Source organism: Euphorbia lathyris, chromosome 1 (genome assembly GCF_963576675.1).
Source record: "Euphorbia lathyris chromosome 1, ddEupLath1.1, whole genome shotgun sequence".
Lineage (NCBI taxonomy): Eukaryota > Viridiplantae > Streptophyta > Magnoliopsida > Malpighiales > Euphorbiaceae > Euphorbia > Euphorbia lathyris.
Genome location: NC_088910.1, coordinates 26,553,204 through 26,625,292, shown reverse-complemented (window position 1 = coordinate 26,625,292; position 72,089 = coordinate 26,553,204). Strand labels below are relative to the sequence as shown.

At 35.3% G+C, this 72,089-nt stretch overlaps 2 protein-coding genes and 1 non-coding gene across 4 annotated transcripts; 2 read left to right on the top strand and 1 right to left on the bottom strand.

The window, feature by feature from the left end:
- The first annotated feature begins 15,867 nt into the window (after positions 1-15,867).
- LOC136216176 (small nucleolar RNA R71) lies at positions 15,868-15,974 on the top strand. Its single transcript, XR_010683166.1, has one exon. It is a non-coding gene; the product is annotated as a small nucleolar RNA R71 (small nucleolar RNA).
- Positions 15,975-36,650: 20,676 nt separating this feature from the next.
- On the bottom strand, positions 36,651-37,779 carry LOC136226011 (ethylene-responsive transcription factor ERF027-like). The gene has a single exon (XM_066014272.1). The coding sequence runs from the start codon at positions 37,693-37,695 to the stop codon at positions 37,033-37,035; it is 663 nt and encodes a 220-aa protein (XP_065870344.1). The 5' UTR covers positions 37,696-37,779; the 3' UTR covers positions 36,651-37,032.
- Positions 37,780-58,381: 20,602 nt separating this feature from the next.
- LOC136226000 (serine/arginine-rich splicing factor RS40-like) lies at positions 58,382-62,380 on the top strand. 2 transcript variants are annotated; one of them, XM_066014252.1, is made up of 6 exons: positions 58,382-58,535; positions 59,100-59,210; positions 60,620-60,732; positions 60,833-61,071; positions 61,253-61,891; positions 61,984-62,380. In XM_066014252.1, exons 2-6 carry the CDS (start codon positions 59,105-59,107, stop codon positions 62,006-62,008), a joined length of 1,122 nt encoding a protein of 373 aa, XP_065870324.1. In that variant the 5' UTR covers positions 58,382-58,535; positions 59,100-59,104; the 3' UTR covers positions 62,009-62,380. The 2 variants fall into 2 exon arrangements, with proteins under 2 accessions (XP_065870324.1, XP_065870333.1); XM_066014261.1 differs by lacking the exon at positions 58,382-58,535 and adding an exon at positions 60,057-60,397.
- Positions 62,381-72,089: the final 9,709 nt, after the last annotated feature.

The following is a 72,089-nucleotide window of genomic DNA, read 5'->3' as shown; positions in this document are numbered from 1 at the left end:
GTGTAAATCAAGTGGTTAGCTTACGGACCCTCAAGACAACACATGGTTAATTTAACTGAACAATGCAATCATACATAAAAAAATTTACAAAATTAAAAGTTGGAGATTACTCCCCTGCTGCAATTGGTGTTTGCAGCGAACACCTTGTTCCTGATTCTACTGGCTAGGGGAGTCCTAGAAGTGGACAGTGTCAATTTCTCCCTGGTTGTCATTTTCGAGATATGGTTTTAACCGCTGTCCGTTGACCTTGAAAGGTTCATGACCATCTTTGAAAATTTCTATTGCTCCGTGGTAAAACACTTTGTTTATGGTGTAAGGTCCCGACCATCTGGATTTCAGCTTCCCAGGGAATAGTCTGAGTCTCGAATTGTACAAGAGGACCCTCTATCCTTCTCGAAAGACTTTCGCCTGTATTTTCCTGTCGTGCCATTTCTTGGTCTTTTCCTTATAATTTACCGCATTTTCGTATGAAAACAGCCTGAATTCCTCCATATCACATAGTTGCAACCGTCTCTGTTCACCCACAGCCTGTTTCTCAAAATTCAGGAAAGTTAAGGCCCAGAAGGCTCTATGCTCCATCTCTACTGGAAGATGACAAGATTTACCATAGAATAGTCTAAATGGGGACATTCCAATGGGTGTCTTGTATGCAGTTCTATATGCCCACAAATCATCATCAAGCTTATTTGCCTAGTCCTTCCTAGAATTGCCCATCGTTTCTCCAAGATTCTTTTGATCTCTCTATTGGAGAAATCTACCTGCCCACTTTTTGTGGGTGATAATGTGTGGCAATTCTATGTGGGACACCAAATTGGGCAAACAGCCTTTTCAGGAATTTTACAACCACACGGGCATCATTAGTGGGACTAGCTATTGCTTCTACCCACTTGCTTACATAGTCTACTGCAACCAATATATATTTATGCCCAAAAGACGTAGGGAATGGTCCCATGAAGTTTATGCTCCATATATCAAATATTTCATATACAACAATGTTATTGAGGGGCATGACATTCCGAGCCGAGATATTACCTATTCTCTGGCACTCATTACAAGTACTTACGATCATATTGGCATCCCTGAAGATTGTTGGCCAGAAAAAACCTGATTGGAGCACCTTTGCGGCTGTTCTGCTTGCACTATGATGTCCTCCAGCTTCTCGATCGTGACAATGGCTCAGAACAGCCTGTCCTTCCTCTTGGGTGATGCATCTTCGTATGATTTGATCTGCGCACAACCTGAAAAGAAATGGTTCTTCCCAAAAATAATATTTTATTTCAGCATAGAACTTCTTCTTTTGGTTGGTGGACAAACTGTGAGGTTTAATTGAACTAGCAAGGTAATTGGCAATGTCAGCAAACCATGGAGTAACTTGTAGAGAATATAAACGCTCATCTGGGAAAATCTCCAAGATTTCTGATTGTTCCTGGCTATTGGTGTGAGGAATTCTGGACAGATGATCAGCAGCTACATTTTCTGTTCCTTTCTTGTCCTTGATCTCGAGGTCAAATTCTTAGAGCAAGAGCAACCACCGTATCAGCCTCGGCTTAGCATCTTTCTTTGAAACAGGTAGCGCAAGGCATCATGGTCTGTGTAGACAACTACTTTTTACAAAACCAAGTATGGACGGAATTTGTCAAAAGCATACACCACTGCAAGAAGCTCCTTCTCTGTCGTGGTATAGTTCTGTTGAGCCTCGTTCATCATTTTGCTTTCATAATAGATCGGTCTAAACTTCTTCTCAATTCTTTGCCCAAGAACATCTCTGACGCATGTGTCGCTAGCATCACACATCATTTCAAAGGGCAATTCCCAATCTGGTGCGGCTAGAATAGGTGAACTGATCAGTTTGCCTTTCAGAATCTCAAATGCCTTTATACAGTCTGTTTCGAAAGTGAAATCCGCATCTTTATGTAACAGAGCTGATAGTGGTAATGCTATCTTTGAGAAGTCTTTTATGAATCTTCGGTAGAAACCCGCGTGTCCAAGGAAACTTCTAACATCTTTCACATTAGCAGGAACATCCAGCTTCTCTATCACCTCCACCTTTGCTTTGTCTACCTCCATTCCCTGTTTCGAGATCTGATGTCCGAGCACAATTCCTCCGGTGACCATGAAATGGCACTTCTCCCAATTTAGGACTAAGTTTGTTTCTCTACATCGTACCAACATGGCCTCCAGGTTGTTGAGACAACTTTCAAATGAATTTCCATAAACGGAGAAGTCATCCATGAAGATTTCCACTATTCGCTCCACTATATCATGAAAGATAGACATCATTCACCTCTGAAATGTAGCAGGGGCATTACACAACCCAAAAGGCATGCGTCTGAAAGCATAAGTCCCGTTGGGGCAAGTAAAGGTTGTTTTCTCTTGATCTTCACAATGGATGGCAATCTGATTATACCCGGAGTACCCATCAAGGAAGCAGTAAAATGCATATCCCGCCAATCGTTCCAACATCTGATCAATGAAGGGCAAAGGAAAATGATCCTTCCTGGTTTCCTTGTTGAGCTTTCGGTAGTCCACGCATACTCGCCATCATGTTATGGTCCGTATGGGAACCAGTTCATTTTTTTCATTTAGAACAACCGTGGTACCTCCTTTCTTTGGAACTTTATGTACAGGGCTCGTCCAAAAGCTGTCAGAAATAGGGTAAATAATCCATGCATCCAATAGCTTGATTACTTCTTTCCTCACGACCTCCTTCATGTGTGGGTTCAATCTGCGCTGTGGCTGGACACACGACTTGTGGTCTTTTTCCATTAGGATCCGATGAACACACACCGCTGGACTAATCCCCTTGATGTCATCTATCTTCCACGCAAGTGCATCCTTGTTTCTTCTTAACACCTCCATGAGTTGAGCTTTCTGATCAGGGGTTAATTTGGAAGATAAAATCACCGGGTTTTCGCTTGGTGGTTCGAGGAATGCATATTCTAAGTGTGATGGCAGAGGTTTCAATTCAGGTTTAGACAAAGGCATAGTGGGCATTTCTGGTGGTTCTTGATGAGTAGGAATATTGGGGTCTGGAGGGAGCGTTGAAGCTTCTGTCTCGATAGAACAGCTTGTTCCCTCACAGAGATTCACCTCTTCTCCCAAGAGTGCCTCCAATGTGTCCTGTCCCATATTCCTGCAAATCAGACGGACTTTGGAAATCATCTAAGAAATAGCATATGTCATCACTAGTGTTAGCTCGTCTCATAGCTTCATTCATTTTGAAAATGATTTCCTCCCCATTAATTCTTAAAAATAATTGTCCTTCTCCCACATCAATCAAGGCTTTACCCATTGCTAAGAATGGTTACCTAGGATAATAGGAACATGTGAATCCTCATCTATGTCCATTATGATGAAATCAACATGTAGTATAAACTTCCCTACTTTGACTAACACATCCTCCACAACTCCCCTAGGGTATGAAGGAAAATAGGCATACGTTTGGCAGCGGAAATATAAATTTTTTAACCTATTTCCTTTAACCAAGATCCGTTAACCGTTATTTCATATAAAGAGGGATAGAAGAAAATACTTTTTGAAGTTCTATCTACTGTTGCAATCGTAGTGCTCACAACTCTTACTCCGAGTTCCCGAGCACAAAACAAAAACACAATTCAAAAGATGATTAGAACTCAACCGTATAAAAGCAACCAAAGCAGATTGCCTCTAATAAATCAACACAAGATCAAGGATTAAGAGAAAGAGATGAAAAATCAATTGAATGGAAGCAAGCGGTGAAGAATCGATGCACTACAGTAGGGGTCGAATTTTCTCTCTCCCGGTATTACTTGTGTTGACCGAAATTCACATTAAAGGGGGTATATATAGCCTCTTCCATCTAAACCCTAGTTTGATGGAATTAGGTTACTGAATAAGAATTTAATTCGGAATAAAATTCTTATTGTTATTATCTATAATCATATTTAATTATAAAGATAATAATAACTTATTGATAGGATAATAATAGAAGCAATTTAATCTCATTAAACCTCCTAACTTATTTTAATACACAATTCGCCCCCCTATGCTACTGGGCCTTAGTGGACTCAGTTGGGCTTCCGTCAATTAATTAGCATATGTTTCTCTCTTGGGTTCCAAGTCTTATGTGTGACCCATTAGGTTCTTATTGCTTCTAGCCGTATGCATCTATTAAATTAATTTTCTCAGAATTATATTTAATCTTTGCATAACGGAATGAGTATCCGAACTGTGATTGGCAGACCCGAAACATTCCCCCAGAGCTATAAGAAGACAGGTTGATTCTGTCGTTGACCTTTCCGTATTAGTTACAGCATAATTCGATCCTTTGTCAACTACATCCTTGAACAGAATCTTATGACTATGGGCAATATCAAGTCACATATAGCGAGACGTTCGTTTTACTTATACAGGCCGAGTTAACTCCAATTAGATAGGTTAAGTGAAATCTGCATTTCAAGTCTTAAAAGTCTTCCACAATCGATCCTTGGACGTATCTCCCATTTATCAGGAGTGACAAATGCTCAATCTAATGTATAACTATCCTGCAATTACCTCCTGTGATACCCAACGTCTGCCGTACACACCCCAGAGTCATCCCTGTTATGGATCGTGTTACAACAGGATCAAAGTATCACATTCCATAATCCAGAATGACTAATTAACATTCCTTTGAGTCTTAGGATTACTTATACCTATTAATACCAATGAGATGAACAGGTGACAAGGATAAATCTACCCATCCTGTTATCTCAAGTCGGGTGCCCAATCCTAATGAACTCCATTCATTGGATCCATGTAACTGTCCAGATATCTGCATATCTGAAGCTTATGAGATCAGCTCTCTGTCTCGACAGAAAACATTGTTACATGCAAGTCTCAACAGTGTTATGTCAATCCCTATTCAAAACATACCACTTGACTTGGGTGGCTTTAAGTTTATTAGTTTATTATAATGTTTCATCTCACTTCATGCTCGTATGAACACTTTATAATCACTTTAAATAAACTCAGGGATTTCCTTTTATTAGACTTATTTAGTTCTTTAAAGGAGGTTGCCTTTATACAGTAATGAAACCATATCTTATTAAAACAAATGATATAAAGAACAATTTATTTACATTAGGTTTATATCCTGGAACAATTGTCTATAGGACACTAAACCCCAACAGGGAAGCATACAGACCTATCAGCCAGCTGAATGGACATTCTAGTTGGTTGTGGTTCTACTAGCCCTAGTTTAGTATACACAGAATATGGCATTATGTTTATACTCGCTCCTAGGCATGGGCGGATTTAGGGGGGTCAAAGGGGGCATTTGCCCCCCCTTCATCCGGGAAAATTTTTTTTTTTTACCAAAACGACGTCGTTTTGGTTTATGGTTTATTTTAAAAAAGAACAGAAAGCACGCGTGAGTCACAGCCTCTTCTCTTCTCCAGACACGCACCTCTTCTCTTCTCTCTCGCGTTCCTTTCCTCGTCGATCTCGCAAAGCATAAGCATTGCCTCGCCTCCTCCTCTCCAGCAAACGCACGCGGCACCATCTCCTCCTCTTTCAGTTGGTATGAATCTCTCGAAAATCTATAATTTTCATGGCTTATTTAGTTATAGATCCTTGAGCAACGACAAAGTCTAGTCCTAAGCATAATATAATTCCTTTTGATTGTTCTATTTTTAACTCCTAGTGATTCCGGCCTCTGGTTTTATTCATTTATTTATTCTTTTTATATGGTTGGATAAACTTGTTGATATTTGAGGGATTCTCTTTTAGCCTTTTGGTGTTTGTCTAAGTTGCTGACAAATTGACTGCTTCTCCATATGTATTTTTTTCTTCTTCATGTCAATTCTGATCCATTTTTATTTGCTGCACTTGTTGGAAGTCAATTTTGGATTCAGATTGATATGTGATAGGGGTATTTTACCCCTATCTTTTAGCGTGATTTACGGGTTAATTTTAGAAGAAACAAATAAGTTTAATTACAAAAATAGAGTGTTTTAATAAAATAACGGAATAAAAATAAATTCCATGCGTTCAGTTAATTTCCCTTATTTTTGAGTAATTTAGGAAATAAAAACATCAAGCTAACTCGGTCCCGAGATTTGTATTTCAGCTACGAGCAAGGAGTGAAAATCCACTCAAATACGCGAGGCGCATCATCCCATACGCGGGGCGTGAAACATAGAGTCAGAAATAATTGCCCTATCCACAAACACCACGCGGAATCTAGTCAGCATACGCGAGGCGTACGCCAACTTACACGAGGCGTATAAACATCTGTCAGAAATAATTGCCTAATCCTGAAAGTCAGACTGCATTGTCTCCTGAGTCAACGATCCATACGCGAGGCGTATCACCTTAGACGCGGGGCGTGTAAGGGAGTTTGTCAATACAAAAAGTTCAGAGACTCATTTACGCAAGGCGTGCCTCAAGCTATGCGCGGCGTAAAAGGCTCAATTCAAGCAATAAAATCTCAGAGACTCAAACACGCGAGGCGTATCCCAATCAACGCGGGGCGTGTTTGAGACAACAAGATCCGAATTGGTCCACATGCAGGAGATTTCTGACGGAATGGGCACGCACGTAGGGCGTACACCACCATACGCGGGGCGTATCATGGGATTTCTGCACAAAATAATGTTCCTCCATGCTTGCACCTTGTGGAATTACAATCTTGCCCCTAGCTTGATCTATAAATAAGAGTGTCTAGCACTCATTTGAGATACCATTGAAAAAGAGCAAAAACTATACTTGTTTTGATTGTTGTAGTTTAGATTTGTTTTTAGGCTTTGTGTAAATAAACTCTTCCATCTCGAGAGCTTGTCCGTTGCTCCCGGCATTTCACCAAAGTCCCGCTCCATCTCCGCACACCAAGCTCGAGAGCTCCACCATTCAAGTCCTTAGAGATGGCTTTTGAGTCCGGTTAGCTAGTTCCGAGGGTGGATTCTTTCCTTTACACTTGCTTGTCCGTTGATCTCATCCTATGTACTAGGCTTGTTTGTAATCCATATTTACACTTTCCATATTTATAATTTATGATTCATAATCTTCTTTTCTATATATGTGTTGATGTTTGTTACTTGTTTTGATATTTGTAATTGATTATTGTGTAGGAGAACGCGACTTCCGACGCCATTCGGGCTATCTTTAGGGATTCATATAGGTGTTGCCTTACCGGAAGTGACAAACCGAAAACCGTAGGAATTGATAAGCCACGGAACTTACGGGCCCTAATTTCTGGTCCCAAGCATTAGACACGCCTTGACTAGGAACCACGTAGTCTAAGTACTTCACGGGTCGGTCGAACTACACGTAGTCGTCTTTGCAAGAGCAAAACATTAACCGTATATGTATTAGGAGTCGCTATTTGTCATAGTTATAACTTATCGTCAACCGTATCACTTCTTAAGAGTTTTGTTATATAAATTTGTCTCACTAATAGTTTAGGAGTAGTTTGTAGTTGGTCCGCATAGCAACCCCAAAGTATTCACCGCTTAAATAACGTATAAAACCGAGTCGTTTAATACTTGCAGTTATAAATCCCGTGGATTCGATACCCGGTCTTAACCGGATTATTACTTGATACGACGGGGTACACTTGCCCCTAAGTAGTGACATCTAGTAGATACAAAGCACTTAGAAAGACCACATCCATAGTCATAGCGCAATCATCGTGATATACATTTCGTCGTTAAAAAGAAATACAACTACTAGACGACACGCATCAAGTTTTTGGCGCCGTTGCCGAGGATTTATAATTTCTTGCAATATTAGACAAAAACGTTTTATTGTTAGTTTAAGCATTTGTAAATATTACTTTCTTTTTGTGTGAATAATTTATTTTGTTTTGTGTTGTTACTAATGATTTGTTTCATGGTATGATGCCTCATAGTCGTCATCTGTGGGACGACCGCATGGATGACGAATGCCCACACCAACACTCAACCTCGCAATTCGATGCGGTAATATCTATGCTTAAAGATATTCAAGTGAGATTATCTAACAATGAGGCATATTGCAGGGATTTGGAAAATCAAATCGCTAGATTGACATCTCGTATCGATTCAACCGCGGACGAATCAATTAGAGGCGCCAATCCGGGTGATCAAAATGTAGAGCTCGAGTTAATTGAGCTCTCTCAAGAGGAATCCCCAACTGATGTAGGTTGTCTCAATTGCGAGGAGCCGGAAGTCCTAATCGATGAGCCGGTTGTGTGCGGACCCATGGAAATAAATCCAAAGTTAGAAGAGTTTGTGGTTCCTTCTACCTCGGGTTATTTCACTCTTTTTGAGCTACCCAATGAGTCAAAGAGGGAGCAAACTAAACTCTTCAATAATTTCTGTAAATATAGTTTTTGGTTTTTGTTAAATTTTTTTGAAGCTAACAATCCGTTTTGTAGGTACGGATTGTTTATTCAAGAATTTGCATTTCTAACGCGAATGGAAGCATACACCTAGGAGGAAATGCTAAGTCGAGCTCACCGACTATAACGTAGCGCTTCTTGGGAGGCAACCCAAGCTCGAATAAGGGAGTTTTCTTCCCCAATTTTTATTTCCCGCATTTTCTTTTCCAATTTCGTTTCTTTTAAATAAAAATCACCGGAAAAACAAATCCCAAAAAAAAAAGCCACGCGGAGCGTACACACCAGTACGCCCCGTGTAGCTGCGTTTCTTTTCCATTTCCATGCTCGTTATTTCTGTTTTTACGTGAGTTAATAACGTTCATACGGGGCGTATCCCTTTTACGCCCCACGTGCCCCTACCTTGTCCCAGATCAAAAGGCCCAGAGCTCGGAACACGTGGGGTGTCTCTCTACGTGCGCCCCGCGTATTTGAGTCTCTAGCCAAAAATGGATTAAACTGCCCCTCCTACGCGGGGCGCCCCCCTAGGCACGCCTCGCGTAGAACCTGACCTTCAAGGGTCTTAATTTTAATTCCAATTTAATTTTTGTTTTTGCGACGTCCTTGGAATAGACGTCATTTTAATAACGCGGAGGGTCGTGCAACCCCGCACTTTCAGTTTGTTTTGCACTAACAAAAACAAAAATAAAAATTAAATAAACACAATAATAATTAAACTAATTTGTTGATTCTTAAGATTTTTCCCGACACACTAACCTTCCTCGGAAATAATTAAATGTTCCGTTGTTTGTCCTTAAATGTAAATACTATCGGACCACAAAGGATCGGTCCTATTAAGAAATTTTAGTCTTAATTTTGAAGTTATAGAATTTATGGAAAGACTAGGTGATACTAAACAAAAGCATCGCGTCCTAACCCATAAGTCATTTCCATAACGAAACTTAAAAAGGCAATAAAAACGAGATGTTTGAAAGTTTAGCGAAGACTCGATAATACACAATTTAAACCCGAAATTTTGTGAGGTAATTTTGAGCCCAAAGGAGTTCGTACGAGAACTCTATTTCTTTCACAATTCTTCGAGAGCTTTGACTTCACTCGACTCATAGAGTTTGCACTTAATGCCGGGATTAGTACACTTATTTTGGTTAAAATGGCAATAGATGATGAAACGAACTCACTTAGTATAATTCTTTTCTTAACTTATTTTTCTCGTTTTTATCAACCTCTAGGAAACCCCCTTGAGCCTACTAACCGACTTTTCTTGTCAACACCCTTTTAACAATTAACCCTCTTTTTCCTCCTGTTTAAATACCAACAAAATCAATTCGCACCCGAAATAAGCCAAGCCTTGATAAGTAAACACCCTTAAACCCTCGAAATCGTTTTTGTGCCGCTCTCAAAACAAAAAGAAAAGGAAAATACAATAAAGAGCAAAAGGCATTCTCAAGCTCCACCCGAGCAATTTCCAGTATATCTTATGAACTCGCTAAGGCCAAAATAAAAATACGGTGTGGTCACCAAAATGGTATTTAAACTCGAGTTTCCAAAAATTAACCACTAAAAAGCCACCCACATTACAACCCCCATCTGGGTTCATTTTTAATATTGTCTAAACCATGACATAGGAGGAAAAACCCGGATGAAAATGCAAACTCAAAACGTGATCTCGGGTAAGTGCAAAGAAGAATGCTAAAACACCGACCCACCAAAGTTTGAGCGTAAGAGTGAAATCCCTTGGTGAGGTATTATCGGGTTCTCAAAAGATAATCAACCCCCGTTATTATTGCCTATTAATTTTAATTATGGAGGTTTCAAACAAGTTTTGGTCGCTCGATTGTTTGCGTAGGTACTCGCCGAAAACTTTGCATAAAACTTTAACTTTGAAGTCACGCACTTGGTAAAACCAACCGTCGGTTTGTTTCTTAATAATCTCCATCCCTTGTTTTTCGATTTCTTTTACTTGAGGACAAGTAAAACTTTTTCGATGAAAAAAGATCATTTTAGAAAATCATATATCTTATGATATTAGTTCACGGTCTAACTCTAATTTTTAAAGTCCGAGGAGGTTTGATAGGGGTATTTTACCCCTATATTTTAGCGTGATTTACGGGTTAATTTTAGAAGAAACAAATAAGTTTAATTACAAAAATAGAGTGTTTTAATAAAATAACGGAATAAAAATAAATTCCATGCGTTCAGTTAATTTCCCTTATTTTTGAGTAATTTAGGAAATAAAAACATCAAGCTAACTCGGTCCCGAGATTTGTATTTCAGGTACGAGCAAGGAGTGAAAATCCACTCAAATACGCGAGGTGCATCATCCCATACGCGGGGTGTGAAACATAGAGTCAGAAATAATTGCCCTATCCACAAACACCACGCGGAATCTAGTCAGCATACGCGAGGCGTACGCCAACTTACGCGAGGCGTATAAACATATGTCAGAAATAATTGCCTAATCCTGAGAGTCAGACTGCATTGTCTCCTGAGTCAATGATCCATACGTGAGGCGTACCACCTTACATGCGGGGCGTGTAAAGGAGTTCGTCAATACAAAAAGTTCAGAGACTCATTTACGCAGGGCGTGCCTCAAGCTACGCGCGGCGTAAAAGGCTCAATTCAAGCAATAAAATCTCAGAGACTCAAACACGCGAGGCGTATCCCAATTAACGCGGGGCGTGTTTGAGACAACAAGATCCGAATTGGTCCACATGCAGGAGATTTCTGATGGAATGGGCACACACGCAGGGCGTACACCACCATACGCGGGGCGTATCATGGGATTTCTGCACAAAATAATGTTCCTCCATGCTTGCACCTTGTGGAATTACAATCTTGCCCCTAGCTTGATCTATAAATAAGAGTGTCTAGCACTCATTTGAGATACCATTGAAAAAGAGCAAAAACTATACTTGTTTTGATTGTTGTAGTTTAGATTTGTTTTTAGGCTTTGTGTAACTAAACTCTTCCATCTCGAGAGCTTGTCCGTTGATCTCATCCTATGTACTAGGCTTGTTTGTAATCCATATTTACACTTTCCATATTTATAATTTATGATTCATAATCTTCTTTTCTATATATGTGTTGATGTTTGTTACTTGTTTTGATATTTGTAATTGATTATTGTGTAGGAGAACGCGACTTCCGACGCCATTCGGGCTATCTTTAGGGATTCATATAGGTGTTGCCTTACCGGAAGTGACAAACCGGAAACCGTAGGAATTGACAAGCCACGGAACTTATGGGCCCTAATTTCTGGTCCCAAGCATTAGACACGCCTTGACTAAGAACCACGTAGTCTAAGTACTTCACGGGTCAGTCGAACTACACGTAGTCGTCTTTGCAAGAGCAAAACATTAACCGTATATGTATTAGGAGTCGCTATTTGTCATAGTTATAACTTATCGCCAACCGTATCACTTCTTAAGAGTTTTGTTATATAAATTTGTCTCACTAATAGTTTAGGAGTAGTTTGTAGTTGGTCCCCATATCAACCCCAAAGTATTCACCGCTTAAATAACGTATAAAACCGAGTCGTTTAATACTTGCAGTTATAAATCCCGTGGATTCGATACCCGGTCTTAACCGGATTATTACTTGATACGACGGGGTAAACTTGCCCCTAAGTAGTGACATCTAGTAGATACAAAGCACTTAGAAAGACCACATCCATAGTCATAGCGCAATCATCGTGATATACATTTCGTCGTTAAAAAGAAATACGACTACTAGGTGACACGCATCAATATGCCAATGGACAATTTTAAAGTGCAAAAATACCCCTAATGTTTTGGGTCAAGAGCAATTTTATCCCTAACGTCTAAAATTGTACAATTTTATCCCTAATGTTGGAAGTCAATAGCAATTTTACTCCTAACGTTGATAAATCGGGTCAATTTGAGAAATAATTCATCAAACTGTCTTCTCGGTCATGAATAATAGTGTCTGAAATTGATCCAATTTATCAACGTTAGAGGTAAAATTGGTGCAAAATTACAAAATTGATATGCAATTGGTGCAAAATAAAGAAAAAAAAATGATTATATTTTATCATAGTGTCTGAAATTGATCCAATTTATCAACGTTAGGGATAAAATTGCTCTTGGCTACAAACATTAGGGGTAAACTTGTACCATTTTAGATGTTAGGGGTAAAATTACACCTGACCCAAAACGTTAGGGATATTTGATGCGTAACAACCCGAGAATCCCGGAAATGGATGATTACGAGTCGGAAACATTATAATTTACGTTTTTTATAAAAAAATCATGAAAATAATACATGACAATTGAACGATTTTGCATTTTTCGTCACCAAAAATTGAACAATTTTGCATTTTTTATCATAAAAAATTGAACAATTTTACATTTTTTGTCTAAATTTTTTTAAGTACAATTTGTTAGGTCACATAATGCATTTTCAATGTTTAATGTCACGTCCGTGTGTAAATTTCTAGAATTTATATCTTGATAGTAATATATATTATAGTTATTGGATGTGTAAAGTTAATTTGGTGCTATAGAAAAAGTTTGAAGTTAATTTGATGGTTTTAGGTGTATATTAAAAGTTTAGAATAATTTTTAAAAGATTATAAAAAGATGAAGGATCAAATATGATATTTGACGAATTTGGAATATAAATCCAAATTCGCCAGCCTTCCACCATCTTCTTTCTTTTTCTTTTGTTTTCTTTTCTGTTTCTTTTGTTTCCTTTTGCCTCTTCATCGTTCTTCGACCGTTTCTCCACCGTTTCTTTGATTTACGGAGATTCGGCAGTGTTTAGAGAGGAAACGTCTTAGACAGAGTTTAGAGGAGAATTAAACGAGTGTATTTTCTTCAATTAATAGCCAAGGTAAGTAACTATCAACTATATTTTGAGTTTTATGTATATAGATATATATATATAATCAAAGAAGTTTCAGAAATTGATATTTTAGGGTTATGCATAAATTTTGTAAAATTTGGGTTTTTCATGATTTTGCTTTTTATTGTGAAATTACGGTTCAAATGAAGCTATTGATTATGTTTCTATGTGAATTTCAGATTTTACTTGATTATGTTGATTTAAGGCTTAATTTGGTTGATTTACATATATACATATATGTTTTTGGTTTCAATATATATCTATATTGAACAAAATGAATTTGATGATTTCTTACGAATTGTTTTTGGATTGAGAAATCTGTTGCGGTTATTGTTATTATTTTGGATTGAAGTCCAAATATGATTTTTATGATATAAAATGGCTAATTGAAGCCAAATGATTTATGGTTATGAAATAGTTTGGGATTTGATTGTGAAAGGAAATTTGAGCACGTTATGTTTTAATGATTTTATATCCATCGAGAGTTATCCGGATCGGTGGTTTTATATTTGAAGACCATGTTCAGTGAGGGACATGGCCTGTGTACACAGTCTGAAGACCTATTGGGTATGGCAGCGAAGTGTTGGGTAAGACCATATGGGATAGGCAATATATTTGAAGACCATGTTTAGTGAGGGACATGGCCTGTGTACACAGTCTGAAGACCTATTGGGTATGGCAGCGAAGTGTTGGGTAAAACCATATGGGATAGGCAATATTAAGAGACGTCTCGACTATATATGTGGTTATGGATTGATACTTAAAGGGAGAAACTCGAGGATGGATACAATGTTTTAAGTTCATTTGGATTATGTTTTGAGTTATGATTGATTTTGATATAAGGTTTTACGTTTGATTGAATACGAGTTGGTTTGATAAAACATTTATTTAATTATGAATTGGTTTGATAAAACGTTTATTTGTTTTGATTCGTTTTGATAAGATGCATTATATATATAAAGTTATATGAACTTAAGTTTTGAGTATATTTTATAAGGTTTTGATTAAATCCCTTTATAAATGTATATATGTAGCTATGTTAAGTAAAGTTGGTTTTTATAGCTGATAGTTTCTTATTGAGATTTTTGTCTCACGTTTTTAAATGTTTTAATGTTTTTAGGTGAGAAAGTACAGGATATAGAGAAGGTTACCAACCGTTTAGGCGAGGTTTGGAAGTTGGCTGCTTATTGTTAGAATTATGGTTCGAACTTTGATATTTTAATTGGAATATAAAGGAGTTGGTACATATACGTCGAGGTCCTCGAATGACTAATGTAGTAGGAATATGAATTATTTTAGAATATATATTGGAGAGGAAGGCCAAAATAAATAAATAAATATGTTATTATTGAAGACTCCTAAGTATTGATTATGATCTTTCTATTTCACGCCCGATGCCGATTGAGGTCGTCTAGGGTCGGGTGTGACAGTTAACTTGCCAATAGAACATGGAATTGAAAAACTCCCTGGATCCTTTAGCTTTTTCGGAAGCTGCTGCTTATTCTGGAGTATTGACGAGCAGTCCCTGTTCAGTTGGATTATCGAGATGTTTTCCAATTTCTTCTTATTGGATAAGATATCTTTCAAGAATTTAGCATATGTGGGCATCTGTGCAAGTGCTTACACGAAGGGAATGTTGATATGCAATTTCCTCAAGGTGTCTAGCACTTTTGAATTTTGCTCTTCAAGCTTCTTATTCACTAGCCTCGTCGGATATGGTACAGGTGGTACATAGGGAGGAGGTGGATAGTACTTCTTCCCTGGTTCCTCCTGATCATTGTCAGATGTAAGACCTGTCTCGGCTGACTTCTCTTGGTCAAGAACAGTCTGTTCCTGTCTCTTCTCATTAACTCTGGAACTACCTGCACACTCGGCACTTTTATTAGTCATCAAAGAAGGATTAGTTTCCTTACCAGATCGTAGGGTGATAGCCATGACATATCCTTTAGGGTTTGGTTCGGTATTACTCAGCATCACCCCTTTTTCTTTTGATGATGAAGCAGCCAGTTGATGTACTTGTGTCTCCAAATTTTTGATGGAAGCATGTGTCTGCTTCATAAATTGCATCATCATGGTCTTCATGTCTTGTTCTACATCCTCCTTGGGTGGAACAGGCTGTTTGTAGTGCTGTTGAGGCTGCCTCTAGTAGTGTCCTCCTTGTTGCTGCTGGTATCTAGGTTGCTCCTGCTGGTTTGGCTAGTCCAGTCCATCCAAAATTTGGATGATTTCTTGTAGCTGGGTTGTATGTATTGGAGTACGGATTTGGTGGGTTCCTCTGATTGTATCCAGCATAATCACATTGTTCCTGCTCACCTTTTCCTTGCTTAACTTCAGGACAGTTGATGTTGAAGTGAGGCCCTCCACAAAAATCACAAACATCATTAAATGGTGGCTCACTATGAATAGATGAGACATTTATCTTGCTGAGCTGCATGGCAAGCTATTCCACTTGGGTCGTCAGCTTTGAAACTATGTCACCATCTGCTATTCTTTTTCCTTCACTCCTAGCTGAGTGCCAATTATAACTTGTTCTCACCACCTTTTCAATGAGGTCGTACAAGGCTTGTGGTTTAAGATCTTCGGGGTTACCATTCGCAATGGATTCAATCTGGATTTTGTACGTGTTGGTGACTCCATTGTAAAAATTCTGCACTTGCATCCACATGGGGATGCCATGATTTGGTACCCTTCTTAGCAGCTCTTTGTACCTTTCCCATGCCTCGGCCAAGGATTCATCCTCTTCTTGCACGAAATGGGACACCTTATTTCTGAGTTTGATGGCTTGTCTAGGTGGAAAGTATTTCATTAGAAAAGCACTGGCCATGTCCTCCCATGTGGCAATGGTCCCTAGCTGTAGGTTCTTTAGCCAGTTCTTTGCTTTATCTTTTAGAGAAAAAGGAAACAGCTTCAGCCTTATCACGTCATCGGAGACTCCTCGGTTCGATCGGAAAGTGTTGCACGACGTAATAAACTCCTGGATATGCCCATTTGGATCTTTCGACTGGTATCCATTGAATTGCATGGCTGCTTGCAACATTTGTATCATGGATGCTTTTACTTCAAACATGTTGTTCCCTTCGTTAGGCAACACAATACACGATGAGTGTCCTTTTATGGTAGGTCTGGAGTAATCTCTGATTCTCATGACTGGTGGATTGTTGTTCTCTCCTTCTTCTTCAGGCGGAGGTTGAACTGGTTGTTCTGGTACTCTTCCAGCCATCCTTCTTTCTCGTTGTCTTTCTCTTTGTCTTGCTCGTCGAGCTCCCGCTTGGTTTCGTCTGCACGTTCTTTCTAGTTCAAGATCAATAGGAAAAACTGGTGGTCCAGCTCTCCGCATAGACAGTAAGAGAAACTGCTTCTGGCAGCACTACGTAACAAACAGATTAAAAACACCTTGTTTCACAGAAATTTTCAGATAAACTTTGTTGCTTTCAATCCCCGGCAACGGCGCCAAAAACTTGTTGTCCTTTGAATAGACTCTAGCAAGTGCACTAGATACAAGTAATAAAGTGATAAATAGAGTATCGTCTCCACATGGATTGATGACCAAATTTTACTAGAAAAACCTTGCAGAACAGGGTGTTCGTGGTGAGTGAATTCTTTATATTGAGAGATATTGTGAATGGGTAACCAAGTAAATGATTCAACTTGTAAAAATGAGTATTTGATAAAGATAAAAGGTAGAACAGGCTAGGTCACAGTAGAACATGTTACTTTTAGTCTCTAAACATCCTATTTATTCATGAATGATGTAAAGTGAAGTCAAGGTCTCTGCTTTAATGCTCACTTAAGTCAACTCTCGTGTGTTCTTAAGATTCTAAGATGTACTACAGCCTTAAGCGTCCCTAAAGTTGGTTCTTTCTTGCATTATGATCGAAACAACATTTCTATTAAGAAAACCTTTGATACAACCCCCTAGCATTCCTGCTTCGGGGTTTGGACGTTTGAGAAATAGTTCCATGAAGATGAAAGCAGTTCCCTATCATTCATCTAACACTAACATACATGCATACAACAATGGAATGATAACTTTCTCAAACACAACATAATATATCACCATTCATTCATAAATAAGAAAATAGAAGACTTACATAACAGGCACTAACTGGCCAGACCCATTCAAAATGACTACTCACTCATGCTAAAGAGTGAACAACCTAAGTTAAATAAACAGAACTCCATGAAAGGAGCTTGAAAGATCTTCGAGAGCTTCTCTCTCTAAAACTTGTTCAAAACTAATCTATCTTCTGCTCCCCCAAAAGATTATCCTTCCTTTCCCTCCACTACTTCTATAAATAGAAGGAAAAGGAAACCCGTACACAAAATATCAACAAAATATTACAAAAAGGAAAGATTGTTCAAAGTATCTGATATATCTAGAAGTGGTTAAAATATGTTGACCCTTGAACACTCAAGGGTCGATCACTCTTGTCATCATGTTGCTTTAGCCGCTCATTCCTGCCCGCTCATTCCTGCCTGTCAAGTCGTTATCCGTCATCAGGTACACAGCGTTTAACCGTTGGATCAAAGGGTGCACGTCTCCTCTCGGTTGTTGCAAAACAGGCTGCATAACAGCCTTTTTGACTTAATCTTTTCAAATCTACATAAAACACTTATAAGTCCTTCATTTAAGTAATATTACGCCTAAAACACCCCTAAGTTATCTCAAATAGTGTGTTTAATTGTAGTCATATTCATGCCTAACAGTCTGATCCAGGGAAGTGGCATGAGGAGTTGGCACAAAGAAAATACACTCATAGGATCAGAAACTGGCCCACACGGTGTGTCACTTAAGTGGCACAGCATGTGGGCATGCCCCTGCCCCAAAATGGATGAGTTTTGAGTCTCTGCGGCAGCAACTCCATATTTTGTGACGACGCGGTTCGTTTCGACCACGGAATGTTGATTTTTGATCTTTAGCGACGACGAATCAACTATTCAGACCAAGAAGAAAAGACACCCAAGGTTAGGGGACAATGAGACCAAGGCTGCCACAACTTCTTACATTCTTTAATTACCATTGTGCCATTTTAACCCTATTGTTTGTACTTTTCTCTTAATTGCTTAAATGCCATTTTGGCATTCCCTTCCCATTCCACCCTCTGGCACTCTTATTTATTAGTAACCCTAATTAGACTTTTTAGTCTTTTGCCTTTTATTTTTTTGAGCTATATAAACACCTATTATTGTAAGGATATTCAACTTTTATCAAATCAATTTATATACTTCTTCATTGAAGCTTGTTAAGGTTTCTAAACTTCAAAATTGGGGAATCTATGATTTTCCAATGGATTTAGGCTGTAAAACCGGGATTCACTCCTTCTAGTTTAGCTAGAGAAGAACATCTTTGTTAGTTTACGGTTAAAACTAACACGTCTTGAGACCGATCTGTAAAAATTGGTATCAGGGCCGATCATTTTCCTAACAGGGACTTCTTTCGACTATGGTTCAACCAAGTTCATCTCATGAATCTGAAGAAACCGTCAATAAGAGAGGGGGAAGTTTCGAATCTTAGGGGAAAAGGGCTTGAAGAGAGGTTTGGAGAACGAGATCGAGCGAGAGGAAAACTAACTAGGAGATTTAAAGTCGCTTGTGAGAATCTCAGTCTAGAGATCTGAAAGCTTGCCCAACCAACCTTAGAAGTTCTTCCTAAAGATCCATCACCAATCTTCTCTCCATTATACATTAAAAAGGTAAATCCTAAACTTCCAATTTCTCATATTGAAGTTGTGGGTAGTCATATTGCTACAGAGAAGTTGGATAATTGTGATGTTGTTTGTGGATTAGATTCTCATTGTGGATTTATTGATAATGATATTATGAATGAGAATGTGAGTTCATGTGTGGATGAGGAGGAAGGAGTGTTTGTAAGTGAGGATATTGGGGAAGCCCATGTAGCACGGGATGCTCCCTATGTGTTTGATAAAATACCCCTTAAGCATAACTTTATTTGTATGTTTGATGAAAGTGGGTGTTATTCTTGAGGAAGGGGAGAGTGACTTTGGGGTTGAAAATATTTTTTTGGAGAATGAGGAAACCACTTGTTGTGTGGAAATTGATGGCTATGGTGATGGGAGAGATGTTAGTGGTTCAACTATAGTTGGGTGTAACATGTTGTTTGGGTCGGGTAGTTATTCAAATGGCGTAGCAGGTTTGAACTATAGGGAGAAGTGGGAGGAAACAAGAGGTCACAGGAAAAGATGGATCGTGGATGAAGAGGGAAATGAATTTGAATGTGATCATGAAGAGGATAACCAATCCAAGAATGAGCTTGAAAGAAATGTTGAACATGACTATTATGAAAGTGAATTCAAGGATGAGGTTGAAGAGAGAGAGCACTTCCGAAGATGAAATATGTGGGGATGGTGAACTTTATCATAGTGCAAATGAGTTTGATTACGATGAAAATGATAGAGTTTACCATGATGAGGATGAATGATAAGTCATTAATTTATGTATTTATGCATGCATATTCATATTTATATCAATGCATTTAGCTTAGTTTAGGATAGGTTTTGGAAAGATTTCACTTGTTTGTTCATGATTTCTCCAGAGATAGGTTGGAAATACATAAAAGCTCAATACAAAGGAATATCAGCAAGGAACAAATCAAAGACAGAAGAAAAGAGCCAAATTAGGGCAAAAACATCTGTCACGATCATGACACCCCAGTCCCGTTTGTGATCATGCCTGAAGTTAACCAAAGACAGAAGATCATCTATCGTGATCATGACCTATGTCGCGATCGTGACAGAAAGTTCCATCAACTTTGCAATGCAAAGCAAAGTCACGAACATGACACCCCTGTCTCATTCGTGACCGACATCTTCACTTCTAAAATGCATGATTCTTTAGTACAATTGCAGCTCTTTCATCCTGAACCATCATTCTTCTTCACCACGGGCTATAACTCTCCATAACAATAGTTAAAGAGTTATCATCTTAAAGAGACATGATTCTTCACCCACTATAAGAAGGATACTCTTTTCTCCATTCAACATACAGAAAAGAGAGAAGAATAATATAGACATAGTTACAGAAAGTATACTATAAGCAAGGAAGATTCTATAGTTTCTAAGCTTCTATTTCCAACATTGAAAGAAGCAAGATCGAGAGATGCACTTCCTCGAGATACAAGATACAAGATACAAAAGAAGAAGACGCCTAGAGGCCTGACAAACCTTATAGAGACAGTAAAAGGATTCACAATCCCTATACTCTCATCTGTTGTAGTCTTTATTCTCTGTATTCTTTACTTTTGACAAATCATTAACTCTGTCAAACACTTGTTTATCAAAATCACAATTCAATCTAATGCAAATTATTCTTTGTTCATCAACATATTCTATCACTGCTTTTATGAATATTCTAGGGAAATCCATTTAAGCAAGACATAGGAATAGTTATCATTTTATGAAGTTAGAAGAGATTCAGTTCATAAAAGGATAATTGTATCACATAATCCACTTGCTTCATTTTTAATTCTTAATTCTAATTCACTACGATAGGTCGAGGAAATAGGATTATCTATCTAAAAACATCCAAGTTATTTAATCCTGGATCGAGAGATTGGATTAAATATTTCTATCTAGTACAACTGCAGTAAGTTTGGAAAGTGTTTTCAGGTTTAAACTTATAAAAATATGTATGTATCCCGGGCTATGCACGGAATAGAAACTTAGAAAATATAATTTAAGTATTATTATCATTCTTTTTTTAGACAAAACTATTTTCAAATCAAGTTATTTATTCTCTATAACCAAGAGAAAACAAATTTATAAATTAAATTTGTTATAGTAGTTAATCAGCGTTCTTTGTGGGAACGATAATCCTATTATTACTACTAGAAGTAGAACCGTGCACTTGTAGAATTCGCCTAACAATTAACATTAAAGAATTGAGTGGAACCGATATGGGGCCGCTTATGAAGAAGACGAAGAGGGAGTATATCATGATGAGAGTGAGCATCGGTACATGGAGTGGAATCGACATAGGACTCCTTATGAAGATACTGAAGGTAGATTCCATTATGATGATGAATTGGAGGATGTTGAATGGGACCACAATGAAGATAATTATGAGTATGATGGAGGTAGGTTCCATCATGAAGATGTTGGGAATATTGAGTGGAGCCGAAACAAAGAAACTTATGAAGGTGAAGAAGGTTGGTCCTAAGATGAAGATGAGTCAGGAAGTGTTGACTGAAGCCAAGACGAAGAGACCTATGGAGGTGGTGATGATGGCGATGACAATAATGTGTATTTGGTGATGAGGGTGCTAATGTCTAGTGAGAAGGAACATAGCCTATGACATCAATTATTTAGAACTTGATGCTTAGTTCTTGGGAAGAGGTGTGAGATGGTAATCGATGGAGGAAGGCAAGTGAATATCCTTAGTCAGTCCATCTTGAGTAAGTCTGAGTTGGTTCCCGAGCCACATCCTAGACCTTACCAAATTGGTTGAGTCAACGAGGTGGAAAAGCTTCAAGTTACTCACCGGTGTAAGGTTCCTTTCACCGTTGGAGCTTATGGGGATGAAGCCATGTGTGATGTTGTGGAGATGGATGCTTGTCACGTGCTACTAGGTAGGCCATAGCAATTTGATTATGATGCCTCACATGCGGGAAGAAGTAACATCTATATCATATGCAAGGGCAGAATCTGATACATTCTTACACCTATTAGGGGTCCACCTAGTGAGAAAAGTAAGTCCATTTTGAAAGCTTGTCCAACTCGGGAGTTGAATGTGAATGGGTGCTTCAGTATCACAGGTGAGACATCGATTCATCTTGACTTGGGTTCCATGGATGAGTTAGCTAACCTCTCTCCTAATGAATTCCAATCCAAAAAGGGGAATGGGGTTGAGAAGGGGAAGACCAATGTTGAAAGTGAGGAAGTTGAGCCAATGTTCGAGGGTGATAAGTATATGTGTTTCAACGAGCAACCTGAAGGGATTCCATATTTGAGAAAGTTACCACGTGACATAGCATGGGATCCGAGAGATAGTGAACCTAGTCCTATACATGGTGAGTTCAGCTCTAAGGAGAAGGATGAAGGTTACTCTATAATGCCTTTTGATAGAACCGAGACGCCTAGCACATGCCATATATAAAGGAATCAAGTCACTCACTTGGTAAAATCTGAACTTATTCTTTTGTGCTTCGTTGAATTATATGTGTTGGAATCTTGGTTGTGTGTGTGTTGAGAGGGAACCTATCCTATGAGGAGTGCTCTTGTAGTGGAGAATGTGAGGAGAATGGCTTCCCGGGGGATATAGAGAAGATTGATGAAATTCAAGACTTGTGGCTTAGTGGCCAAGTTAGTAAAGGAGCGAGTCTTGAAGTCCTGAAGTTGTTAACCCAAGGTGAGGAGGGAGATATTATAAGTGTTCTTAGGCTCACTATGAAGTGGGTTAACAAGTACCGCCAGGATATCCCATTTGATGTCGGTTATGAGTGAGTGGAGGTTGAGCCTAGCATTGAGGTTGATGGTGTGAGGTATAGAGAAGTCCGGGAATATTCAACTCAAAGTCATGATGAGGCTTTGAAGAGTACTCAAGGGATCTCTCCAAATTGGGTTGATATGTTTCGCCAGGACATTCCATTCAAAGTAGGTTATGAGCAGAAGAAGATTATGGTGACTCCTCAAGTTAGTGATGAGGAGATCAAGAGGATTTGGGGGTGGTCCGTGTGAAAAAACGTGAGGATTTGGAAGACCATCCAAGCAAGTGTTGGGGAGTGGTTTGACAAGTTTCACTAAGATATACCATTCGATACCGGTAGAGATTGGGAGATGAGTACCATGGAGGATGAGAACCGGGGTGAGGCACTAGTTGAGATGTGGGGAAAAGTTCATGAGGAGAAGGAGAATCCGACAATAGGTGGAATGGACTTCTTGAATTCATTTCGAGCAACACCTTGGTTCGATTTGAGAGCTTGGAGTCCACTCAAAGCTAACAAGCTTCATCCATATGTAGCAAGCAACTTAGGGTCAAGTTCCTTTCAAGAGAGAGTGAATGATGCGGAGCATATATTCACAGGTTCGAGTCCGAGCAAAGGGAGTTAGAAGAGGAACGAAATACGGATGATCAAGCGAGAAAATGGGGCAAAACAGCCCCACACGGCGTGCCAATCATTCTGCACATCGTGTGGATTAGAGTCTGGTCCGGGGGGTGGCACGAGGACCTGGCACGAAGAAAATACACTCATATAGTCAGAAACTAACCCACACGGCGTTTGGGCATGCCCCTGACCAAAATGGCTGAGTTCTGCGCTCTCTGCAGCACAGCTCCATCTTTGGCGACAACGCGATTCTTTTCAGCGACGGAATGTTGATTTTAAGAGCATCTCTAACAAAGAATGCTTAAAATAGTGCCAGATGATGTGGCATTGGGTTTGGCAACATTCAAATGGTGCCTACTATTAGAGTGATGGTGGGTGCCAAGTAAGGTTGCCACTTTTTGGCAACTTTGCTTTAAGGTTGCCCAACTTTTTTTAATATAAAAAAAGAGTGATTTACTTGATTACTATTTGTGCATATTTTTTATGAGTCTTTCTCTCCTTTCACTATTGGTTGCTAATATTTATAATTAAAATAAAGTATATATAAAGTAATGATTTGTGAGGCCATTATGACAACTTTTAAAGTTGCTTATTAGAGCATTTTTTTAACAAAAGTTGTCAAGAGTCATGTGGATGATTAAGTTAATAAAATATTATATTTTAGTATGATGTGTTAAGTTTTGGAACTTTTTAGAGCAACCTCTATTGGAGATGCTCTAAGCGACAGAATATTGATCTTTAGCGACAGCGAATCAGCTTTTCAGACCAAAAAGAAGACACTCGAGGTTAGGGGACAAGGAGACCAATGCTACCACAACTTCTTACATTCTTTAATTACCATTGTGTCATTTTAACCTTATTGTTTGTTGTAACACCATGTTCCAATACCATGTAGATATTGTCCGCTTTGGCCCAAATCCAACACCTTGAGCCTCACGGCTTTAAAACGCGTCTTCATGTATTGGATTCCCATCTTACTAGTGCCTCTCTATTTCCGATGTGGGATTCGATTCATTCCTGCCCCCATCGTCATCCCTTAGGGCCACTCTTTGCTCAGGCCTTCTACCCCAGCACCACCCATTCTGGACCGAGTCGTTACATTTGTACTCTTCTCTTAATTGCTTAATTGTCCTTCCCATTCTACCCCTTGACATTCTTGTTATTAGTAACCTAATTAGGTTTTTTAGTCTTTTGCCTTTTATTTTGTTGAACTATATAAGCTCCTATTATTGTAAGGATATTCAACTTTTTATCAAATCAATTTATCATCTTCTTCATTGAATCTTGTTAAGATTTCTAACCTTCAACAATGGGAGAATCTGTGATTTTTCTACGGATTTAGGCCGTAAACCCGGGATTCACTCCTTCTAGTTTAGCTAGAGAAGAACATCTTTGTTAGTTTACGATTAAAACTAACACGTCCCGAGACCGATCCGTAACATCTACACTCTAATTTAAAAATCTTAAACCCCAATTCGTAAATCATAAACTTTAGACAATATATCCTAGACTCCTAATTTATAAATTCTAATCTTTAAAATATATTAAAAATAATAATTTTATTAATTTGACATAATTCAAAAGTATGACTTGACATAATAATTGTAGATAGTTTTTCAAATGTGAATTTGTATGTAAATTTCCCTTTTTCTTTTCTTATATAGTAATTAGTATTAAAAAAAAGGGTAAATAATTATAAGGTCCTTATGTTTTTACTTAACATGCTAGTAAGTCCATCATATTATTATAAGGTCCTTAAGTTTTATCTTAATCAATTCTTTAGTCCTTCCATTTGTTTTTGCAAATAAAAGTCCAAAATTACCCCTAGTTATATACATAAAAAATTTATCTTTTAGTTTCAAATTTAATCTAATTAATTTTAATGAAGTTTTTGAATTACATATACACCGAAAAAAATATATTTAAAAAAATATATTATTAATTTTCTTAAATTATAATTATTTTTTTCTTTATTTTTTAATATAATATATCTAGACTAACATTAAATATTATTATAATTTTTTTATAATTTTTTAAAATCATATTTTTTTTTCTTCATTCGGAAAATTTATTAGAATTGTAAAAACTTTTTACAATAATAGTCTTTCTCCTATTTTAATAATTTATGAAATATTTTTCATTCATTTGTTAGTCAATAAATTTTACATTATTAAATTAAAATTCTATAATTATATAACAATTAATAAATCAATTACTTTATATTGGAGAGATTGTGATTATGTAAGAAAAAAGAGAAAAGATATAAAATAGGAAAAATAGATGTTTTATTATTAAAACATAAAGTAAAGAGATGAGGGGACAAAATCTGTTATGACAAAGAGAAGAGGTAAGTTTTGTCGGGTGGGTTAATTCATTAATAGCATATTGATTAATTTATTATTATTTTTTTTGTTAAAATTCCAAACCCTAAAATATAAAGCCTAGTCTTAAAAAGGAATGGCGAAACCTAGGTCTACGTCTAAACCTAAAGCGGCGATGGCAATGAGTGGATCTGATGGCGTTTCGATGCGAGGTGAGGGGGATCCGTCGGCGGAGGAAGCGCCGAAGGTGGATCGGTCATCGGGTGAGTGGAGATCGGAAGGGATAGGGAGTCCTATGCCGGCGTCGCGTGAAGGAAGAAGGGCGGAGGAGGGGGATTCGCCGCGGGCAGGGAAGGGAGGTGGTGATCGGGTGAGGGAGAGGTCTTCTGAAAGGATCCGGCCGACTTTTGATGAGGGCGGCTGGCCGAGTCTGGTGGGGTTGAACGATGGCGGAGGGGAGTTCGTTTCTGTGCGTGGCCGGGAGAGGAATAAGGAAGTTCAGGTGACGGAGGAGGGCACCACTGTTGGCGGTCGACCGCCCCTTGATGAGGCTTCGGATCGGAGCGTGAAGTCTGTCCCGGGGTGCGTTGGCAATGAGATATCGGTAAAACCGCGTGAGTGGTGGGAGGTGGATTCTGAGATCCGGTTGGTTGGGGAAGGATCGGGTCAGAAGGGCGGGGAGCCGGGAGTGCACTCGGGTGGTGTGGCGAGAGTGGTTGGTGAGATGAATGGGGTCCCGAAGACTTCTACGTTGACTCAAGGGGCTATGGACCTAAACTCTTTTAAACATAATTCTAATCCGGATTCTAGTAATCAAATTAATTCAATAAATAATCCTAAACTGATTAATTTGGTGAATAAGTCTAATGTGGATAATGAGATAGGGAGAACATCTTGGAGAGATAAGGTGTTAGGGGTTATTGAAGAGGAGCCTATGCTGGAGGAGTTCTCTATTGAGGATGACTCAGAGGAGTTTTTATTCGATTTTGATGCTGAAGATGGAGAGCTTGATGACCCGTTTTGCCCGGTGATCCGTCTGTCTTCTGAGGATAAGCGATTTCTCAGATCAAAGTGGAAATTAGCCTTGATAGTCACGGTCCTTGGTAAGAGGATTGGTTTCAATTACTTTGCTCAGAGGATTCGGGCATAATGGGGAAAGAATGGTGGACCGTATATTATTTCCAACCATGTGTTGGCTTTGAGGCCATGGGTCCCAAATTTCAATCCTCATGATTGCTCTGTGAAAAGGATCCTTACCTGGGTTAGATTCCCAGGCCTGCCCATGGAGTACTATAATGAAAGATTCTTGAATAAGATTGGTGGCCTGGTTGGGATGGTTCATCATGTTGATAAGACTACCATTGGGGCAGTAAGAGGCAAGTTTGCCAGGGTGTGTATTGACATTGATCTTGCTAAACCGCTTCTGTCCAAGTTCTGTGTTAAGAATAAAATTTTCCACATTGAATATGAAGGCCTTCACAATATTTGCTATGAATGTGGCATGTTTGGCCATACTTATGATGGCTGTCCACAGTTGAAAAAGGTGGTGGAGGAAAGGGAAGCTCCTACCACTAGTAGGGTTGTTGATAATCAGGGTGATGGAAGGAATTTTGGCCCATGGATGCTTGCCAAAAGATCGAATAAGAGGAGACCAAATGCTAATGTTGTTAGAAGCCCCTCTCCAGACATCAACAAAGAGATAGCCTCTCTCCATATTAGTTCTGAGACAAAGGATAAGGTTCCTGAGAGGAAAAGGGGTGATGGGACTAGTAATGTCTCAACTGCTGATTCAGGATCGAGGTTCGGGGTCTTGGCGATGGAGGAAGGACAGGAAGTGGATCCTGCTGTAGGACATGGGGAGTCATGTATGCCAGGTCTGGAGATAGCTGAGCCTGCTTCCTCGCTAGGTGACTCTATTAACCCCCTTTTTATTTCTACAGTTGACAATAAAGGGAGTCTCCAGGCTGTCCCCTCTTCAGGAAAAGGGTTGAAGAAAGAGGTTAGTAGTTCGAATCCTCTTTTTGATGTTCCTATTGGAAAGGCTATGGGAATCAAGAATTTTAATATTAAGAAACCCAAAGCCAAACCTAAAAAGAACCTTAATCTTGTGGGTTCTTGGGATAAAAGGGGGCCTTCAGGTTCCTCTTCTAGGCTCTCTGGAGCCCCGAATAAATACCTGATCTAGGGGTTTGGTCTCGAGTCAGTAGTTTTCCTTTCTAATGGACTTCTTCGTTTGGAATGTTAGAGGTGCGGCTAGTAAGGCTACCCGCATCCATGTTAATGATCTTATTAAGCAATTTAATCCTTCTTGTTTTGCTCTTCTGGAAACCAAGGTCAGTGGGTCCAAAGCAAATAAAGTGATTAGTAAGTTTAAGAACTGGAAGTGTGTTAGATCGGAAGCTACTGGTCGGGCTGGGGGGATTTGGCTTTTTTGGAAGCCAGGTCAAGTTAATATTGACATTATCAGGATGGATAGACAATTTATCCATTGTAAAGTTGGTTGTCTTGGTAACAGTCCTTTCTTTGTTACCTGGGTGTATGCCGATCCTGTGTTATCTAACCGGAGAAGGCTGTGGGAGATCCTTTATTCTATCAGTACTAGCATGAGGGATGCTTGGATGGTGGCAGGGGACTTTAATGACATTGCCCTTATGAGTGACCAAAGAGGAGGGGGTAATCATTATGTGAATCGGTGCCTCAATCACAGGCAGAGTATGGATTTATGCGGGTTGTCTGGCCTGGGGGCCGCTGGTCATAAGTTTACCTGGAAAAGGAATAACGTGTTTGTTCGTTTAGACAAAGTCTACGCTAATACTACTGCTATCTATAGATTCCCTGAGGTTAAAGTGCTTAACCTCCCTTTCCGTCATTCTGACCATTGTCCTATCCTGATTAAAACGGTTAAAGGAAATCGGATTAAAGGAAACAGACTTTTCAGGTATCTTATTGCCTGGGATGCCCATCCGGATTTTAAGAACTTTGTCAAAGATAATTGGCATCCTCACTCTGATGTTCTCCGTGCTGCTGAGGGGTTCAGGAGGAATGTGGAAGGGTGGAATAAAAACACCTTTGGCCACATTATAAGAAGAAAGAACAATCTGTTGAGGAGGATGGAAGGCACTCAACGTTGTTTAGAGTTCCGTTTTGACCACAATCTTAACTGTCATCTCAGATCCCTTCAAAACGAGTTGGAGGCTGTTCTTAGACAGGAAGAGCTTCTTTGGTTCCAGAAATCTAGGAAGGCTTGGATTAGGGATGGAGACTGTAATACCAAGTTTTTCCACCTTTCGACGATTATCAGGAGACAGAGGAACAGAATCGATGCCATTAAAGATTCCAATGGTGTTTGGATTTTTGAGGAAGAAGATATCCGGCGGGCTGCCCTCGAGTTCTACAAAGACCTCTTTAAAGAGGATGATGTGGACTTAATGTGTGCCCACTCTGGAATCTCCTTTTCCAGATTAGGGGAGGAAGTTATTAAGGAAGCTTTCCAGCCTATTGACCTGAAAGAAATCGATCGGGCTTTCTCCAGTATCGGATCTACTAAGGCTCCAGGGATCGATGGTATTCCTGCTAGTTTCTACCATAAACACTGGGACATTGTGAAAGAAGGTATTTACAACTTTGTGTTAGGTGTTTTTGGTGGCTCTAAAGATATTAGGCTGGTTAATAAAACCCTTCTAGTTCTGATCCCGAAAGTTGATAAGCCTTCCTCCTTTCTTCAGTTGAGGCCTATCAGTCTTTGTAATGTACTTTACAAAGCTATCACCAAGATTGTGGCTAATAGAATCTGGCGTATACTCCCGGATATTATTAGCCAAAATCAAGGGAGTTTTGTTCCGGGCAGGCAAATGATGGACAATGTCGTTATTGCCCAGGAGATGGTCCATTCCATGAAGATAAAGAAAGGTAGGAAAGGGATTGTGGCTCTTAAACTGGACTTAGAGAAAGCCTATGATCGCTTGAACTAGAGTTTTTTGATGGATAGTCTGCTTAAAGCTGGTATCCCTGAATCCTGGAGGAAGTTAATTGAGAACTGCATTTCTTCTCCTACTTTCCAGGTTATGATTAATGGAGATATGTCTGAAGAGTTTACTCCCTCCAGGGGGATTCGCCAAGGTGATCCGATGAGCCCCTTCCTGTTTGTTATTGCCATGGAAAGATTGTCTCACCTGATCCAGGAGGCGGTTAGCAAGGGTCTTCTCCACCCTGTCTCCATTAATAAACATTGCCCTCCTATCACCCACTTATTCTTTGCTGATGATGTGATGCTTTTCGTTGAAGGGTCTGAGGATCAAATTAGTGTGGTGATGGATATTCTTAATTGCTTCTGTACGGCTTCTGGCCAGAAGATTAATATCCAGAAGTCTCGGATGCTTTGCTCTAAGAACATGAATATTAACCTGAGCAGAAGACTTAGCAATCTGTCCGGTATTCCCCTTACTCGGTCCTTGGGTAAGTATCTTGGGGTTCCTCTTCATAGTGACAGAGTCTCTAAAGCTTCTTTTAAAGATACCCTGGATAAAGCCAACGGTTTGTGTGCTAGTTGGAAAGCCAACTCCCTTTCGCTTGCTGGTTGTCTTACCTTAATCCAGTCTGTCAATTGTGCGGCTCCAAACCACATTATGCAAGCCTGTAGGCTCCCTGATCCGGTTCTCAAAGATCTTGACAAAATCAACCGGCGTTTCCTTTGGGGAGAATCTGGGAGTGGGAGGAAGGTTCACCTGGTTCCTTGGAAAGAGGTCTGCCAACCTAAGAGCAAAGGGAGCCTTGGCATCAGACAAGCAAAAGATAATAACAAGGTCCTCTTGATGAAGCTTCTCTGGAGGATGTGGCAATGCCCTTCCTCTCTTTGGGTTCGTCTACTCTGTGGTAAGTATCGGAAAGATAAAGTTTTTGGTGGCCCTAAGGAGAGAGTTGTTAATTGTTCCTTCCTCTGGAAAGGGCTTAATGCTGTGTTTGCAGAGTTCTGCACTGGAGTTGGCTTGGAGGTGGGAAATGGTCAATCCATCAGTTTCTGGTATGATACGTGGATTGGTGACAAACCACTTATAGAAGTGTGTAACTCCCCCCCTCCGGATTACACCCATTGCTGGAAAATTGCCGATGTGGTGAACTCTGAAGGTGACTGGATCTGGTCAAAATTTGATACCTTCTTTAACCTGGATATTCTCCTAAAAATAAGAGGAATCAAAATTAGCAATCATGAGGAAGATAAGGACAAGCATTGTTGGGCCCTGACCAACAATGGTACTTATTCCTGTAAATCGGCCTGTGAAGCCTTTCTCCCTTTCAGGGACGAGCCTCCCTTGGATATCTGGAAATATATCTGGGGCCTTAAAATCCCTTACCATATTAGGAGTTTCCTATGGTTGGGAGTAAAGGACAGGTTGCTCACTAATGCGGAAAGACATAGAAGGCACTTGGCGGATTCGGGCGCTTGCAGTAGGTGCAGTGGCCATGTTGAAACCTTGTGCCATGCTCTTAGGGACTGCCCCAAAAGCAGAGTGATTTGGAGTAAGGTTCTTCCTATCCACTTCCTCCCGTCCTTTATGGCTCATGCTGAAGTTGACTGGTTCTCAAAGGGAGCAAGTGGGAAGTTATTAGCCGATATGGATCATGGTGACATTTTCTTCGCTATTATCTGTCACCAAATTTGAAAATGGAGGAATGAAGAGTTATTTGCTGAGAAGATTACCCTTATCCCTGACTTACTTGGTTACTTCTAAAAAAAGCTCTCAGTTATTTTAGATAGCTTTGAAGGGGAGCCCCTTGTTAGACCTTCCCCGGAAAAAATGGTCCATTTGATTGGTTGGAATAGGCCTGAAGAAGGGATTGTGAAGCTGAATACGGATGGCTCCTGCCTTAGTGATGGTAGAATTGCTGTTGGAGGAGTTCTTCGGGATGCTAGTGGCGCTTGGCTGGCTGGGTTTACTCACAACTTGGGGATGGGCTCATCCTTTTCTGCTGAGCTCTGGGGTATTCTGTCAGGAATTAAACTGGCCACTCGCATGGGTATTAAGAGGCTTTTGGTGGAATCTGATAATTTGGTGGCTATCAACAGGATCTCTGATTGCCAGGCCCTTTGCATGAGCAGCCGGAATCTTATCAAAGCTATTTTGAGGCTCCGTCCTGCCTTTGAAGTTCTTAGTTTCTCCCATATTTATAGGGAGCAAAACCGCGTGGCGGATCGCTTGGCTGCTGCTAGGCATGGGGGGATGTTAGGTGTTTCTACCCTTTCTGTTCCTCCTTCTTTTCTTTTGTCTACTCTTCTTGAGGATAGGGTTGGGGTCAGCCTTCCTAGACTGATCCCGGGTTAGGTTTTTTGTTTTGTTTTGTTTTCCTTTCCCTTCCTACCAAAAAAAAACATAAAGTAAAGGGTAATTTTGGTATTTTAAAGTTTATTTAGTATAGTTTGACCATTGACCCAAACATAAGGACTAAGGAGTTAACAAAAACAAAAACTGGAGGACCATATAATTATTTCTAAAAACGCAGGGACTAAGTAGTATATTAGGTAAAACACATGGACCTTATAATTATTTACCCTAAAAAAAACCAAATTTGAAATAATAATAATAAAAAAGGCTTAATACACCATTTACCACATGTTTGATTGGCCCCTTAAACTTTCAAAGTGTTCCGATAGCCCCTGAACTTGCATAAAATGTTCAGTTAGCTTCATGAACTTGCGTAAAATGTTATCAATTGATCACTCAGTTGCAAAAAAAAAGTAAGTTAAATACGGAATATGTATTGCACGCATCTTAAAATGTTATTACATAATTCGTAGAATAGATTAAAAAGGATGTTCTTACTTGCTCAACTATAAAATTTGTCTTCTCTAATATTAGAACCGCATACTCCGACTTTTGTCATTTTACTTTTTTTAAGACGCGTGCAATACATATTCCGTATTTAACTTACTTTTTTTTACAATTGAGTGATCAATTGATTACATTTTACGCAAGTTCAGGGGGATAACTGAACATATTATGCAAGTTCATGGCGCTATCGGGATAACTGAACGTATTTGATTGGCAGATGAGTGAATTTTATGTGAATGAAAACTTTGATAATTTCACTTTAGTTTATGTTTTTTTGGTGGTTGGATTAGTTTATGTTTGATGTTCTGTTTGAGGTTATTACTAGTCACGATCTTTAATTTCTTCGATTTTAATTTTTGTATAAATATATTATTTGAAAACCAATGGAATACAAATATATAAGAAATGAAATATTATGAAATTTTGGTATTCGGTCAATATTTGAACCGAATCAAAAAATTTTGATTTGATAATATTTGATTTACCAATCTTAGTCGGTTTGATTCGATTGTAAAAATGACATATTTCGATAGTTAGGTCGGTTAGTAACCGATTTTTTTTTATTTGATAATATTCGGTTATCAATCTTATTCGGTTCGGTTTGATTATGAAAATAACATATTTCGATTCGATTAACCATAGTTCGGTTCGGCTAGTAAAAGAAACAAACCGATATTGAAGGCACTACAATAAATATGGGCTTTACCAGCCATTATGTAGAGGCAGAAATCAAAACCGCCCCATTGGACCTAAGTAAGAACCGAGTTAAAAAAAGCCCAACTAAGGCCATTACCCTAATTTTCCTCTAGCTACTTCATTTCCCTCATTGCCGCCCTTGTTCCTCTCTCTCTCTCAACTCTTCCCCTTTCTGCACTATTTAGGCCATGTTTTTTTGTTACTTAATTTCAGTATCAATAGCATTTATTTCAGTTTAGTTCGATAATTTATCATTATTTATTATAATTATAACTTTTTTTATTATTAATATTATTAAAGCCATTGTTATTTTTATAAAAAATTTATTTTAATTATTACTATTTTTAAATGATTATATTATTATTTCAGTTTTGATAGAATTTAGTTGAATTCATTTTTTTCTAGTTATCAAACACATTAAAAGATTAAGTACGTAATGAGTGACGGACATTTTCTGGATAGTAATCTTTAAGTTCTATGATAACTTAAAGATTTAGCTCACGTTCAAGGTGTTTGGATTAGTTCCATGTTGTATAATAATTTTTTGAATGAACTGGTTAGTTAGATGAAATCAGATTAGTGAAGTTATTTGCTTGTTTAAAGAATATTTAGGGTCCGGACCTTCAATAATTTTGGAAATGTTGCACCTTTAATGAAAATTGCCTAGTCTAACTAATTTACCTTTTCATCTTTAAGTTTTAAGTTGTAGAAATTTGGCAATTTTGCACTGACTAAAAAGCTACAGATTGTAGTGCATTTTTCAGGATTAATAGGATTCCTCTTCTGTCTTATAATTTTACCAGCTCCGACTCAAACTCTCTTCCAATTGAAGATTTCTGTTTACGTTAGAATTTGAATTCGAAATCTAACTTAAACGACCTAAGGCTTTTAACCACTCAGTCCAACCTTTATTGGTACTACTTTTTCTTTGTACCTAGAATCGACAATCCCTCTAAAATGTCTGTACATGGCCCAATATAATATGATGGTTGTTCTTATTAGTAGTTGTATTATACTATTTATTATTCTCTCGAATCTTACCTTAGCTGCATTTTTTAGATCTTGCGGTCATTGTCACGATTATACAGTGATTGTGATTCTATGCTTACGCAACGTTTGCGATTCTATACTATATGGAATAGTATAATTGTTCATTGATAACTTATGTTGCATTGAAACTCATCAGCAAACAGTGTTATTGAAGGAAAATAGATGTGCAGTGAAAATATAAAATTTTATCTATTTATCTATTTCTATTTTCACAAGATCCGTTAATCGTTATTTCATATAAATATGGATTAAACAATTGTATCTTTTTGATGATCTAGCTACCGTTGCAAACGAAATGCCGACTAACTTCTCAACCGCGTTTCACGAACAATGAAAACAGTAGAAAAGAAAACGGTTAGTAATCAACTAATGAATAGCAATCTAAATTGATTGCCTCTAAAGGGATCGATACGAGATCAAACAGAGAGTAAATGGAATGAGTAATTAGACGAGTGGAGTTTGGAAGAATTTTGTTCCCTTTGATTTTAGCTTGGCCAAAAATCCTAGGCATAGAAGCTATTTATAGTCTTCCAAATATTAACTCTAATCACATTAAGTTAAAACTCTTAGTTAGAATTTTATTCCCAATATGTTTACTAATTAGATAAATAAATATAATTATTATCTGTATCTATATCTAATATAAATAAATAATCATCATAATCCTAATTAGATATTTATTCATGTTAGGGAATTAATTTAATTAGATATATAATCGCATTAAACCTTCTAATTAATATTAGAGAAAAATACAGAAATAAATCATATGGTTTCGGACATTTTCAAACATAAACAACGTGGTTTAAAAGTTTGCAAACTGATACCTTGTGGTTCATTCCGTTAGCAAAGACAGTTCAAACTGACTAACGGTGTTTAAAAAATCAAAACTCAAATGGTAAAGAGCTATTTTGATCTTTATATTTATTTGTTTTACAAATTAACTCACATATTATCTACTTATCACAAACAAATCCCAAAACAAAAATAAAATATCAAATTCACCATCTCCTCATTCTCTCACATCTCATTAATTTATTTTCATTGTATCTCTAAACACACTCACTCACTCTCTTTATTTTCTCTCTCTAAAAATACCTTTAAAATTAGAAATTGAGTTCAAAGCTTTGAATTTGATTATTTTAAAAGAAAAGAAATATCAAAATTTTTTGTGAAAACAACTTAGTTTTACCTTTACGGCATCAAAGAAAATAACCGTAGTTTTACCTTTAGGAATTAAAAAAAATAAACACAGATGGGGCTCAGCAGCCCCATCTTCTTCCTCCAAGAACTGCCATGGTTGGAGGGGCTCCCAGCCATGGCTGCTCAGGGCGGAGCTGCCGGAACCACCAGAACCGTAGATAGGACCCGGGTCCGTCCGGCTGCCAGAACCACTTTGACCCCGGGTAGTTTCAGTTCCCCTGTCGCAAAAAAAAAAAAATTTCTCGAGTATTGAATTAGCCTTCCAAAATGGCCCATTACGTGTTAGATTTGTTCAAAATTCAAAATTTCAATATTTTGGGCCTATTAAGTATTCCTAAATCCAAATTTCTTTTTTTTTTTTTTTTTTTGCATGTTAGGTCTCTCTAAATTCAAATTTCTAATTTTTTTGACGTGTTAAGTTTCTATAAATCCAAATTTCTAATTTTTTTTTTTGCCTGTTAGGTCTCCTTAAATCCAAATTTTTTTTTTTGCCTGATAGACCCTTTGAAATTAATTTTTTTTTACATGTTCAGCCCTCTCTAGATTAATTTTTTGTATATATATTAGGACTATTAAACGAAATATAGCTTAATTTTAAGAAATTGTACATTAATATTTAAAAATTGGTTCTTGACCATTCAAATTATAACACGCATATATACAAAATGAACAAGTTCGATTTAGGGCCTGTCTGGTTGTCGTCGACTATTCGGATTGTTAAAGTTAATTGCGATGCTGAATTTTCCATTCGGACACGTCAAAGTGCTTTTGGCTTAGTTGTTTGGGATTGTAATGGTTTAGTTGCGCTTTCGGGTGGTGGACCTCTACAACTGGCCATGTTTGCTTTACATGCAGAATTTCAGACGATCTTATCTGTCATTCGAGTTGTTCATAACTGTGGTTTGCATTTGGTCCTAGTAGTTTCGGATTCTATTTCGGCATTTCATCTTCTTTGCAGTGATTTGAAGGTTTGAAAACGGTTAGGAACAATTGTACGTGATATTTTAGCAGATATTTAAGCTGTGTACGAACGGCGAGTTGCAGATCCGATTGCACATAATTTTAACTGCTTGAGTTGTTTCTCTTTTACAAATGGAAATTCTGATAGACGGTTTCTCTCCTTCTGTTTTGGCTTGTATTTAAACTGGCTCTCGTATGTTTTCTTTAGTTGATTATAAAAAAAAAAACAAAAAACCCAAATCAAAATCTAAGAACAGTATATGTTGAGCAGAAGCTAGGGTCGAGTTAGAATTATTATTTGGGTAATAATTGAAAACCAATAATTAATGAACTACACAAACAGCCAAAAATACATTCCATCAATAAATAAAAAAAATTGGCTATATTCTAATCTCGTGTATATATAGTAACCACGCGAGATTCAACCATTCATGAAAAACAAGTCTGAACAAAAAAAAAAAAAAAAAAACATAAGAAGCAGGGAAATGAAAGAAAGACTATCCCTAGCTACCCATGAATCTCATCTCATCTTTCATCCAGAATGACACACAAAAATTCCCCGCAAGTCCTTTTCTTTCCAGAAAATCATAAAAAGGACCCAACTTTTTCTGCTATCTAAACACACCATTTTGACAGAAAAAAAAACCCACACAGAAGCACTCTATTTTTTTCATTTTAAATTAAAACCTTATTATATAATACGCATTTGCTAAATTTATACTAATACGACCAAAGCCGTTCCGCATCGGAGTTTCCCGGCGAATCATCCGACGAAGGAGTATTAATCCTCGGCGGGCTCACCAGCATTCCTCCCGCCATGTCCACCAGCAAGTTCGGCAAATTCAAAATCGCTTCCTCGTCGATAAACTCCTGACCCGACTCATCTTTAATTACACTAGCCGCGGACGACGTACTCTCCACTTGATCAGCCCGAGTCGGATCCTGATTTGACCCGCTTTCAATCTCCACCCGTCTCGCAGCCGCTGCACTAGCAGCAGCAGCTCTTATATCAGTTGCCGAAGTCGATTTCGGTATCGGATACGATAAACAAGAATCCGAGAAGTTAAGAGGCGTATCGGGTCCTTTAAGAGCTAATGCTGCGACGTCGTATGCGGCAGCTGCCATATCCGGAGTAGGATATGTTCCCAGCCATATTCTTGTAGTTTTACGCGGCTCTCTGATCTCCGATACCCATTTCCCGCTCCGGCTCCGAATTCCTCTATACACCGGATGCCTCCCGGTGGCACCTGGTGATCGGAGTGATCTAGGAGAAGGATTTGGTGACGTGGAGCGTTGCGATTGGTCTTCCGGGTGAGGGAGTTGAATGGACGGTTGTTGGTCTCCTTGCGGGTGTTGTGTATAAGCAGAATGAGGATTGGCCATTTGTATTTTTTAAGGGTTAAAATAGTAATGCAGGAAAGTAGGTAAAATTATGAGACAAATGCAATGATTTTTTTGTCTTAATTTTTTATAAGATATTCAGACAGATAATATAAGATTTTGGTCACACGGGGTATTTGGTTAAGGCGTGGGAAATTCGCGGACTTTTTCTACAGCTAAATCTTTTAAATTTTATGTCAAAAAAAATAAAGTTTTAAATTTTGTTTATATTAGTGTGTAAACTCATATATTAATGTTAATATGATGGCCGATGTGACTGATGAGTGGTTAAAGTGAGCACACGTAATATACACAAGGATTATGTATGAATTCTAATTCTAGTTAATAGCTAGCTGTAACTCAGCTGGGTCTGCCTTTTTAGTTTAAATAAAAAGTTGACTCGTTCAATCTTTTGGTTATGTACTTTTATTCATAAATATATGTCATGCTTACCACTCTTTTTCCTCTGTTATTTTTTCATTTATTTCTCTAGTCTTCTCCTTTCATTTATTTTTACACGTCTTCCTTTGTAAAATAACATTATAATTAAGATATTTTAATGACTTCTGAATGGATGCACCAAATTCTGATGGGAATTTTTTTTTTAGTTTTTCTATTTCCAGAATCAAAACTCGTTAGATATCTTTTAGATGGATACTTTCTCAATTAAAGTTTTCTACGTACGCTAAGACTACAAGAAATCCTTTTAAAAATTGGAGTAACAGTGGATAATAATCTCTCATTCAAAACCCTTTACTGTAATTATATACAGAGAAACATTAACAATTAAGTAATAACAAATGCGTACATGATTGAAATGATTCAATGTATTATATGGATGAAAGTATTAACTAGTTAGTTTTATTAAAACTTATAAATCCTAATATGTTTTTAAAAACTGAAGATTCAATAGTGTAATATATACAGACACATTAATGTTAGAAAATAAGTTACGTATCAGAATATTTAAAAAAATTATAACTATTTCCTTAATATGAGGTACTTATTATGTTCGGTAATAATATTAAAACGGTACAAAAAGCATAAATAATTTACCTTTTTGAAGTGATTTACTATTGAAGTAGCGAACCACATAAGTTTAAATGTACTTGATCAACTTGTTTACCAACCAAAATAGACTGCATCTAACGAAGTCCACACGAACATCGAATAAAAAGTAAAAACCGAACTAAACTATTCCCTCTGTTCCACAATAGATGCCTTTTAAGGTTAAGACGCAAGAATTAAGAAATGTAATTAATTTTAACTAAAAGACTTTATTACTTTTATATTAATTGCATCCACTAATTAATTTGTATCTATTCCCAAAGTAAAAAGACAATTTAAATAAAGGTATATTTGATAAAAGTCAATTAATGTGCATGGATTAAATCAAAACGTCATGTATTATGGAACAAAGAAAATTCTCTATAAAGACATCTATTGTGAAACAAATGAAGTATTTGATTCGGTTAAGTAATTTTGAGAGAGAAATGTTAGGGCTGAAATTTCAAGTGTTTCAGCTAGGGGGTTAACTGTGTTGGCCAAATTCTATAATCTAGAGGCATATATAGGTTTTATTTTTTATTAGCTAATTTTTCTTCTCATCACATTAGGTTTAACTAAACAAAATATGAATTAGAATAATTATTCCTAAATCTAATATATATATATATATATATATTAGTTGAAGACCTATGTATTACATGAGATGCATATTATTATTTAATAAAATTTATGATTGATAATTTAAATATTATATTAATTTTGTAAAAAAAAAACTAGGGTAATGTTTAAATTATTGATTAATTCTTTGAATAAATTGTAATATTATTTGATAGTATAAATAATTTTTCATATTATTGTCTTATGGTCATTGGACTTGAAGCGTGTACAACATAGGTTTATCTTACCATTTATTGAAATTTAATCAACAAATTGTTGAAGTATGCCTAGTCCCGATACATTATATATTACGAAACTATTAATTGTAAGACAATAACATGTTAAGTAAGATTACTTGTGCAAACTGATTAACACAGTGTCCAAGATTGGTGATTTGCTCATGTTTGGCGGGTTGATAACCTAGTTAAGTGAAGCCGTGACGCAACAATATACTATAATCTGATATCCCTGGTCTATTTACCATAATGGGAATGATAAGTAACTAAAAATTAATATGTGCCTTGATTGCAATGGTGTTTCACTGGCTATAGACATTTGATATCAAATCAAGAGCATTAAGGTTTATGAAACAACAAAATCTCGATTGATCCGCTATGAGAACACCATATGGTTCTAATAGTCATAGGTGGTTCTCATATACCACTCTAGGTTGAATCCTTAGACTAAGTTCACTATGAGGCCTAGATGGTTTGCAACATACTTTGATTAATCTCCTAACAGGTATGTAACAAGGTGCCACGTATGGGTACAGTTCGGTGCATTATACATCATGCTTAAAAACCATGAGTGAAGTGAGGGATTGTTGAATCTCTTATAAAGATTATATATTACTAGCCACTTGACTAGTGGGATGGAGAAGCGTGTGGCAACAATCGAGTGCGGAAAAATGTAATTTCTCATTCGAACTTATCAGTTCACTAGAGATCAAGGAAATGTCTGAGCAACATATGAGAGTGACTTAACTGTTCCTCATGGTGTACTTGATATCATATAGCAAGGGATTACTTAAGAGGTTACTATTAGGTTATTGAAAGTTACATATGAGATTACTATCCGAGTTGGATAATAATAAAGGCCAGCTAAAGTCTTATATGATTGGTAAGACAAACCAAAGGTTCGGTCTAATTACCATCTCTGGATAGGACAACCAGGATCAAAAACTTGTTAGGCGAATTCCGTAAGTGCACGATTTCGCTTGTTGTCACGTCCGTGTCTAAAGTTTTAGAATTTATATCTTAATATTAGTATATATCATAATTATTGGGTATATGATATTAATTTGGTGCTATAGAAAAAGTTTGGGGTTAATTTGATGGTTTTATGTGTAAATTAAAAGTTATGATAATTTTTAAAAGATTATAGAAAGATAGAGGATCAAATGGGATCTTTGTCAGATTTGGATATATAAATCCAAGAGGTGGGCGATGATAATCCTGTTCTTTTTCAGTTTTTTTTTTCTTTTCTCTGTCAGTTCATCGTTCTTCGATCGTTTCTCCACCGTTTCTTTGATTTACGGAGATTCGACCGTCCGAATCACTCGAAATTCAAAACATAGCATCCTTATGTATAGATCTAAGTCCTAACCGAAGAGTTTTTGAGTTTCAACAGTGGTTGGAGGGAAACGTCTTAGACATAATTTAGAGGAGAATGGAACGGGTTGTTTTCTTCAATTGGTAGCTAAGGTAAGTAACTATCAACTATATTTTGAGTTTTATGTATATAGATATATATACAGTAGAACCTCTATATAGGAATACTCTATATTAGAATAACCTCCCAATTGTTATACAAAAGTTTGGTCCCAAGTGCTGAGAGTCTTTGTTATACCAACCTCTATATAGGAATAACCTCCCAATTGTTATACAAATAGTCCGGTCCCAAGTGTATTCCTATATAGAGGTTTTACTGTATAATCAAAGAAGTTTTAGAAATTGATATTTTAGGGTTATGCAGAAATTTTGTAAAATTGGGTTTTTCATGATTTTGTTTTTTATTGTGAAATTACGGTTCAAATGAAGCTATTGATTATGCTTCTATGTGAATTTCAGATTTTACTTGATTATGTTGATTTAAGGTTTAATTTGGTTGATTTACATATATACATATATGTTTTTGGTTTCAATGTATATCTATATTGAATAAAATGAATTTGATGATTTCTTACGAATTGTTTTTGGATTGAGAAATCTGTTGCGGTTATTGTTGTTATTATTTTGGATTGAAGTCCAAATATGATTTTTATGATACAAAAGGCTAATTGAAGCCAAATGATTTATGATTATGAAATAGTTTGGAATTTGATTGTGAAAGGAAATTTGAGCACGCTGTGATTTTATGATTTTATATCCATCGAGAGTTATCCTGATCGGTGGTTTTATATTTGAAGACCATGTTCAGTGAGGGACATGGCCTGTGTACACAGTCTGAAGACCTATTGAGTATGGCAGCGAAGTGTTGGGTAAGACAATATGGGATAGGCAATGTTAAGAGACGTCTCGACTATATATATGGTTATTGATTGATACTTAAGGGGAGAAACTCGAGGATGGATACAATGTTTTAAGTTCATTTGGATTATGTTTTCGGTTATGATTGATTTTGATATAAGTTTTACGTTTGATTGAATACGATTTGGTTTGATAAAACTCTTATTTGATTACAAGTTGGTTTGATAAAACATTTATTTGATTATGAATTGGTTTGATAAAATTATATCAACTTAAGTTTTGAGTATATTTTATAAGGTTTTAATTAAATCCCTTTATAAAGGTATATATGTAGCTATGTTAAATAAAGTTGGTTTTTATAGCTGATAGTTTCTTACTGAGATTTTTGTCTCACGTTTTTAAATGTTTTAATGTTTTTAGGTGATAAAGTACAGGATATAGAGAAGGTTACCGATCGATTAGGTGAGATTTGGAAGTTGGCTGCTTATTGTTAGAATTATGGTTAGAACTTTGGTATTGCAATTGTAATATAATGATATTTGGATAAATTGGAGACTCCTAAGTATTGATTATTATCTTTCTATTTCACGTCCGATGCCGGTTGAGGTCGTCTAGGGTCGGGTGTGACACTTATAGTAATAAAAAGATATCGATCCTATAGAGAACGTATGATAATTTGATTAGAAATTATTGTCTTGATTACATTCGTTTTCTCGAGGTTTATAGGAAATCGTTAATGGTTTAAAATGGTTTAAATTGGTTTCTAATCCTGATTTTGGTTATAGTTAAGATTACAATTTATAGCAATTATGTTTAGGTTAAAATAGAATTCAAGACTTGTTTACACAAAGCAAGAAAGCAACTTATAACTTTGATCAGATTATTAAGGTGTAACAATTTATCATTTAATGCAATTACTGGGATTCAAACTGCAGACAATCTTTCTACGGTCGGAATAGATTGCTACCTTAATCAAATTGGTGTTCTATGTTTGATAAGCCGAGCTATCGATCATATCAACCATAAATCCTAATTCTTTTAAGTGTTCAACAAAGTTTCCATTGAAATGTATTTTATGTAAAAAGGTTTTATTGAAAACACAAGTTTATTATTTTGAAGAACATTTGCTAAAACAGACTTCAAAATAACAGCAGTAAACATAAATTGAATTGAAAAGATATATTATTAGTGAACTGTGAATCGTCACAAGTTAACAGAGAAGAAGAAACATGGATAGCATTTTAACTAATTTGAGTTCCGGGTTGTCAATCCTTTTCTCAAACTTCGTTGGTTTGTCAGACCCTGGGGTGCTTCAGCCGCTAATTCTTCTCGCTGAATCCTCGAAATAGAGATTGCTTAATCCACTATCAGAGTGTAAACTCATCTTTTAACAATACTCGAACTCTAAACGACAACTATAATAACTACATATTGTATCTCAAACTATTTACACAACTTGTAACTTTATAACAAGTTTGTGTAACAAAACTAACATAAATTAGAACAACCAACTGAACAACATTAATTCTGAATTTCTACATCTATTTATAATGTTCCAAAAGGTGTGTTTGAAGGGTCGTATTCGTTTGTGAAGAGTCGCTTCTATCCGGATGAACAGACGCATTGTTTCGAATTAAAACATGTGAAATCTGTGTAGGAAAGTTGTTGTTTCTGTCGAGATTCTTGGAATCTTGGTCGCAGCTTTGGGTTGAGGGAGAATTATGCACGAACAGGTGTTTTCATATCTGAAAAACACGTGTCGCGATCGAGATATTGGGAATCTCGATCGCGATAGAGACTTTTGTCTGCGTTCGTAGATCGTTTCCCAACTCTTTGTTTCGGTCTCTAAATTGTCTCGTTTTTGCTCTGTTTTAGCTCATATTTGGATTTTTCCAAATAATTAAGTACCTTGCACAATAGAAACAAATATAGACATAAAAATATTCCAAATGAATGTAATTAACATGATTTTAATACAAAACTAACGTAATTATTAATGATATTTTAAGTATATTTTGGGCTTATCACACTCCCACACTTAAGCTTTTGCTAGTCCCGAGCAAAATTATCATTAAATTTATCATTCTAACGATCTTTAAAAATAGAATACATTTCCACATAACATTTTTAAATTAGTTAAACCAAAAGATAAATCTCTTTAAGGTAAATTTATACGCAAAACATCAAACTAACTAGGATTAAAGTGATTATCATTCGTCTTGTATTGTAATTTTTATAATGAAGCATTCGGGACGGGTATAAGCACGCATGTCTTTGATCTTCGGTCTCAAGGCATTTCAAAGCACAAATTTTCCTTTTCCCAAACTTATATAATCTAACAAATATATAAATATGAATTTAGGTTTTAGTTAACTTATTTGCTAGTCACGCCCGTGATAAAGGTGGTCTCGTCCGTGACTTTATGAATTAAATTATTTTATGTCCGTTTAAGAGGTCTCGACCATGCCATAGGTGGATGCAATCATGACTTTAAACTTAAACACGTTTATTTTGCTTTTAATTTTATTTTAACGTTCCTTTCATACCTCGATCGTGATAAGAGTGGTCGCAATCGTGGCCAAAAGTACCATTTTATTTATTTTTCTTCCCTTTTATACCTCGACTATGACATGGGTGGTCGCAATCGTGGCCAAAAGTTAAGAATATGATTATTTAATTAAATTAATATGAGTTATAAAACAAAATTTTAAAATGGGAAAGAAAAATAGTACATTCATCTTATATTGACTTAAATCAACATGTATTACGGCTATAGTTTCCTTAAAAACTTCAATTATTTTTAAAGTAAGACGGAATCAAACCAAGCAAAAAGCTAAAAATGTTAGTTTGATTAATGTCTATAAACCTAATTGAAAAATATAAATAAGAATTATATTATCATGCATTAGCATAATATAAAAGAAAAATTGAATAAAGAATTTATTACTTATATACATTAACTCGAGACTTTTTCTTTATAAAATCGTTTCGGAGATGTTTTAATAATATTCAATATTATTGCCCTTGTAGAAATATTTAACCATTTCTAGCATATTTATATAACCTTAATAAGCATATGAATATATATTATACTTATAATAATTTTTTAGCATATATAATATGTACTAATTTTTGTACGTAGGCGAAAATGTGTATGAAAAAATAATATGACAAACATTCGTACTCAAAATAGGATAAGTAAAAAATGTGTATGCAAAAATACAATGACAAACATTCGTGCAATGTCCTCATTGTGCAAAATTTGATAAAGCATAAAAGATAGAGTACGAAATTATAAAACGAGATAAAGGAGTACTAAACAAACATAAGATAAAATAAAAATTAATGAAAAAGTAAGGAAAGATAAAACCTGAATGTGAAGGAGAATTCGGTGGATATCGTGTCGACTTGACTCCTTGGCGACGGAAATATGATAATGATTGACGACGAGTGGAGTTATGTTCCTTACGCAAATGATTGATGTGTTCATCTACCTCATCGATGCTTAAGTTCGTTTGTCTATTGTTGACATTTATTTGCGCCAAAAACTTGTTGTTTGCTTGTTGCGGGAATGGCTCTAATAACCATATACTTGATCCAAAACTCATTGCCAACCCACAACTTCATCTACATTCGCCCGTACGTCTTCACGTGGTGCCTCATCTTCATGCATTTCCTCTTCCCATCAAAACTCGCTTCCTCATTACCATCCTCTTGAATACCCTTTCCACGTGAACTTGAAGTACCAACACCTGAACTGGTAAATAACTAGCCGTCCTAGTCTCGTAAGATCTGATTGAAGGCGTACCGTGGCTGACTACTAAACTAGCTTGTAAAAGTGCGGCATAATCCAACATCGGAAAAATAATCATGAGTAACGGATTGAAATCGCTCCAAACTACCCGTAGCACCCAAAACAAACCCATAATCAAATGACCCAAAGGAACTTGCTTATTGGTTGAAACGGAGGCTCGGTTTAAATTGTCAAAAAGTTTTCCAATGCTATCTACCAGCAATCCTTTTAAAAATGCAATCCATTACAAACAAACCCCGACTTCGAACCTTCTACCCTTCAACATGCCCAAAAAGGGAAGAAGATAAAAAATTATAGAAATAGAATACAAAATTATCTTTAAGGGGCTTGCTAGAAATGTTCTTGGGATTAAATTCATCCAAATTTGTCAAATATTTCCAAACCGGATTGGTTTGAAAATCGTTTAGGCTTATCATAAAAAAAATATGTGTAGGAAATATTCAACTCCCCATACCCAACTTCATAAATTTAACCTAAATCCCTAAATATAATCCTCTCATTCTTTTTAGCATAAGAAAGAGTAACCAAAAAGTCAATAATATCCGTTTCACTATGCGTTATGCCCATAAAAGTGCGTGTACCGCTTCCCATCCTCATCTGAAGTAATGTCGAAAGGATCCAAATTCAACATACAAATGATTGTTAGAGGTAGAGGAAACTTTGTGAGTAATAACCTGATGTCTAGGCATGGTATATAAAATTTCAGATTTGTGAGAGAAAAATATAAAAATTGTGAAAAAGATAGAAAAAAGGAGAGTTAGATTATGGAGTTTGTGTTTGGGAAAAGAGTAAAAAGGTGGAGAAAAATCAAAAATATTTTATGGAAAAAGAAGTGTGTTGCATAGGTGAAAAAAATTGGTATAAATTAAAGGTGATATGATGTGGAAAAAGAAAATGTGTTTTAAATAGAAAAGAATAAGGGAAAAAGTGAAATTTTAAGCAATTTTCGGCTGAAAAATAGAGAGTCGCGACAGAGATTCTCAAAATCTCGGTCGCGACACGCACCGGGCAGGGGAAATTTTTTTTCTTCCTGTCTTGCTTGCTTGCTGGTCGTCCAGAGATTTTGGAAATCTCTACAGAGATTTTCATGCTGTAGGCCAAAAACTTGTATTTTTTACATTGTCAACATATAAAAATTATTTCTTCTTGCACTAATGTTCTTGTAATGATATTTTAAACATGTAAAAACTCAAAAACAAAACTAAAAATTAAATAAAAGGTTAGCCTTAAGGGCTTTCCTTAAATTAAGAGTTATAAAATATATAATTACATTAACATGGAACATATATACACAACCACAAAAATTGAAAGATGTTCAAACAAGAACGAAAACATAGAAATGTTACAGAGACAACACTATAAATACAACGAAACAAATCTAATCTATTCTTCATATTTATAAATGTCAATTCCCCGCGCTTGAGCCCGGTTTATTTACATGAATTGTGTATTGTCTCTCTTTTTGAAGAAAGAAACTAAGGACCAAAAACTCGAAATAATTAATATTCATGTTTGACAAATCCTTCATTCTCCAAGAACTCGAAACTAGGGACGGAGAAATGGTTCATTCTCGCTCCAAGGAACGAAAAATTTATATTTAGATACAACTAATAAAATTCTCATATCCAATTTTCTTGTTCTTGGAATGGGAAGTAGATATCAAACCTTCTATTAAAGTTTTTGAAGAATCCACAATATTACCTTGAAAGAATTTTTGGTGTTTTAAAACTGATGAATTAAAACAAAGTTTTCAGAAATTCTGAGAATTAAAATTGTAAGTTTGAAAAATATGTCAAGTTTTTAATTTGTAAGTGTCAAACCAAAAATCGTGACTATTGAAAAATAAAAGGTGTCTTTTGTGCCTTTTAGGGAAAAATAAAATAAAAAATTAGAATTTAAATGCATATGAGAAAAAAAGGAAAAAGAGGAGAAAATAAACTCACCAGCGCAGAAATAATGTGTGTCGCAGTCGAGATTCTGGGAATCTCGGTCGCGACATGCTTTGCCCACTGGCAAAGACATGTGCGTTGGACCTCCCTAAATCTCTGTAGAGATTTTCAAAATCTCTACACAAGCAGAAATTCAACTAAGCTTGAAAAATAAAAAATCTCTGAATAAGCAGAAATTTACAAAACTTCAAACAAAAGTTACTGTAGAGATTTTTAAAATCTCTATAGAAACAATTTTTTTTTTAAATCTAAAGACATATTTCTAATTTATTACAAAGAATTAAGATACATGATAAATGTCTTTTAATGATCAATTTTTTTTATTTCTAATCTAACTATTACTTTCTAAACTAAAGACTAATGTGTAAACTAAACTTAAAATGAAATGTAAAAATTAAAATACGAAAAACTAAAAACTAAAAATGTGATAATCCTTAAGAATTCTCAAGGAGAATCAAAATCATGGACAAAATCAATTACTTGGACCGGTTTTAAATAATGGTCCCATGCATTTTAACTTACCTAGAAACAATCACGATCGGGAAAAACTGTTATCCCGAACTGCAAAAAAAAATTTAAGCGTTTTCTCAAATTAAGGATCTAATGATTCCGGTTGAATGCCCGAACTTCTAGTTCTGTGCACAAACAGAAACTATGCACATGAACTGAAACTTTCGAAACTATGTTAAAAGTAGACAATTCCTTCCTGGCGGATAAGATAATTTCAATGACTGTATTCCTCATTCCTACCTTCTGATATATCTGTCTGAAAAGATTTTCCATGGTGATTTCTTAGAGAGATAGATGTAGGTGTTTAAGGGAATGATATGACAAAAAGAGAAATTATTTGGTTTTATATAGGAATTGAATAAATTTTTTACAAAACGATATGATGTTTTGGTGAAGGGTTAAGTTTATAGAAAAGAGTTAAAGGTGTTTGGGAAGGGTTAAAATTTTTCTGGAAAAATCATATGTCTTGTTCCTGATACTGCAGTTGCGGAACCTGATATGCAATTTTCTTGAAAAATATCCATTCCCTTTTATGATGTATCTGCATGCTGGATTTCTTTTCTGTAGACTTCTTCTGTGAATTTTATTTATGATCAAATCTTCAGTTCATCTTTGAGAAAATTTGGATTTTTTTTTCTTTTTTTAATTTGCAAACAATCTAAATGCAAACGTTAAATAACAGTGAGGATTTAGTCCTAGTGACCATCCTCAATAAATAAATAAAAACTATAAAATAAATAAATACATAAATTATAAACCAAAATTCAGAATAAAATAAAACAATAAAAATCAAATTATCAACATCGTTCCCCGGCAACGGCGCCAAAAACTTGTTAGGCGAATTCCGCAAGTGCACAGTTTCACTTGTAGTAATAAAAAGATATCGATCCCACAGAGAACGTATGATAATTTGATTAGAAATTATTGTCTTGATTACATTCGTTTTCTCGAGGTTTATAGGAAATCGTTAATGGTTTAAAATGGTTTAAATTGGTTTCTAATCCTAATTTTGGTTATAGTTAAGATTACAATTTATAGCAATTATGTTTAGGTTAAAATAGAATTCAAGACTTGTTTATACAAAGCAAGAAAGCAACTTATAACTTTGATCAGATTATTAAGATGTAACAATTTATCATTTAATGCAATTACTGGGCTTCAAATTGCAGACAATCTTTCTACGATCGGAACAGATTGCTACCTTAATCAAATTGGTGTTCTATGTTTGATAAGCCGAGCTATCGATCATATCAACCATAAATCCTAATTCTTTTAAGTGTTCAACAAAGTTTCCATTGAAATGTATTTTATGTAAAAAGGTTTTATTGAAAACACAAGTTTATTATTTTGAAGAACATTTGTTAGAACATACTTTAAAATAACAACAGTAAACATAAATTGAATTGAAAAGATATATTATTAGTGAACTACGAATCATCACAAGTTAACAGAGAAGAAGAAATATGGATAACATTTTAACTAATTTAAGTTCCGGGTTGTCAATCCTTTGCCCAAACTTCGTAGGTTTGTCAGACCCTGGGGCGTTTCAGCCGCTAATTCTTCTCGCTGAATCCTCGAAATAAAGATCGCTGAATCCACTATCAGAGTGTAAACTCATCTTCAAACAATACTCGAACTCTAAATGACAACTATAATAACTACATATTGTATCTCAAACTATTTACACAACTTGTAACTTTATAACAAGTTTGTGTAACAAAACTAACATAAATTAGAACAACCAATTGAACAACATTAATTCTGAATTTCTACATCTATTTATAATGTTCCAAAAGGTGTGTTTGAAGGGTCATATCCGTTGGTGAAGAGTCGATTCTATCCAGACGAACAGATGTGTTGTTTCGAATTAAAACATGTGAGATCTGTGCAGGAAATTTGCTGTTTCTGTCGAGATTCTTGGAATCTCGGTCGCGGCTTTGGGTTGAGGGAGAATTATGCACGGATGCGCGTTTTCATGTCTAAAAAACGTGTGTCGCGACCGAGATATTGGGAAGCTCGGTCGCGACAGAGACTTTTGTCTCCGTTCATAGATCGTTTCCCAACTCTTTGTTTCGGTCTCTGAATTGTACGTGCCTTTTATCTTGTAAATGTGATTTCTCTCTCGTTTTTGCTCTGTTTTAGCTCATATTTGGATTTTTCCAAATAATTAAGTACCTTGCACAATAGAAACAAATATAGACGTAAAAATATTCCAAATGAATATAATTAACATGATTTTAATACAAAACTAATGTAATTATTAATGATATTTTAGGTATATTTTGGGCTTATCAATCGCTCGCAGAAGAGACTAGTTAGAATAAAAGGTTTCTCATAATGTCTTAGGATACATGTAAATGATTACATAAATCTAAGAGTATTAATTCAGTGTTCTATGGGTCTAGGGGAACGGAGAAATTCAATTAGATTGAAATCAAGTTCAACGTCACCTAAATTAAACAAATAAATGGGCAAAATTATCTGAATAAAATTATTTAGATAAATTAATGTATACATATTTTTTTAATTGAAAGGTTGGTTACCGAGGTGAGAAGCGAGAGCAGCTAATCCCAACTAGGTTGGCACCAGCAGGTAGACGCAAACAACCCTGAACCAAATATATTAAAATAAGAAGAAAAAGAGTTACAAACAAAGCAAGCAAAATCGAAAAGGAATCAAAGTTTAACAGATTCTAAAGTATTCAGTTCTGTTGGCATCCTTATAGACAAAAGATGCACAAAAGTCCGGGAAAGAGGTCCACCAACGTGGCTCTGAAAGTGATAGCACATGTTTAGAAAGACAAGATGTGCTATCACTTTAGAAGCAAGCAAAATCGAAAAGGAATCAAAATTTAACAGATTTAAGTGCATTTGATGCTAAAAAAAATCCAATAATATATTTTTTTAAATAAAAATATATTATATATTTTAATAAAATTTCATATTAATATTTTATTTATATAAGAAAATATATTTTTTAAAACATACGTTAGAACATATATTTTAACTTTTAAAACACGAACTATGAAGTTTAGAACATACAACATATTTTTTAGAACATGCGTTATGTTTTTTAGAACAAATGCAAAAATGGTCCATATATTTACTGATTTTTTTAAGACATTATACTTAATTTTTAAAACACAAATTATAAAGTTTAGAAAGTATGTAACAATATTTAGAACATCGTCCTTGACATTTTAAAACATAAATTACAAAAATATAGAGGAATTAAATAAATAAAAAATTGGAGCATGTTCTTGGATTTATTTTTCTATTAATATTTCATTATTATGCACATTTTTTTTTCTATTAATAATTAATTATTATGCATTTTTTCTATTAATAATTCATTATTATGAACATTTTTTTATTAATAATTCATTATTATGCATATTTAATCGATATTAATAAGTGTATGCGTCAAATATTAAACAATAGAAGATACAAGGACAATAGTATATTAAGCAGCACGCGACATAATGTATAAGAAAATTAATTGGCTTAGTGGTATCCAATATGGAGTGTGGGTGGAAGTGCATGTGTTCAAATCCCACTAGCAACATTCCATGTTTTATTTAATTTTTATACTCAAAACGGCGTAGTTTTGAGTGTTCTCACATAACAAAGTGTCCTCACCTAAAAAATGGTTCTCACAAAAGTCTTCTCCTATATATATATATATATATATATATATATATATATATATATATATATGGTTAATTTTAAATAAATGTCATGTAGTTTCATGTTTTTACAGATCGATACCTTTAGGTTTTCTTTTTGTTATAAACCGAACCTCGTAGTTTGCAAAATTTCATTTTTTGTTGACTTTAGGAAGTGCATGGGTTCAAATCCCACTAGCAATATTCCATGTTTTATTTAATTTTTATACTCAAAACGGCGTAGTTTTGAGTGTTCTCACATAACAAAGTGTCCTCACCTAAAAAATGGTTCTCACAAAAGCCTTCTCCTATATATATATATATATGGTTAATTTTAAATAAATGTCATGTAGTTTCATGTTTTTACAGATCGATACCTTTAGGTTTTCTTTTTGTTATAAACCGAACCTCGTAGTTTGCAAAATTTCATTTTTTGTTGACTTTGCTAAATTTGGCCGATAATGACCTCAAAATAAAAAATTTCAAGAATTAAATGATATTTTACGCAACTTTAATTCTTCAAATTTTTAAGGTTTGAGGTTATTTAGGTGTTGTTACTATGAGAGAGAAAGTTAATGTTTAGAGAGAGAAAATTAAAAAAATGATGATTTTGAAAAATAAAAAATTTGGTTCCATCTTAAATATGATATTAAACAACTATAATACTTAAAAATTTTCATTTTAAGGTCGTTATCGGCCAAATTTGACAAAGTCAATAATATATATATATATAATTAGAATATGTGTATTATAATTTGGTTTCCTCAATCAACATCGCTAAGTGTTGATTGTTCAAGATTAGTTTCTTCTCTTTTGTAAAGCTGTCAGCTGGTTGAATTTTATCTGCTTAGGTGAAATTATTTGTTGATTAGGGAATAATTATAACCTTCCTTAGTTATTTTATTTATAAGGAAGAAAGCTAAGTTAGCTGCTAATCCAGTGTGTGTTTAGAAGAATTGTCCTGTCTCTGATCAATAATAACCCTCTGCCTGAGAAACCTTTATTTGGAAGTATTTTAAAATTTATTCATACCAGTTGATTTCCAAGTTTTATTATTTATTTAATTATTCATTATTGAATTAAACCAAAACCAACCTCCCTTTAAATTATTTTTGCATTCACTCTGATTATTAGTCAAGAATTGAATAAGTATTAATTCTTTGTATTCGGCCTCTACTTGCCCTGTTTGCAATTAATTGTAACAATCCGAGTTGAGAATTTAATTTGATGGATTCGACAATCATCAACCATACCATTTGTTTTTTTTTTTTGTTTTTTTAGAAATTATCCTTGAAATGTGCCTCTAACGTGTTATCTTTTGACCCGTTAAGACCATTATTCTTGCTCAGATCTAGCTCCGAATGATTTTCAGAACACCAAATTTAGTAGTAAGTTGTTAGTTATTGATTAATTAATCACTTAAACTAAGCAAACAAACAAACAAAAAAAAGTTGAATTTTAAAATGATATCAACTTTTTTTTTTAGTTAAAAAGCTCTACTTTTCATTATAATTTATATTTTTTTTTTATCAAAACTTCAAATAAACAATTATATTTTTTTTTATCAAAACTTCAAATAAACAATTCCAAAGTCTTTATCTAAAATCCTAAAAAAAACTCCGATAGAAACGTAAGAAATCATCCCATCTATCTATAACTATACTAAATCTGTAGAAAAATATTACACGTGGCAAGTTTAAAATGTATTTGTTGAGGTTGTTGAAACACCTTTCCATATGATTTTGATTTGACAAAATTATTTAAAGTATAGTTAATTCCCATGATAAAATATTCCAACACATTAAATTTAAATGCTTTGACTTATTAATACTAATGTGTTTGTTCAATGTTGAGTTAATTGATTTATAAGAATCAAGACATTAAAAGTTTAAGGCCCAAAAGCCCACAAGAGAAAGTCAAGCCCAAGTCAACTATTGAAAGCCACACGGCCCAAGCAGAACAAAGCGGAGTCCAGCAGGGAGAAGCCTTCTCAATTGCTTCAAGACGAAGCTGCTGAGTCAAGCGACAAAGAAGTCAGGTCAGCAGCTGGCCTGTACAACTTGGAGACAAAGTATTTCCACTTAAGGAAATGTTCAGACGAAGCAAAAAGCTGTCTGGAAGACTTTTCCTAAAATGTGGAGACACTCTAACCAGCCTGAGGAAAAGCAACTGATCCCTGACGAAGACAGAAGATACATCATTCTAATTGGCCGAAGACGTTGAGCACTGACTGAGTGAAAGCGACAGGAAGCCATTTCCCTCTAACGATTATTTCGAAATTCGAAATGACCAGTGCCTCAGATGTCACTATAAATAGGCCTCTCAAATGCTTCATTCGATGCAGATCTTCATCAAGTCGAAACACTGACCAAATACCAATTCGAAGTTTTGTCTTGAAAAGCAAAGCAAATTCTTACACCAATTCCTATTTTTGTGTAAAAGTCTAGAGTGATTCATTCATCTAAAGTGTTCTTAGCTTTTGTTAGAACAAACACTTTATAATTTCTAGAGAATAGAAAGGAGAAGCTGAGTTGCTCGGTTATAGCACTCAGCAGTAGTTATAGTATTGAGTAGAAGAATAGAGGAAGGTACTCTTGTATACTTAGTAGCTATTTGTAAACGATTTGTGCTCTACCTTTAAAGAGCTCAGTAGAGGATTTAAAAAGCTCGGAAGGATTCCGGGGACTAGACGTAGGCAAGGAGGCCGAACCAGGATAAGTCTACTGAGTAACATATTTCTAACCCTTTACTCCTTTATATATTGCTTGCTGTGTACTGCCTAGTAAAACACTAAATAACATACGCTGAGTTGAGTGATCTGAGAGTTGAGTTCATGAATAGACTTAAGTGCTATCTCCTGGCTCACGGTAGAAACAGTTTTAGTCAGCAGTTGACTAAGCCTGCCTCTAACCTTACTCAGTATTGCTGTGCTAAAAGACTTAATAAAAGTCTTAGTTTAAAATATAAGTCAGCCTTACGTGAAATTTTTTAAATAGTTCCTAACCCCCCCTTGGAGCTAACTTTGTCACGTTACACGGGACCAACAAAGGTTTCGTGTTCTGAGTTTCTTAACAAGTTCTTCTACAATCCTATTTACGGTTTTTAATTTTTTTACACGTATTGATGAACGGTTGCTTTCTAATGTTTGTTATCGTGCCTTCTTCTATAACTGCTTCAGACTATCTGATTCCTCTTAAATCGCGGTTGTTACCTATTTTCTGTCTCATTTTCATCAATCTTCTTCAACCCAATTTCTGTTGTTGTTATAATATCAGCAGCATCTCTCCCATCTGTGAATTACTTCTTTTGGAGTTTGAATTGCTGCTTCCATTAGACATCTCGTGTTTTGGTTTTAATTGTAGGCGAGATGGGATGTTTGGGATGGTACTATACGTTTTGATTCCTTTCTCTTAAAAAGGCTAGATTCCTAAACCCCTTATAAACAATAGTTTTTCACTTACCACTTTGAACTTTGAGTTTATTTGTAACTGTGTTTTATTTGGGTTTGTTCCGGAGGTAATTGAGGCTCTTCGCCTGCGGTTGTAGTAAGCAACAATCTTACAAGTAGATTTATTTCTCTTTTTCTTTTTTAATTTTTAATTCACTTGCACTCATCAAGCTTTGATTTTGTTTTCCAAGTATGATTGTTTTTTTCTGGTTTTCCTTAGCTTTTTCAGATAATTTTGAAGGTAAATTATCCTTATAGACATTGTCATGGAAGGCTTTTATGCTGAAAAAAATATGATTACATTGTTAAATATTATCTTCTCTTACTGTGATATCTAAACATATAGAAGGTTCAATAATGTAATGCACTAACCTAAGAGAATAACACTTGGTTCCAATTTTTGGACAACACTGAGCACAAATATGGTTGAAATGCATTATTCCTTTGAAAGCCCGCGAGACTTTTATGTTATAAAATTTGCTCAAGTATTAAGAGATCACAAAGGTATGCTTTAAAGCCTCTAATTTGAAATTCCATTTTACTTTACAATTTTACTATATTCTACTTTGTAAGGTTAAAATATTTAGGACACCAAGAGAGCACAAAGGTATTCCAGTTTTTTCTTAACTGATATTGAGTATTTCTGTCCCTAAATTTAAAAATTAGAATAAATTTTCCTCTACTGGGTATGTTTTACGTGATAATAAATGTAGTTTAATGAATTTAATGGAATAACAGTAAAATGCTTCGAAAATGCAAGGTTTTAGATTTCAGGTTGAGTCCTATAGGTTTTCACACTTCTGATTTAAGTCTAACTCTATCCATAGTAGGTGTTGCAGTATGAGCATGAATCTTTGTGATATGTTAGTTTCAGAGTATGTTTTGCTATTCTTATTACTCGTGTTCATTACGGTCATGCATTTTTTTAGAAAGTTAACTCTCATTTGATTATGCAATTAAGCGAATTATATTGTTTTTTTTCCAATGTAAAAGTTTCATTAGCCCTTTTTGTTTAATGAGAACATGAGTTGATGTCGCCATTTTTGGTTGTTATAATTTTTTTCAATGCATAATTTTAACTCAACTATGGACTTTTCATCTTCCAATAGGGGGAGTAGACTAGACGACAGCAGTACGACATGTTTCCAGTTAGACAAAAATTCAGCAGTGCTGTTGACGAAGACCGGAACAGGAGATCAAGAATTATGCCAGACCTGATAATTGCAAGTGTTCCATAGGCACCAGCACACCATTACCGCAATTTCTAAATTCTCCTTGCCTCAATTTTAGCTTCAATTTTAGGTAGCTAATATTATCAACTGCAAAAAAAAAAAAAAAAAAAAAAAAAAAAAAAATTACTTTGGGAGGAACCTCCAACTACCAAATTCTATTTCACATCTGGTAACTCAAGTTTCTTGTATAACAACTAATTGACTAAATATTATATGTTCCTTAATAAATCTTATTGAACTTTTTTATTTTTGCTCTCCCCCGGGAAAAATATCATTAAAGGTTTGTTGATTTTATTTGGCTTTATCATTCGCTTCATCTATTTATTTTATTAGAACCATTTTAGTTTTTTATTTGACTATGTTTGTATTCAATCATTATATTGTTATTCATGATGTAAAAATATTGAAACAATAGGATAAATGCTGGTGTGTATGTTCTGTTTATGTTCCATAAAAATGGAAACGAAAACTGTTATTTATAAGCAATATAGTTATATGGATAGTTAAACATTCAAAATTAGTTGTTAAAGTGCTATGTTTATTTTTATGCAAATTTGTGACAAACATTGTGTTTTTTCAAATACCATGTATTGAACAAATGACGATCTCTGTTTAGAAAGCCATAATTTCTCATTGATCTCTTCTATTAATTTCACTTTCATATCCACTAACATATATTCATTATAAAAAAACTCATCTAAGTATTTAACTCATTTCATTTGCATCTCAAAGAAAACAAAAGCAATAATTTTTCCTTTGGTTTGCCAAAATTTGCAGCAATAATATAATGCTTCTTTGTTATGTGGAAGTAGTTCATATTTGATATTTCATCACTTAATATTTTTTTTGTTAGTATTTTACTTTTGAAGCTGAATAAAAAAACCATACCCACATTCACTTAAGAAAATGGAATTTATAATATATTAATCTATGATTTATTTTAAATTATAAATTGATAAATCCAGGAGTTTATAATTAGAAAAACGCACCTCGATACAAGCCCGTGCATTGCACGTGTATTTACTCTAGTTTTATAGGCAAATTGGGCGAGAAATGACAAAGTGTCATTTTTATTCAAATAGAGCTGGACGACTTTGTATTATATTTGAACACAAATATGCATCTCTGTCTTGTATCAATAAAGTCGGGACGACTCTCTTTAGTAAAAAAAAGTATGAGAATAACGGTTTTTTGACATAACACACTCAATTTTACAACATGTCATGAGGATATGATAAAAGTGGGCCAGATCGTTGTGGATAGAGTAGAATGTCTCTTAGGTCAAAAATAGGTACAATGCAATTATAATCAATCTTGACATGCATATGGATTTGTCAACCCATGATAAAGGCGACAAAAAAGAGTCGGGTTTTTCTATATGGAGCTCAACGACGGTTTTCTGAAGATCAGAACCATAAACTCGAAAGAGAACCACAAAGTTCGGAATAAATCGTAAAAATATAAAAAAAATCCATAAAAATAATACAAAGTAAGATGAAGTGAAGTGTTTTTTAAATAAGTTAAATTAAATTAAAGCGAGACCGAAAAAGATATCTAGAGTTGTTTCCAATTACAAACAATTGTTGAGAACTCGAGATTCAACTCATCCAAATAATACATCGGTAATGTGCAATTAGCTCATCATCAAAATCAAACAAATCCGTGTTCACAATAATGTTACGAGGGAATAAAAAAATAAAAGACACAACTATCCTTGATCATTAACCCAAACTAACCACGTTGTTGTCCAATTTTTACCTGTAATTATTAATTACGGTTGTAAACAAAAGGTACCTATTTGTCTTATGTTGAAATAGGAAACTATTTGAAAATCACCCAAACCAACTGTTATTTTTTTTATTAACAATATAAAAATAAAAAAATAGTACAACTTTTTTAGAAGGGTGAATCTGTAAATTAAAGAAACTCTAAGGGACTCTTGTGGGAGAAGGATGTCATTATCTTCTATTTAGTATTCTGGCCATTTGGGTTGCAGGGAGAAAAAATATCTCAATAGCCTTTTCGAACTTTGACTCTGTTGCTAGGGTTTCTGAGTTCGTTGATCGCAGGTCCTCAAATCTTTGCTTCAAGAGGTAAATCAGCTCATCAATCTATGTTGAACTTGCTATCCATTTTCTTTTTCTGTTCGATTCTAAAATGTTTCGAAGAAAACACACGAAAGATTGTTGTTCCGTGCTTTCTCAGTTTCTAGCCGAAATTTTTGCTTATTGCCCATTTCTCTATCGCATGTAGTAGATCTGACTTTTGTTTTCATAGATCTGTTCTCCGGGTTTCAATTTTATTTCCGACTTATTGTGTTTTCTGCTGTGTAGTTGATTGGGTTAGGGGCCATTTTTAGGGTATGCTTTTTATTTTTCTATGTTCATTCAATGTTATGGAATTATACTTTTCTGTATGCGAAGACCTAATCACTGATTGTTAAAAGAACAGCATCTAGAATTCTGGCGAGGAAAGAAAAAAATGATAAAACATTTTGGATGTTCAGCTGATTTGTAACTGTAAATTGTCTTCATTTTATCATCTGGTTTAGCGCAATATATTTATGCAGTCTATTTAATGCAATTTAATTATTCTGATAAGCTTTAAAGATCAAAACATATCGGTTAGTTTATTTGAATCTACATTTTATCTTCCAGGCAGCATGAGGCCTATTTTCTGTGGGAACTTTGAGTATGATGCCCGGCAGTCTGAACTCGAACGACTTTTCAGACGTTATGGTAGAGTTGAAAGAGTGGATATGAAATCTGGTTAGTTGTCTTTGTTAATCCATGATTTGTTATTATTATTATTATTATGATCCAGACGGGCTTTATTCTGTTAATTTCACTTTTGATTTTGGAACTGAAACTGCTAAGATATGAAAATTAATCTTTTGTGAGTAGATTGACGTCAGTGAATTATATGTATAATGCAAAACGAGTTATTGGGATACGATTTGTTTTATAATTTTTCTTCTGAGGTTGAATTTGAAACACTGAGTTCATTTTTATAATTGTTAAAAGCATACCTCTTGGTGGCTACTATGATATGCCACTCGTATTGGCTTCACTTGAAAGGAGAATAACATTGCCGGTACACGTTCACAAATGGTAAAGTTGGATCCATGTATAGCAAAATATTACAGAAGAGCAATAGAAGTTATTGTTCCGGAGGCAGATGGCTACATTCCGACAGCTTTGCAATTCCAGTTCATGTCATCATACGAGAGGGTCAGACTTATTGTGGCTCTTGATGTTCTACAGTATTAAAATAATTTACTTGTATAATTCTGACAAAGACCGATTAATAGTAAAATATTTATAGTATTAATAGTACGCTATACTGCTTTCTGAGTATTTCTCTTAATAACATTATGTATAAACGTTCTTCAAAGCCTCCAAGTCCTCCATCAAGTCAAGCTTCAGATTTCCGTACCTAAAAGTGCCAGCTTCCTCTTGCTATGGCTGTTCAAGATCACATAACTCAAAATTGCTACAACAAGGCAGTAACTTCCGTTGTTGAGTTCTAGTGGGGGTTAAGGATATTTTAAAGAAAAAAGAAAGTATGTTTTTTGAAGCATAAAACCCCCATACTCAACATTTTCTTTGACGCAGGATAATCATGGGAAATCCATACTCATTCCTGGCTAATGGATGGGCTCATCAGAATTCTGTTTCCTGCCTGTGACGAGCTTCCTCTTCTTGCTATCAAGAAGAGTCACTCTGATACGCTATGGCAGAACTTTGCCAATTTTCCTGAGTCACAATTGCCTTTCATTCCACATGCATTTCCCCAGCCTTCAATTTCAGACATGTTTTCAGATAGAAACATTGCCGACCTCACGGCAGGGGCTGCAGAATAGATGGAGAAGACACTCTATTTTCATTGACATACCATGAGACACCATCCTCTTTTGGATGCTAGTTCCTTGACATCATTTAGTTCATCATACAAGGTCTGTTGCTACTTTTACTGGTCACTTAGTTTACAGATTTTAGGAAGGTTGCCAAAAGTTTTATTCAAAGGGTCGATGTTAGTAGGTTTATGTGCTGCTGAAGGTGAAAATTGCTCTCATATTGAGAATCCTTCCACATGATATTCATCTGTCTATTTTTGTTTTAAAGCATGCATAGTTATAATTAATTGTGCCTGGGTCCTTACTTGTTCTTGTATATAGGATTTGCATTTATATACATGGAAGATGAGAGAGATGCAGAGGATGCTATTCGAGGACTTGACAGAATAGAATTTGGCCGCAAGGGTCGCAGGCTTCGTGTTGAATGGACAAAAGTAAGACATATTTTTTAGTGTATATAATGTGTTACATTGTTTAATTGTCTAAGTTATGGATCTAACTTTTATTGTGGTTTTTGGTTTGGTCATATTGTAGCAAGAACGGGGAATTAGACGGCCTGGTAGTAGTTCAAGAAGATCTTCAGGCAGTACTAGACCGTCGAAGACTTTGTTTGTCATTAACTTTGATCCACATCATACTAGGACAAAGGATTTGGAGAGGCACTTTGAGCCATATGGCAGAATTGTGAGCGTGAGGATTAGAAGGAATTTTGCATTTGTTCAGTATGAAACGCAAGAGGACGCCACAAAGGCATTGGAAGCTACAAATATGAGGTTAATTTTCCCATCCTGGAACATCCCTACCTCCTTGTTTCTTTCCTACAATGGTTTTCTCCCTCATTTTTTGAAGGTGTGAATAGTGTTTTATTTGCTTGATCTTGAGGGTGATGAATCAAAGTTTTAGTTATGTACGCTGGTAATGATTTGGGTTCCAACATTTTCACGCATTTTGCAGCAAGTTGGTGGATAGAGTTATTTCAGTGGAATATGCTGTTCGAGATGATGATGAAAAGAGGAACGGGTACAGCCCTGATAGAGGTCGAGATAGGTCACCTGACAGGCGAAGCCATGATAGGAGGAGGTCTCCAAGCCCATACCGAAGAGAAAGAGGAAGCCCTGATTATGGCCGTGGCCCTAGCCCTGGACCTTACAGGAGAGAGAGAGCTAGCCCAGACTATGGTCGTCGTCGCAGCCCAAGTCCATACAAGAAAGAGAGGGGCAGCCCAGACTATGGTAGAGGCACCAGCCGTAGCCCTTATAGGAGAGAGAGGGCTGGTAGTGACCATGGACGTGGTCCCAGCCGTAGCCCGTTTCGCAGAGAAAGAGTCACTCCTGACAATGGACGTGACCAGAGTGCCAGCCCTTACCAAAGGGAGCGAAGAAGCCCAGACAAAGTTCGTGAAAGTACCCGTAGTCCATATGCGAGAGAGAGGACCAACACTGACAATGGACGTGGTTCCAGCCGTAGTCCGTATGAAAGGGAGGGGTTGAGCCCTGAAAATGGTCGGCGAATCAGTCCAAATTCCATTCCTGAGGAGAGGGACAGCCCGATTGATGGTGCAGCTGAAAGCCCTGTGAATGATAGATTCAACAGGTTCTTGCCTTTCAAATCTCCTTGTTTTTCATTTATTTTGTTGAAATCTTTTAGTTTATACCTCCTGGCATGCTAATGTGGGTTTTATGCAGTCGTTCACCTGCAGCTGATGAGTGAGGCAGACTTGATAGTTTGGAAAGCAGCAGCCTTTGTATCGAAATTCTGGCCGAACTTGGTTTGGCATCTCATTAAGTTTTGGCCTTTGACATGATAAAATACTCTTAAAACAATTGAAAACTTATGGCCTTCATTTTGTAATGTAGGAGTAGTCAGTTTTAGCATGTAGTTTTTGTGTTCAATTTCTCCGTAAGAACTTGTTGGTTTTGTTATTGGTTTTCAACTTCAAACCGGTACATAAAACTTGTATCTTGTGCTCCCTCTTCATTCTCGAACCATAGCTTGATGCAGGGTACTTCCGGTAAGGGTAAGGGTCGCTTTGAATGGAGATTTTTTATGACATCAACATATTACAGTATTATTTTTGATTCATGCATTTTGTTTCTTTTGAATTTTAAAATGAAGTGAAATTGACGACGAGGTTAATAAATAATCATATGACTAGGTATCATATTATTTGTTTTTATTAAATTAAGTGTTATGACTATTAATATTGAGCAAATTTCAACATAATCTCAATGCTGTAATGTTCACTCAAATGGTCTATGATATAAATAGGGATAAGGTATCGAAATATGTCTAATTAAATTAATCATATTATATTCTTGTTAGTGTTCAAAATATTATGTATATTCAATTATTTTTAGTTTGAATATATTAGATGAGCCATGAAATTTAGGAGTCATGAAATGGTCGATGAAAAATAAATATAAAGTTTTAATGGATAAGAAGGTGTCCGTTATGGTTACTTTGTTTTTTACAAAGTACTGTTATTTGGTGTGGTTTTCACCATTGGATGATGGAGCAAAAAATTAATCCATCATCCAATGGTGAAAACCACACCAAGTAACGGTACTTTGTAAAAAACAAAGTAACCATAGCGAATACCGGATAAGAATACTAATTAATTGTATTATAATAAATAAGAAAATATAACTAAATAAAAAGATAACATATAAAGTTAATAGGAAAAGAATGTAATATGGTTAATTTAATTGTGATGTTTAGCTTAAATTGGATATATTTTGTAAACATTTAGCTTAAATTTATATTATTTTGTAAACGTTAAGTCTATATTGGTGCTATTTTGTACGTGAGGTCTAAATTGATGTTATATTGTAAACTTTAAGCCTAAATTGATATTATATTGTAAACGTTAAGCTTATATTAGTGATCTTTAGAACGTTGAGTCTAAATTTGTACTTCTCCAAAAACTTTAGGCTTATTTTGGTATCTTATCCTATATAAATATGACACTATGTCAGCGTCATGTTTTAACAAGGCCAAATACATCACTAGCTTTTTGAACTTGTCCATAGTAGTAGATTGACTTCTTGAACTTTGCAAGTTCTTACCAGCTCACTAAACTTGCTTATTTTGTATCACCAGGTCTTTAAACTTGTACGTAAAAATTTATTAGTTTTCCGAACTTTGTAAGTGTTTTACTAGCTCCCTAAACTTGTTTATTCTGTAACAATTAAATACAAAAAGAATAATACTAATTTTTGATTTTCATCGTTTCTATTTCTCAATCCTCTAATACTAACTATTATAATAGGTTGAAATGTAAGGGAAGAGAAAAAATTACCTCACAAATAGATGAAGATGTATTTTTAGAATTTAGGTTTAATAAGTTTTTGTATTTAGTTGTTACAAAATAAGCAAGTTCAGGGAGCTGGTGAGACATTTGTAAAGTTTAGGGACTTAATAAAATTTTATAGACAAGTTTAGAGAGCTGGTAATACTAAATAAGCAAGTTTAGGAAACTCGTGAGACATGAAAGCCAATATATTATTATGAACAAGTTCAAGAAGCTGATGATGTATTAGTCCTTTAATAATTATAAAGAATATGCAATTGTTTATTGAGTTTAAAGTTAGTAGATCATCGGCTTTACTGGCATGACTCAAGGGACGACTCTTATACGACCAAATTGGGATATAAAACGGCAATGAGGCTCAACGGGTCGACGACTTCTATCCCCGGCTCTTCATCGGGACCAAATTCGTTGTGGAAGTCGATCTGGAAGCTGGCAATCCCTCCCAAGGTCTCCCACTTCTTATGGAGGTTCTATCATGAGTTCCTCCCTTGCCTGGTCAATCTCGCAATGCGTCATGTCCCCGTGGATAGGGCGTGTGTTATCTGTGGGAACCAAGAGGGGTCTAGCTTACATATTTTCAAATGGTGCAGGGCTGCGAGGGAGATTTGGAACGCTTCGGGTCTGTCGTCTCGCGTTCTAAAATGCACAGGCGGTTCGTGCTTGGATTGGTTTAGATCGGTCAGGAGCGTTCTTGGCAAGGAGGACTTCCGTGCGTTTTGCATGATCATGTGGATGCTTTGGTTCCAATATGATCAGGTATCGCACAACGGGCAAAGCGCGAGGCTATCCAACTCTGCAATCTTGAATGGAGCCCTGTCCCCGCTGAACATGGAAGCTACTGCTGGTCGGGATGGCGGAGCGAGCGGGACAGCCCGATGGGAAGTTAGCACGGAAGAGGGGGAGATCAAACTTAACAATGACGCTGCCTTCCGCGACAACTGCTCCAGGGTGATGGTGGGCTTGCTGCTGCGACAATCTGATGGCTCGGTGGTGGGATTCAGGCATTGCCAAATTGGAATACTGCTGGTCGGTAACACATGGTGAGCTCCTTGCAATATTAGAAGGTATGAGACAGGCACAAAGACTTGAGAGTCATCGACTACTCATCGCGTCGGATTGTCAGAATTCGATCAGCGCAATCCTGAGACGACAGAACATCACATACATAGATGTTACTATACAGGATATTTGGACTCTTGGAGAAACGTTTGAATCGATCCGCTTCGTACATGAGTTTCAGCAATTCAATTCGAGAGCGCATCAACTGGCCAAATGGAGTCTTAATTGCAACAACAATCAATTCATCGTAGGAGAATCTCCTATTTCTTTTCCACCTAAGGTTTTCTTTCATAAAAAAAAAAAAAACGTTAGTAGATCATGTAATATATTATTTTTGAGATGCAACAAGGATAGGACTTATGTTTGTGTGATAACCACCATTATAGTATTGAAATCGACAAAAAGAAAAAAATTGTGAAATAAAAATTTCATATGTTTTGTAGACATAAATTAAAGTTGGTTAAAAGTACCTTGGGAGGTTGCTTCGTGTAAATTTGGGTTTGTTTTTATCTTTTTTTTTTAGAAAAGGCGCTGGTAATGATAAAAAAAAAAAAAAAATCTACCTAAAATTAGCTTTGAATATAAAATTTATTGGGCTAATGCTTCCCCAGCTCCCTTAACTTGTCCAAATTGGTCACTTTACTCCCTCAACTCATCGAATGTCCTATTTACCCAATTAACTCCATAAATTGGTATTTTTCACCCCTCAACTTGTTCATGTATCCCTCCAACTCATAGAATGTTCTATTTACCCCATTAACTCCATAAAAGTGGTATTTTTCACCCCTTACAATTCGTTATCGAAGCCTAAATTGATAACTTTTTTTAAACGTTAAACCTATATTTATGATATTTTGTAAGTGGAACCTAAATTGATACTTCCTCAAAAATCATAGGCCTATTTTGGTACATTAACTTGTTTATATTAATGTTCTTGTTATTTGTATTTTTTATTCGTTCTTTCTCTTTTCAACTTTTTTTAACTACTATAAATGGATAAGAAATACCATTTTTATGGAGTTAAGAGGATAAATAGGATCATAAGTGGCGAGAAATACCACTTTTATGGAGTTAAGGAGGTAAATAGGATATTCGATGAGTTGAGAAGGGGTAAAATGACAAATTTGGACAAGTTAAGGGGGTGAGAAATGTTGGGGTTTAGTGTCCTATAGACAATTGTTCTAGGATACAAACTTAATGTAAATGAATTGTTCTTTATATCATTTGTTTAATGAGATATATGTTTTATAACTATATAAAGGCAATCTCTTTTAAGCACTAAATAAAGTCTAATAAAAGGAAATCTGTAAGTTTATTTAAAGTGATTATAAAGTGTTCATACAAGCATGAAGTGAGACAAAACTTTATAGTAAACTGATAAACTTAAAACCACCCCAAGTCAAGTGATATGTTTGGGATTGACATATCACTGTTGAGACTTGTATGTAACAATGTCTTCTGTCCGACAGAAAGCTGATCTCACAAGCTTCATATATACAGATATCTAGACAGTTACATAGATCCGATGAAACGTTGTTCATTAGGATTGAGGATCCGATTTGAGATAACAGGATGGGTAGATTCATCCTTGTCACCTGTTCATCTCATTGGTATTAATAGCTATAACTAATCCTCAGACTCAAAGGAATATTAATTGGTATTCTGGATTACGGAATGTGATGCTTTGACTCTGGTGTAACACGATCCTTAACAGAGATGACTTTGGGGTGTGAACAGTAGATGTTGGGTATCACAGGAAGTGATTGCGGAGTCGTTATATATTGGATTGAGCATTTATCACTCCCGATAAATGAGAGATACATCCATGGATCGCTTGTGGAAGACTCGACTCTAAATCATTGCAAGGTGATAGCTTAAGAGTAAGAAATACAGATTTCACTTAACCTATCTTTTTGAGTTGACTCGGCCTGTACAAGTAAAATGGACGTCTCGCTATATGTGACTTGACATCACCCATAGTCATAAGATTCAGTTCAAGGATGTAGTTGATAAAGGATCGAATTATACTGTAACTAATACGGAAAGGTTAACGACAGAATCAACCTGTCTTCTTAACGGACTCTGGGGGAATGATTACAGACTTGCCAATAACATACCCAGTACATCATTCCGTTATGCAAAGATTAAATATAATTCTTGAAGAAATTAATTTAATGGTTGCATACGGCCAGAAGTAGTGAGAACCTAATGGATCACACATAAGACTTGGAACCAAAAGAGAGATGGATGTTATTAATTGATGGAAGCCCAATTGAGCCCAGTAAGGCCCATTTAATTAAGGGGGGCCGAAATTTATATATAATTAGTGAGTAATTATTTTGATTCTATTAATCCTAATTTGATTAGGAATATGAATTAAATTAATTAAGAGATAATTAAGTTAGAAGTTTTAATTAGATTAATATACTCCTATTATTATCCAATAAGGTTATTTATTATTATCCTAGATATATTAGATATATAGTGAGATAATAATTAGGAATTCTATTCCGAATTGAATTCCTATTAAGTAACCTAATCCTATCTAACTAGGGTTTAGATACAAGTGATTATATATACCCCTTTATACATGAATTTCGACTAAGCATACATAAATCCACCTAGTGATTTTCGAAATCCCTAGCTTAGAGAGAGAAAGAGAATTCGACTCCCCCAGTTCGTGGACAAGAATTCATACGGCTTCCATCGATCGATTAATTTCATCTATCTTCTTTTTCTTTGATCTTGTGTTGATTAATTAGAGGCAATCTATTTTGGTTGCATCTCATACGGTTGATTCTAACTTAATCTCACTGTGTTTTACTTTGTGCTTGGGAACTCGGAGAAGAGTTGTGGGCACTTCATTAACAACGGTAGATTGTTCATCAAAAGGTATTTCTTCTTATCCCTCTTTATATGAAATAACGATTAACAGATCCTATGGTTAAAAGGAAGTAGGCTAAAATGTTTATATTTCCGCTGCCATACCTTAGCCTAATTTCCAACAAGAAATACCATTTTTATGGAGTTAAGGGGGTAAATAGGAGATTCAATGAGTTGGAGGGGTAAAATGACCAATTTGGACAAGTTAAGGGAGCTGGAGAAGCATTAAGCCAAAATTTATTTATTATGGTGTTATTCTTTTTAGCTATATTTGAAATTTATATTTTTTGTAAATAAATTTTTTTTATGTATAATGTGTTTATAGCATGTTTTGTCAAAACTGGACTAGTCAAAGAACTAGAAAAGTTAAAGAGTTCAAAGTTAGAGGTTCGACCGAGATTCAATCCGAGTTCAATAGATATTCAAAAAATTATGTAAAAATTATATTTTTATTCATATTTAGTATAATGTTAATAAAAATTATGTTAATCATGATATTTCTTTAATATATCAAATCAATAAATTTAATATGATAGAATAAAAATTAATAAATATAAAAATTGAAAAAGATATATATTTTTAAACTTAATAATAATTATTTAGGTGCCTTCTATGCTTATTTTGTTTTTTTACAAAGTAAACTTTACTTTGTACCATTGAATGAGCTTACTTTGTCAAAGTTTATGACCATCCAATGGTGAAAAAAACAAAGTAAGACTTACTTTATCAAAAACAAAGTAAGCATAGCCTAACCCATTTATTTCTATTAATATTATTAACATGTAAATATAATAAAATATAATAATAAGATATATTATTATTATAATTCAAATTAAGTTATATAATTTATTAGATTTTTAAATTTTATTTATATGTGTTTAAAGTTTAAATACTGACTTAAAATTTATTAATATTGAAGAGATAAAATAATTTTTTTTATGACAGTTATTTAAACATAAAAAATAATAATTTTTTTTTTGGTAGAATAAAAGTTAATAATTAATATTAAATAATATATATTTTTTTAATTTATACCATAATTATATATTTTCATAATAATTATAATTTAGTAAATAGTAGTATAGTGGTCAGCATTATTATTTATAGCTTAAGTTTTAAAGGTTCAAATCTCATCTTCACTAAAATCTATATTAGAAAAAAAAACATGTCTGAATTTATAATTTCAAAGTCTTTTTCTTTTTGAAAGATTTTTACCATAACCTTCACCTTTACTACATTGAAAAATCATCTAAGTATTATTGACCATATTTAAATTTTAACTTAACTCATTTTCTTCTTTTTTTTTTAAAAAAAAAAACTTAACTAATTTTCACTTTACTTAACGAAATATAATAAAGTAAATAAAATTTACAATTGAGTCTATTCTATCCGGATAGATTTATTGTAAGACAAAATTGAATAAACGATTTTATTTTCAACCCCAAAATTGAGTGGAACATTAGTTCCTTATAACTTCTATATAAGGTTTATGATCCGTTTGGTTTATTTGCTGTTTGCGATTACGGTTTGCTGTAAAAAGAATGAATTCCTTATTGCTTTTGTAAAAAGCTACTCTTCAACTATAAAAGGTAAACACATAAAACTCTCAATTTTAGAATAAAAAGATAAACAAAAGCAAGAAAATGAGGGGTAAATTTCATTAATGGTGTACAACGTTTGTCCCATTTCACACTTTTGTGTACAACCTTCAATTTGTCTCACTAATATGTACGAACTTATAGGTGACCTCCCAATATGGTGTACAGCATGTAAAAATGACCGGTCAACACTAAGTCAACGCGCCACATGGGCAGTTTGACCGGTCAAAAAGTAAAAAATTGACCTACCACATATAAAGTTACTAAAATACCCTAATTTGGATTTTCTTTCTAAAATTACCTTTCACTCTCCCCAAATTATTTCTTTCTCTATTTACCACCCAAATCCAATGAAAACCCAGCCTCATATATAAAACCAACAATATTTTATGAATTAAAAACATTTTCATCAACATCAGAATAATCAAGGTTGATTATTCTTCCTTAACCTCCTCTTCTTCTTCCCCTTTCACTTTGATTTTCACCTGCAATCACTTTCTTAACTTCTTCTTCTTCCACTTTCACTTGATTTTCACGTCCATTTTCATCAGTATCATCAACCATTAATTATATCTAAATTACTCATCAGACGATTCAAGTATGAAAACACGATTGCTTACGTTAATTATGATGAAATTGTTATCGGAGAAGCTCCATTTCCGGACACAATCCAAGCTCGGAAAACACATAATTATGTCTATAACGAGTTTTGCTGATAAATTGTTGCTTGGGAATAAGAATTTTAGTAGAGATTTCTTTTCTGGATTAGTGAATTTCACTACAAGTTTTAGGTTGCTAGGTTGAAGATGAACAGTGAATTAGAGAAAGAAATGCTAAAACTGATTTAGGTCAAAACAAAAAAGCCAGAACCCAGTTGAGGTCAAAATCGCATGAACACCTTGCATTTATCAGGGTTTGACTGTTTTATATTGGCTTCACAATTTGTTTCCTTTCCTATATAATTATCCTAGTACATGAGTTTCCTATGAAATCTTTTTCTGTAACTTCATTTTCTTAGTTAAACGTGAGTAAAAAAAACGAACCAGGAGATAAACGGAAACGAAACATCATCGCGGCAATCGATATATTGTAATTTCCTGTTCAGAACTTTGTAATTCCAACAGAAGTAGATCTATCAAGTTTTGGAAAAAGAGGAAGAAGAAGAGGAGGGTGGAAGATGAATCGAACAAGAGAAACAAGTTTTGGAAATCAGACATGAAACGAAGGATTCGACAAAAGCTGTTTCTAAATTCGATTTTTGTCTCTAAATTCCAGAAATTGAGCAACTTGAATTGCACAAGGGTCTTAAAAGAATCATGTCTGAGATCTTCTTCTACCTGGAGAGAGAAAAAGGGAAAGATAGAGAGAAGGGAGGAAGAAAACAAGGGTATATAAGTAATTTTTTACTTTTTTACTTTTTGACCGGTCAAACTGCCTATGTGGCACGTTGACTTAGTGTTGACCAGTCATTTTTATCTGCTGTACACCATATTGGGAGGTCACCTATAAGTTCGTATATATTAGTGAGACAAATTGAAGGTTGTACACCAAAGTGTGAAATGGGACAAACGTTGTACACCATTGATGAAATTTACCCAGAAAATGAGTAACCAAACATCTCTTTAGTGTCGGAGTTTATTTTTATGAAATTGTTGGTGTTTCTTTAAAAATTTGAACCCAATACGTTATTAGATGGATTGGCGTCTCAGCCCATTTCAAATTAAATGATTAGCAGGCTTCACTCCAACTGAAATACATCAAACCCGATAACAAGGCTTATGATAACACTTTTCCTACATATGGGTTGGGTTGTATAATTAAAAATAAAGCCATTTTATAATAATTTCAGAATACGCCTGTTTGTTTTACTTACTGGTTGCTGTTACGGTTTGATGTTACTATTTGTTGTTATCGTTACTGTTACGGTTTGTTGTTTGCTGTTTGAAAAAGTTGCTTTTTCAAAAAGCAGATTCTCTGCTTTCGGGTGTAAAAGGCAAACAGGAAATTATTAACTAAATACCCAATACTGCTTTTCAGATGTAAAAGGCAAACATGAGGTCACTAACCAAATACCTAAAACTCTCCCTTTTAAAGTGAAAAGGCAAAAAAAATTATGAAAAGGAGCAACTAAACACCCATGTAATCTTTAAAATTACATTAGTAGATCTTTCAAAAAAAAAAAAATTACATTAATAGTTTCAATGCAATCGAATAACTTATCTTTATTTATTAATAAAATTTAGTATACGATAAAATAATCTATTTAATACTTTTCAATATAAATTAAATTTTATATTGTTTATTTTTTTAATCCATTAATTTTTTTTGTTCTTTTTATTCTGTAGTAAGAGATTATAATGATTCCGTTGAATGATTTGATTTTCTTTAATAATTAATTCGATTATTAGGTATGAGATTTGTCAGAAGTTCTAGGTGGATTCATTTTTAATTAAAGTTTATTGGGTACGTTAGAACTCGAACACGAGATTATTAGGTTAAGCGACTTGAGGTCTTTAACAACTCAAATCAACTTTAATTGATAACAAATAATTTGAATTGATCATGTAAATAATTAGAGGGGAAAAGCGTCTTGAAACTCTTAGGCTTTCATTTTTTGGTTCATTAAATTCTTAATCTTTTATTTGATCACATTAAGTTCCTGATGACTAAAGAAATAAAATTTGAACATAAAACTCGATTAAGAGAGTGATATTCATTTTACCTGCATTTGAAAGTAGTTTTTCTGTAATTTGAAACAGTTTTTTGATGTGCAATTTGACTATAGGAAAACTATAAACGCATTATTTCGAACTACAAAAAGATATAATTTGAAAATGGGTGATACAACTAACACTTTTTTTATTATATAAAAATGCTTATATCATTGCATTAGATGAAAAAGGTATAACAAAGCAAGAGTAATAGAGGGAAGAAAAAAAAA

Bases quoted from the DNA above. Each gene is read 5' to 3' on its own strand.
- LOC136226011 (XM_066014272.1), bottom strand. From the start codon at position 37,695: ATGGCCAATCCTCATTCTGCTTATACACAACACCCGCAAGGAGACCAA.
- LOC136226000 (XM_066014252.1), top strand. From the start codon at position 59,105: ATGAGGCCTATTTTCTGTGGGAACTTTGAGTATGATGCCCGGCAGTCT. The intron at 60,733-60,832 runs GTAAGACATATT...GTCATATTGTAG, and splicing joins TTCGTGTTGAATGGACAAAA to CAAGAACGGGGAATTAGACG. The intron at 61,892-61,983 runs GTTCTTGCCTTT...GGTTTTATGCAG, and splicing joins GTGAATGATAGATTCAACAG to TCGTTCACCTGCAGCTGATG.